This window comes from Stegodyphus dumicola, chromosome 7 (genome assembly GCF_044657685.1).
Source record: "Stegodyphus dumicola isolate Sdum_Otavi_A_Nest chromosome 7, ASM4465768v1".
NCBI lineage: Eukaryota > Metazoa > Arthropoda > Arachnida > Araneae > Eresidae > Stegodyphus > Stegodyphus dumicola.
Window position 1 is genome coordinate 22,649,297 of NC_140774.1, and position 72,089 is coordinate 22,721,385.

General features: G+C 34.4%; 7 protein-coding genes across 7 annotated transcripts; 5 read left to right on the plus strand and 2 right to left on the minus strand.

The window, feature by feature from the left end:
• Window positions 1-22,359: 22,359 nt before the first annotated feature.
• On the plus strand, window positions 22,360-23,658 carry LOC118203061 (uncharacterized protein F54H12.2-like). Its single transcript, XM_035375306.2, has one exon. It carries the CDS (start codon window positions 22,360-22,362, stop codon window positions 23,656-23,658), a length of 1,299 nt encoding a protein of 432 aa, XP_035231197.2.
• Window positions 23,659-26,373: 2,715 nt separating this feature from the next.
• LOC146996124 (uncharacterized) lies at window positions 26,374-27,847 on the minus strand. Its single transcript, XM_085819755.1, has 5 exons — window positions 27,683-27,847; window positions 27,328-27,572; window positions 27,130-27,214; window positions 26,747-27,041; window positions 26,374-26,663 (listed from the first exon to the last, which is right to left on the minus strand). The coding sequence occupies exons 1-5, from the start codon at window positions 27,821-27,823 to the stop codon at window positions 26,374-26,376; spliced, it is 1,056 nt and encodes a 351-aa protein (XP_085675881.1). The 5' UTR covers window positions 27,824-27,847.
• A 14,402-nt stretch (window positions 27,848-42,249) lies between these two features.
• On the plus strand, window positions 42,250-44,939 carry LOC146996125 (uncharacterized). Its single transcript, XM_085819756.1, has 2 exons — window positions 42,250-43,397; window positions 43,507-44,939. The coding sequence occupies exon 2, from the start codon at window positions 43,837-43,839 to the stop codon at window positions 44,569-44,571; it is 735 nt and encodes a 244-aa protein (XP_085675882.1). The 5' UTR covers window positions 42,250-43,397; window positions 43,507-43,836; the 3' UTR covers window positions 44,572-44,939.
• Window positions 44,940-45,079: 140 nt separating this feature from the next.
• On the plus strand, window positions 45,080-47,012 carry LOC146996126 (uncharacterized). The gene is made up of 5 exons (XM_085819757.1): window positions 45,080-45,424; window positions 45,529-45,900; window positions 46,005-46,085; window positions 46,204-46,462; window positions 46,552-47,012. The coding sequence occupies exons 2-5, from the start codon at window positions 45,806-45,808 to the stop codon at window positions 46,912-46,914; spliced, it is 798 nt and encodes a 265-aa protein (XP_085675883.1). The 5' UTR covers window positions 45,080-45,424; window positions 45,529-45,805; the 3' UTR covers window positions 46,915-47,012.
• A 7-nt stretch (window positions 47,013-47,019) lies between these two features.
• Window positions 47,020-48,586, plus strand: LOC146996127 (uncharacterized). The gene is made up of 5 exons (XM_085821359.1): window positions 47,020-47,277; window positions 47,388-47,632; window positions 47,746-47,833; window positions 47,921-48,212; window positions 48,297-48,586. The coding sequence occupies exons 1-5, from the start codon at window positions 47,137-47,139 to the stop codon at window positions 48,584-48,586; spliced, it is 1,056 nt and encodes a 351-aa protein (XP_085677485.1). The 5' UTR covers window positions 47,020-47,136.
• A 2,721-nt stretch (window positions 48,587-51,307) lies between these two features.
• Window positions 51,308-52,606, minus strand: LOC146996128 (uncharacterized protein F54H12.2-like). Its single transcript, XM_085821361.1, has one exon. The coding sequence runs from the start codon at window positions 52,604-52,606 to the stop codon at window positions 51,308-51,310; it is 1,299 nt and encodes a 432-aa protein (XP_085677487.1).
• Window positions 52,607-68,761: 16,155 nt separating this feature from the next.
• LOC146996129 (uncharacterized) lies at window positions 68,762-69,547 on the plus strand. The gene is made up of 2 exons (XM_085819758.1): window positions 68,762-69,020; window positions 69,134-69,547. The coding sequence occupies exons 1-2, from the start codon at window positions 68,763-68,765 to the stop codon at window positions 69,446-69,448; spliced, it is 573 nt and encodes a 190-aa protein (XP_085675884.1). The 5' UTR covers window position 68,762; the 3' UTR covers window positions 69,449-69,547.
• The last annotated feature ends 2,542 nt before the right edge of the window (window positions 69,548-72,089 follow it).

Consider the following 72,089-nt stretch of genomic DNA (forward strand, 5'->3'; position numbering starts at 1 on the left):
GTTATGTACATAGTTTTTTTTTTTTTTTTTTTTTTTTTTTTCCGTTCAAAGTTAGATAAAACTGAACGTACGTTACACTGAAATTACTTTGTCTAGAAAGTAAGCGCTTGAGTAGAAACAGATGTTGGGTTTTATTTTTAGAAGACATGAGATCGCTTTCTGTAAAGTAATGTTATAAAATTTTGAATTTGAAATAATCGTACTTCGTTTTTAGTAGCGCAGAATGATAAAGATTTAATGAGAATATAGCAAAGCATCTTTTTAGAGACGCTGTTATAATTTTGCTATTTTATTTTTTTATGGTAGGTCAAGGAAAAAGGCAGGCTGCTAAATACGGTAACAGCACATTACTCTGTTTCATATATAGCGAATCCGCTCTGAAATGAGGCACGAAGCGGTAAAGTAGCTGAACACCAGTATTTCGGTCCGAGTTTCGAATCCCGCGAAGGGACTGGTTGCGCTTTCGTGGTTTTACCCTATGTAACGTGTCTAGGAGCCAATTTCCCTTAGAAAGTCTTCCACGAAGGCATCCTTTCCCTTAGGCAGATAGATCGTACCGGTGTTTATTTTATCAACAGTACTGGTTATTTTTAAAAATGATCATCCTAGAAAGGTGATTGCCAAAAAGTATTCACTTCGCATATTTATACGTTATGCATGAATATACTCTTTTTAGTCAATCTAATATATATAAATTACTAATGCTTTAAAAAAATTCAATTTTCAATATTCTGTTTCCTATTTGTTCCTGTTCAATGAAACAGATTCATACACAGCAAATCCAAATGCATCGCTACAGGAAGATGATAAACCAGCACAGTACGTAATTACAGTTACATCCGGAAAAGAGTAGATATACATATAAATACATAATATATATATACGGTATACAACGATATACAATATATATATATATTATCGTTTTTAGGATGTATCTATAATATGTATCATTTTACTTTATTAAAATATAATATTCAATTTTGTAATTTAGGAATTTCTTCTCCCTTATCATGTATTATCAGCTTGTACTTTATAAACCTGATACCCCTTCAATTATCAGCTGTATTTCATAAACCTGAAACATAGAAACGCAATTTGATTTTATGCATTTCAGTATCAAGTGAAATATTAAAACTGATTGTTCATTATAACACTTTATGTATTCATTCAAAGCGGATCTCAGATAATGTGCCGCAAATTATTTCCACACTAAGTTTTTTGTGCAAATAATACGTCCTGCTAGTGTTTTTGTAATAAAATGCATGTTATTAATTGATTTCGAATTTTCGTTGCATCTTGATATTGCTGCCAAAAGATATTCAATCAACAATAGTATCTTTTACTACGTTTATGTGTGTGGATACATAGACCATTTCTCCGTGTACTAGAAAAATTTGATAATGATTTATCCACTTTTGAAGTAAAAAAATAATAGTTAGGAGTGTTATACGATTTTATAATACAAGTAAAAAATATATATAAAGCTCTGGAAAGTGCTAACACATATTTATGGAATATTATGGATGGTAATTTATGAAATATTATGAATGGATGAGTAAATGGAATATTATGTGCGTGCTATATATGTATACACATATCATCAAGTATAAAATCATTTATATATAATTTTTATGTCGCGATGAAATTTGTTTTCTTCCGCAAAATAACGGCAAATTATGAAACATTACGCAACATTGAAAAGCGTGATGAACAAATTTTGCGAAAAGAAATAGCGACTGCTGCACGTATCTCACAGATATCTTTCATTCAACACAAAGGTGAAAAAGTTCTATTCCTGTTCAAAACATACCCTGCAGTCTGAGTCACAGACGGAAGAAATGACAGCAGGTCTTTAGTTCAACTGAGGGGATGTGTTTTATGGCTTACTCACTTTCCCGCCAAACAAGTACAGAGGAAGGAAGCGTCGTTGCCATAGTAACCAGGCTGTATGTAGTCTTACAGATTTGAGTCTTTATCGCTCAACGTTCGTAGCACCATCTGTTATTAAAAATCGACATGAGAAAGGGGTATTAAACGCTCTTAAATAAACTCCTATTTATGCTGGTACCACATACTACAATATATGTAAGATGATTCAGAAGACATGACAGAAAATATTAATATTTTTCTCATAGGTGATTAGCCCGTTGTATTATTTAAAAACTCATTATCCAAAATGCAGAAACATTTCGAATATAATATTATTGACTGTAATTTTCAAATATTATCACGATTTCCTTAGCCTATGTCACTGAAATTATAAGGGGCAGTTGTTTTTCTGATTAAATAGTTACAATCATCTGCTGCGCAATTTTAATTAAGAGGTCATTACAATTGCATTGTAATTTTTATTAGATAATATAATTACAGTTATACCGTTTACTCAATTAGATTTCACAATTAAAATGCAATTATAATTAAAATGCATTTGAGTAAATTGTATATATAATTAAAAATTGTTACATTTTAATTACAAGATAATTGCATAATATTATTCCAATTACTATGTGTTTTCAATTGCATTCTGCAATTACATTTGCAATTAAGATCATGATTTTCCTGGGCTACGTAACTGCTTTTATCAGAAACAATTGCTATCCTAATTACATTATTATAATTACTTACTGGAGTTACAATGACAGTGTAATTGTAATTATATTATATGTTTGCAGTTGCATTGAATATGAAATTGGATTTCACAAATATAGAGTAATCGTAATTTAAATGAAATTACGTAAATTGTAATTGTAATTAAAAAAACAGCTACTTTTTAACTATAACTACTTAGTAATTGTATAATTTTATTACAATTGCATACTACACTTAGAATTACAATTATGATCATAATTTCACTATGTTAGGTAATTCTAATTATCAGAGACAATTACTTTCCTAATTACGTAGTTATAATTAACTACTGCAATTGCAGTTAAAATTACGTTGTAATTAGCTAATATTAAAGTAGTTGTGATTAGATGCAATAAAATTTGTAATTGTAATTAGATTATATAATTTTAATATTTGTGATTATCATTGCATTGTAATTGTAAGACTTAAAAATTAAAATGCAATTACATACATTATTGTTGCATTTAAAAAGTACTTATTTTCTAATTGTAATTGCGAAGCTAATTACAATTGCAATATAACTGAAATCACATATTTCAAAATATTGTTGCAGTTTCTTGCAATTTTAATTTTAATTCCAATTACATTTTGCCAATCTGCATCTAAAATTTGGAGAATAATTAGGCTGGAAAATGAAAATTCTCTTTACAAACATAAACATTTAAGTTTTCTATAGCTGGTATAAGCACAGAACAGCTGGAACAGCTGGAAGTTTTGAACGAGCTATTTATTCCGAGCTGTCCGTCTAATTAACCCCGGTTGTGGGGGAGCTGGTAGTAGACAGCTTTCTGAGCCTCGTACTAGAAAGCTCTGCCTTAAATTCTACAGAGCATCTTTCCAAATTAGTATATCTTACTATTGAGGAATGTAGAGGATTGAAGTTTTATAGTCTATTCACTCGGTTCTGCATGTTCAGAATGTCTGTTATGAGGGTCGTATGAAATGTCGTCGCCTGGTATGATGTCAGAATGTCGTCTGTTGTGATCGTTCCGTATGTAAGCATATGATTGATCTTATTATTTATAGCCGTTCCTAGGGATAAATACATTACCTCTAATGATATATAGGTCATAGGGCTTCGCTTATTTAATAGGAACACGACTCTGAAATCTTTACCTATCCATATCTGTCCTTAGTGGGTATCATAAAAGTGAAAAATAAATCCAAATGATGGAACAAACCTGTGCACTTGAAGTTCAGAATCACATACAATGTGGCAATATGTAACAGTGGCAAAACTTAGGTAAAATAGCGATTTAAATATATCTGAAGCATAACTTTCAAATCGTAAAAGCATATTAGCACATCTGTAGTATAAAAACTTTGGCATATCGTTCTCCTCGTAGGTGCTACAGCTGTACCGTCTTCCTACTTCCGTGTCTTGAAGCTAACGGAATAGCGTAGGGGTAGTTGTTGAGGCATACAAAAGGAGTGGGCGGAGCATAGTTGCACAGACCAGTTGTTGAAATTTTTAACACATAATACACATCAAAGTGCTGCCCCAGAGGGCGCAAGATCCATATCGATTTGCCAGCACTAATTAAGGAAATATAATAAAGAATAAATAATGAAAAGTAGGAAAAACAGTATATACACTATGCACATCGATCACCAAAACTCATTTTGGTGTATTGTTCTTGCTAATTATGTAACGTAAGTTAACGTTACGCTAAATAGTTTATATTATCTTAAAGAGGTGGATATTAAAGAATTAAAAATATTTTGATATATTTCTGTATTGTGTTTATATTTAGATGAATTTTTACCCAGCCGAAGGTTGATGAAGCCATTTTCATGAGAGTGTAAGGATAACATAATTCCTGTGCTTTAAAATAATAGGTCAAAGAAAAATACATGTTTTGAAAGTACTTTTTTTATTGATAAATATTTTCTCCATAGTATTCACGTATTTTCGTTCTAATAATAATAATCTCAGGTTATATATAAGTATTACGTTTATGTTTTGTATAGCAAGAAGCCCCCCCCCAAAAGAATTATGTATTTGAATATGTATGGCAGCGGTAGTTTAGCGTTGGTTCGTTTTCCACTTTTCCGCTTACACTTTTATCCCAAAAATAGCAAAAATCAGAGATATTAATTAAAAATTCTTAAAACGCTAATTTTCGCCCTCATTTTTCCGAATGGCAACAGGGATACAACAGCAACAATGGCCTCGTGCCATTATTGCTGATGTAATGAGAGAGAATTATCGATTTTATGCGATTTTATCAAAGACAAATGAATAAAACAAAAATTAGAAAAATAAAATTTGAAACCTCATTCAAATTTTGGAAACCTCGTTTCGAGGTGCACTGGCTCTTGTCTAGATGCACCTATGTAGCAAATTCGTAGCCCTGGCTCTATTAGCTTACACTCAGCCCAAACGAAAGACAGACACATAGAATCTTCCTTCTATTATGAGTTATATATCAGAATACCTTTCATTGTTACATATTCAAGGAATCCTTTTAATAGCATTCGAAACAATGAATTTACCAATAATTGTTTTAGGCTTTTGTTGAATTACAACAAAGTTAATGTATACATTTTTAACAATGCTTATAAACCATAATCATTAGAGTTACCGAATCTAGTGGTGCTAAAAAATTTCGTGTGGAGCTTATTGGCTTTATCTTGTTATTTTTAATGCTGAAATCGAATTGGAACCATTTTTAGAAATGGAGTTCTTTTTTTTCGCAGTATTGTGCTACGTTTTTATACCAACACCCTTTATGGACAGCCTATTGGGCATACTTATTTGTTTTGCTACTGTGTTTCTTTTGTTTCCTGGAAGAGAAGAGAAAACTCGGGAAAATAATGATGAAAACTCTATTAACCGTAATGAACACAAGTTTAACACCGGAAAGAAGGTACTTAATTTAGATTTCCTTGATTCATATGATGATATTAATGAATTTAATGATGATTCCCTTGATGTGGATATAAACAGTGACACCGATCGCCTCGAAGTTAATAACGAAGCTTTTGATAATAATCTTCTTAATTTGCATATTGATAGTGATACTGACCACATCTACCATTTTGCCAAAGATTTCGATAATAATCCTTATGATGTGCACAATATCAACGATGAAAACAAATTTAATTACCTCCAACATGAAACAGAAAAGGATTTTGATTTTCCAAAACCTGATAACTCAGGTAATCAAATAGGTACGAATAGCAGTATAACCATGTTGAACCAAGAAGAATGCAGTTTGAATGCCTGTTTTAAATCATTGGATTCTGAATGCATTGTATCGCATAACGATCTTGGAGCACAAACTGACATCGATTCTGGTAAACTCCTTAACACAAATAATGAACCAGGAATGAATGGCAAATTGGATCAAATAGAGAGAACAGAACTCAAACCAATTCAAGATTCTCAAGAACACCCTGTTGATGCCGTCGTTGGTTCCGTCCCTCTTATCTATATTGATGACGAATACACTCAACATCCTTCTTCGACACATAGCAAGCGTTTCAAAATTTCAAACCTAAGAAAACCATTACTAAAATATTTCTGCTTTAAAAAATTTAAAATAAACAAAGGACTTATAGCATATTATCGAGATCTCAGATAAGTTTACACAATTTCAATTCATATTGGTCAAAAATTTGTTTGCCATGACACCAATCCCTTCTACGTATCATAGCAAGCGTTTCAAAATTTCAAACCTAAGAAAACCATTAGTAAAATATTTCTGCTTTAAAAAATTAAAAATAAACCAAGGACTTATTGCATATTATCGAGATCTCAGATAAGTTTACACAATTTCAATTCATATTCGTCAAAAATTCGTTTGCCATGACACCAATCTCATTGACTGACCAGTGACTGCCTAAAAATAGGACATTGACTGAGCAATGACTGATTAAGTGACGATCTCATTGACTGACCACTGACAGACTAAAAATTGGACATTCACTGAACAGGGACCGAGAAAGGGAACATCTCCTTGCCTGACCAGTGACTGAATAAAAATTGGACATTGACTGAAAAATAACTGACTAAGTGACGATCTCATTGACTGAGCATTGGATTTGGACGGAAAAAATTGCCTTATTCGATAAGAGAGAGGAACGATGTTTTCAGTCCAATCGATTTCGCTACAGCTGAAATGCAAACAGAAAGTCATTTTAAAATTCTTTTTTGCAGCTAGATTTCAGAACTGTAAAATAAAAATGAAATTATATCTTAACCTGAAATTAAAATGATTATTTGCAGTTAAATGTTATTGCTAAATTAGTTTTTCTTGTGTTCTTAAATTAATTTACTAGTTTACACACCATATTCAGTTATGATTAACCAATATGCTCTATTTTTAACTATAACTTCTCATTGAATTAAGGAAAGCTGTAGCTATTATTGAAATTTTTCTTAGGCATATTTTGCCTTGTTGTCTGTGCTCCCAATTCGAAGTGACCGTCAGCCACTTCCTTTTTGTTTTTCGTAAGTGATTTGTCGGCATTTCGCATAAAAAATCTATAGATTATCATTAAAACACGAATAAGGATGTTATTTTTTAATTTTAGATTTTTTTCTCTCCGTGGCCTTCATGTCAAAACGTACTAGAAATAATAAATGAGAATATATTGCTTTCTTTCAAGTATTTTCAATATGTGTTCCATAGCAATATGCTCTGTCATTAAGATTGCGAAGAGTTTTACCCTGTTTCATTCCTCGCCAACGTGGTGGCTGCATGGTTGGCTTCTGCAGTTTCCCTTATCTCAACGTATATGAGGCAATTTCCCTTAGAACGTTCTCCGCAAAGCCCTCCCTCGCGCCAGTTACGTAACCATCCTTTTCTTTGCCTTTTTCAAATAACCTGACTTTTACTCAAACAAATCAGTCATGACATGAAATTTGGAAGAAATGGATTTAAATAATTTTTTATAAAAATGTCTCGATTGGATATATACTGGAGGTTAAAGAATTTACAAACCCAGAGATACAGGAAAAACAAATATTAAACTGAAAGCTTTCAGACTTTGTATTACGCGCAAAGGGATCATTTTCTGGGGCGTAGCTAGAGGGGGGCAAGGGGGGCATCTGTCCCCGGGCGCAGAATCCAAGGGGCGCCAAACTGATGTTACCACATTTTAGAATTAAATGTTTTCCATCCTTGGCAAGCAGTAGGGGGCGCGAAATCTTCAGTTGTCCCTGGGCGCTGAAAACCCTAGCTACGACTCTGATCATTTTTTTCATTTGCACACATAAACGTTTGAACAGAATTCGGGCTAATATCCCTCTGGGTTAAAAATATTTATAAAGCAGCGTATTTTATAAATTACAAAATTAAATTTTCATATATTTGAATAAATATTTATGAGGCATTATTAATAAAAATGAGAATAAAGGAAACACTATGAATAATCCTCAAACGTTTAGTCTGAAATTTAAAATTCAACAAACCTATCGCAAACCACTGAGTACAGGGGGTGTTCAGGTATTTTTGTAAGGATTTTGCAAAGATTTAGATATATAAACACATCTTATAATCTCATTTTCTAATAAATTCCGTCTGAGAGTCCTTTTGTTGAACCATCATATTACATCTTGATTTCCAAGAGAAAAGCCTTTTCCTGAAAACATCAAGCTTGATTTTATGCCATTTCTACCTCAAAATGTTCCACAGTCCATACAATGTTTGGAGATGCCACGTATAAAGAACTTGTATTAAACGTACAAATGCACATTAATCCATGAGAGACACGTCAGGAGATTTCGAGGATATGCATATAGAGGGTACAGCTTTAATTCCGGTTTCATATCTTATTTTTTCAAACCATAAAGCAGTAGATTTAGAGGTATGAATTGTAGCCTTGACCTGATGGAACTTAATACATTGAAGATCTTTTGGATAAAGAGATGACATTTCGTCTTTTAATATAGGTGTTTAAATTTTTTTCTGATTGTAATCCGAATTAATTTTGATATTTGTTTCTACTTTCCTTACTTTAAGTTTCTCGTTATAAAAGAATCCAGTAAGAACAATAAAACCTTTAGAAAAATTGTCCTTGATTTTTGTGAACCAATATACTGTGTCTTTTTCTCCTCTATTTTGGTAGTAAATTAATCTTTTTTATTGCAATCGTTATACGTATGTCCAAGCTTCATGTGTTGTAACTACACTGAAGTGCCAATAAATTAGGGATAGACATGGGTATGCAAATTTAATAGCGCTGCGCCGCATCTGGGCTTACGTGAGGAAGTTGTGCTAAATGCACATAAAGCTAGCACTGTGGTTGTTGATAATCAGTGGTTTCGCATACCAGTATAGGTAAACTTTATGACATAGACAGCTTCAATATCGGGCAGATAGTAGTCACTCGTCGCATGGGAAATACAATTTCCAAAATCCTCAGCGGGACAGCATTTTAACATTAGACAGTGTCAAGTGCATACCGAGAATGCACGGATGGCAGGAAAACGAACTAGCGATGGGGCAAAGTGCAAAGCACAGTTAACTTAGAATAATCGTCGAGTGAGACGTCTCAGCCGTATTGTACACGGCCAACGAAGTAAACAATAGCTCAAATTACCCCCTAGCTGAAGGAGGCGACAGTCGTAGAGTCAGTAAAAAGATCGTGTATGGCTCCCTTCAACGTATGGCCTTCGGAAGCCGTAGACACACGAGGGTACCTTTCCTAAAAACATGCCATCAGGTTGCCATTCTTACCTGGGCAGGAAAAGTATAGAGAATAGACAATAGTGGAGTTGAAATGTGTAGGAGCGATGAGTCTCGATCCGTCTAATTTACCCCGGTTGTGGGGGAGCTGGTAGTACACAGCTTCCTGAGCCTCGTAGTAGACAGCCCTACCTTGAATTCTACTGAGCATCTTTCCAAATTAGTATATCTTATTATTGAGGAATGTAGAGGATTGAAGTTTTATAGTCTATTCACTCGTTTTTGCATGTTCAGAATGTCTGTTATGATGGTCGTATGAAATGTCGTCGCCCGGTATGATGTCAGAATGTCGTCTGTTGTGATCGTTCCGTATGTAAGCATATGATTGATCTTATTATTTATAGCCCTTCCTAGGGATAAATACATTACCTCTAATGATATATAGGTCATAGGGCTTCGCTTATTTAACAGGAACATGACCCTGAAATCTTTACCTATCCATATCTGTCCTTAGTGGGTATCATAAAAGTGAAAAATAAATCCAAATGATGGAACAAACCTGTGCACTTGAAGTTCTGAATCACATACAATGTGGCAATATGTAACAGTGGCAAAACGTAGGTAAAATAGCGATTTAAATATATCTGAAGCATAACTTTCAAATCGTAAAAGCAAATTAGCACATCTGTAGTATAAAAACTTTGGCATATCGTTCTCCTCGTAGGTGCTACAGCTGTAGCGTCTTCCTACTTCCGTGTCTTGAAGCTAACGGAATAGCTTAGGGGTAGTTGTTGAGGCATACAAAAGGAGTGGGTGGAGCATAGTTGCACAGACCAGTTGTCGAAATTTTTAACACATAATACACATCAAAGTGCTGCCTCAGAGAGCGCAAGATCCATATCCATTTGCCAGCACTAATTAAGGAAATATAATAAAGAATAAATAATGAAAAGTAGGAAAAACTCTATATACACTATGCACATCGATCCCCAAGACTCATTTTGGTGTATTGTTCTTGCTAATTATGTAATGTAAGTTAACGTTACGCTAACCAGTTGATTTTATCTTAAAGAGGTGGATATTAAAGAATTAAAAATATTTTGATATATTTCTGTATTGTGTTTATATTTAGATGAATTTTTACCCAGCCGAAGGTTGATGAAGCCATTTTCATGAGAGTGTAAGGATAACATAATTTCTGTGCTTTAAAATAATAGGTCAAAGAAAATACATGTTTTGAAAGTACTTTTTTTATTGATAAATATTTTCTCCATAGTATTCACGTATTTTCGTTCTAATAATAATAATCTCTGGTTATATATAAGTATTACGTTTATGTTTTGTATAGCAAGAAGCCCCCTCAAAAAGAATTATTTATTTGAATATGTATGGCAGCGGTAGTTTAGCGTTGGTTCGTTTTCCACTTTTCCGCTTACACTTTTATCCAAAAAATAGCAAAAATCAGAGATATTAATTAAAAATTCTTAAAACGCTAATTTTCGCCCTCATGTTTCCGAATGGCAACAGGGATACAAGAGCAACAATGGCCTCGTGCCATTATTGCTGATGTAATGAAAGAGAATTATCGATTTTATCAAAGACAAATGAATGAAACAAAAATTAAAAAAATAAAATTTGAAACCTCATTTAAATTTTGGAAACCTCGTTTCGAGGTGCACTGGCTCTTGTCTAGATGCACCTATGTAGCAAATTCGTAGCCTTGGGTCTATTAGCTTACACTCAGCCCAAACGAAACACAGACACATAGAATCTTCCTTCTATTATGAGTTATACATCAGAATACCTTTCATTGTTACATATTCAAGGAATCCCTTTAATAGCGTTCGAAACAATGAATTTACCAATAATTGTCTTAGGCTTTTGTTGAATTACAACAAAGTTAATGTATACATTTTTAACAATGCTTATATACCATAATCATTAGAGATACCGAATCTAGTGGTGCTAAAAACTTACGTGTGGAGCGTATTTGCTTAAACTTGTTATTTTTAATGCTGAAATCGAATTGGAACCATTTTTAGAAATGGAGTTCTTTTTTTTTCACAGTATTGTGCTACGTTTTTATACCAACACCCTTTATCGACAGCCTATTGGGCATACTTATTTATTTTGCGACTGTGTTTCTTTTGTTTCCTGGAAGAGAAGAGAAAACTCGGAAAAATAATGATGAAAACTCTATTAACCGTAATGAACACAAGTTTAACACCGGAAAGAAGGTACTTAATTTAGATTTCCTTGATTCATATGATGATATTAATAAATTTTATGATGATTTCTTTGATGTGGATATAAACAGTGACACCGATCTCCTCGAAGTTAATAACGAAGCTTTTGACAATAATCTTCTTAATTTGCATATTGATAGTGATACTGACCACATCCACCATTTTGCCAAAGATTTCGATAATAATCCTTATGATGTGCACAATATAAGCGATGAAAACCAATTTAATTACCGGCAACATGAAACAGAAAAGGATTTTGATTTTCCAAAACCTGATAACTCAGGTCATCAAATAGGCACGAATAGCAGTATAACCATGTTGAACCAAGAAGAATTCAGTTTGAATGCCTGTTTTAAATCATTGGATGCTGAATGCATTGTATCGCATAACGATCTTGGAGCACAAAGTGACATCGATTCTGGTAATCTCCTTAACACAAATAATGAACCAGGAATGAATGGCAAATTGGATCAAATAGACAGAACAGAACTCAAACCAATTCAAGATTCTCAAGAACACCGTGTTGATGCCGTCTTTGGTACCGTCCCTGTTATCTATATTGATGACAATTGCACTCAACATCCTTCTTCGACTCATAGCAAACGTTTCAAAATTTCAAACCTAAGAAAACCATTACTAAAATATTTCTGCTTTAAAAAATTTAAAATAAACAAAGGACTTATAGCATATTATCGAGATCTCAGATACGTTACACAATTTCAATTCATATTCGTCAAAAATTTGTTTGCCATGACACCAATCCCTTCTACCAATCATAGCAAGCGTTTCAAAATTTCAAACCTAAGAAAACCATTAGTAAAATATTTCTGCTTTAAAAAATTAAAAATAAACCAAGGACTTATAGCATATTATCGAGATCTCAGACAAGTTTACACATTTTCAATTCATATTCGTCAAAAATTCGTTTGCCATGACACCAATCTCATTGACTGACCAGTGACTGCCTAAAAATAGGACATTGACTGAGCAATGACTGATTAAGTGACGATCTCATTGACTGACCACTGACAGACTAAAAATTGGACATTCACTGAACAGGGACCGAGAAAGGGAACTTCTCCTTGCCTGACCAGTGACTGAATAAAAATTGGACTTTGACTGAAAAATGACTGACTAAGTGACGATCTCATTGACTGAGCATTGGATTTGAACGGAAAAAATTGCCTTATTCGATAAGAGAGAGGAAGGATGTTTTCAGTCCAATCGATTTCGCTACAGCTGAAATGCAAACAGAAAGTCAGTATAAAATTCTTTTTTGCAGCTACATTTCAGAACTGTAAAATAAAAATGAAATTATATCTTAACCTGAAATTAAAATGATTATTTGCAGTTAAATGCTATTGCTAAATTACTTTTTGTGTTCTTAAATTAATTTACTGGTTTACACACAATATTCAGTTATGATTTACCAATATGCTCTATTTTTAACTATAACTTCTCATTGACTTAAGGAAAGCTGTAGCTATTATTGAAATTTTTCTTAGGCATATTTTGCCTTGTTGTCTGTGCTCCCAATTCGAAGTCACCGTCAGCCACTTCCTTTTTGTTTTTCGTAAGTGATTTGTCGGCATTTCGCATAAAAAATCACCAGATTATCATTAAAACACGAATAAGGATGTTATATTTTATTTTAGATTTTTTTTCTCTCTGTGGCCTTCATGTCAAAACGTACTAGAAATAATAAATCAGATTATATTGCTTTCTTTTCAAACGAAGTATTTTAAATATATGTTCCATAGCAATATGCTCTGTCATTAAGATTGCTAAGAGTTTTACCCTGTTTCATTCCTCGCCAACTTGCTGGCTGCATGGTTGGCTTCTGCAGTTTCCCTTATCTCAACGTATATGAGGCAATTTCCCTTAGAATGTTCTCCGCAAAACCCTCCCTCGTGCCAGGTACGTAACCATCCTTTTCTTTGCCTTTTTGAAATAACCTGACTTTTACTCAAAAAAATCAGTCACGGCATAGAATTTGGAAGAAATGGATTTAAATAATTTTTTTATAAAAATGTCTCGATTGTATATATTGTGGATGTTAAAGAATTTACAAACCCAGAGATACAGGAAAAACAAATATTAAACTGAAAGCTTTCATACTTTGTATTACGCGCAAAGGGATCATTTTTTTTCATTTGCACACATACACATTTGATCAGAATTCGGGCTAATATCCCTCTGGGTTAAAAATATTTAAAAACAGCGTATTTTATAAATTACAAAATGAAATTTTCATATATTTGAATAAACATTTATGAGGCATTATTAATAAAAATGAGATTAAAGGAAACACTATGAATAATCCTCAAACGTTCAGTCTGAAATTTAAAATTCAACAAACCTATCGCAAACCACTGAGTACAGGGGGTGTTCAGGTATTTTTTTAAGGATTTTGCAAAGATTTAGATATATAAACACATCTTATAATCTCATTTTCTAATATATTCCGTCTGAGAGTCCTCTTGCTGAACCATCATATTACATATTGATTTCCAAGAGTTCCAAGTTTTAAACGTACAAATGCACATTAATCCATTGGAGACACATCAGGATATTTCGAGGATATGCATCTAGAGGGTACAGCTTTAATTCCGGTTTCATATCTTATTTTTTCAAACCATAAAGCAGTAGATTTAGAGGTATGAATTGTAGCCTTGACCTGATGGAACTTAATACATTGAAGATCTTTTGGATAAAGAGATGACATTTCGTCTTTTAATATAGGTGTTTAAATTTTTTTCTGATTGTAATCCGAATTAATTTTGATATTTGTTTCTACTTTCCCTACTTTAAGTTTCTCTTTATAAAAGAATCCAGTAAGAACAATTAAACATTTAGAAAAAATGTCCTTGATTTTTCTGAACCAATATACTGTGTCTTTTTCTCCTCTTTTTTGGTAGTAAATTAATCTTTTTCTATTGCAATCGTTATACGTATGTCCAAGCTTCATGTGTTGTAACTACACTAAATTAGGGATAGACATGGCTATGGAAATTGAATAGCGCTGCGCCGCATCTGGGCTTACGTGAGGAAGTTGTGCTAAATGCACATAAAGCTAGCACTGTGGTTGTTGATAATCATGTTTTCACATACCAGTATAGGTAAACTTTATGACATAGACAGCTTCAATATCGGGCAGATAGTAGTCACTCGTCGCATGAGAAATACAGTTTCCAAAATCCTCAGCGGGACATCATTTCAACATTAGACAGTGTCAAGTGCATACCGAGAATGCACGGATGGCGAAAAAAAGAACTAGCGATAGGGCAAAGTGCAAAGCACAGTTAAATTAGAATAATCGTCGAGTGAGACGTCTCAGCCGTATTGTACACTGTCAACGAAGTAAACAATAGCTCAAATTACCCCCTAGCTGAAGCAGGCGACAGTCGTACAGTCAGTAATAAGATCGTGTATCGCTCCCTTCAACATATGGCCTTCGGAAGCCGTAGACACACGAGGGTACCTTTCCTAAATACATGCCATCGAGTTGCCATTCTTACCTGGGCAGGAGAATATAGAGAATAGACACTAGTGGAGTTGAAATGTTTAGGAGCAATGAGTCTCGATCCGTCTAATTAACCCCGGTTGTGGGGGAGCTGGTAGTAGACAGCTTCCTGAGCCTCGTACTAGACAGCCCTACCTTGAATTCTACTGAGCATCTTTCCAAATTAGTATATCTTATTATTGAGGAATGTAGAGGATTGAAGTTTAAAAGTCTATTCACTGGGTTTTGCATGTTCAGAATGTCTGTTATGATGGTCGTATGAAATGTCGTCGCCCGGTATGATGTCAGAATGTCGTCTGTTGTGATCGTTCCGTATGTAAGCATATGTTTGATCTTATTATTTATAGCCCTTCCTAGGGATAAATACATTACCTCTAATGATATATAGGTCATAGGGCTTCGCTTATTTAATAGGAACACGACCCTGAAATCTTTACCTATCCATATCTGTCCTTAGTGGGTATCATAAAAGTGAAAAATAAATCCAAATGATGGAACAAACCTGTGCACTTGAAGTTCTGAATCACATACAATGTGGCAATATGTAACAGTGGCAAAACGTAGGTAAAATAGCGATTTAAATATATCTGAAGCATAACTTTCAAATCGTAAAAGCAAATTAGCACATTTGTAGTATAAAAACTTTGGCATATCGTTCTCCTCGTAGGTGCTACAGCTGTAGCGTCTTCCTACTTCCGTGTCTTGAAGCTAACGGAATAGCGTAGGGGTAGTTGTTGAGGCATACAAAAGGAGTGGGCTGAGCATAGTTGCACAGACCAGTTGCCGAAATGTTTAATACATAATACACATCAAAGTGCTGCCTCAGAGGGCGCAAGATCCATATCGATTTGCCAGCACTAATTAAGGAAATATAATAAAGAATAAATAATGAAAAGTAGGAAAAACAGTATATACACTATGCACATCGATCACCAAAGCTCATTTTGGTGTATTGTTCTTGCTAATTATGTAACGTAAGTTAACGTTACGCTAAATAGTTTATATTATCTTAAAGAGGTGGATATTAAAGAATTAAAAATATTTTGATATATTTCTGTATTGTGTTTATATTTAGATGAATTTTTACCCAGCCGAAGGTTGATGAAGCCATTTTCATAAGAGTGTAAGGATAACATTATTCCTGTGCTTTAAAATAATAGGTCAAAGAAAAATACATGTTTTGAAAGTACTTTTTTTATTGATAAATATTTTCTCCATAGTATTCACGTATTTTCGTTCTAATAATAGTAATCTCTGAGTAGTATACCCCCCACTATATGCGACAAAAGGATGCCGCCATGACGTAATAGAGCAAAGGATGACGCAACGGGGGCGTGGCCTCCGCCATATTGGATCACGTGACTTCCATCCGCCATGTTGGATCCAAGGAGGTTAGAATAGAAGGAGGGAGGGTTCGCATTTTCCTCCACTATCGGGGAATGAAACTCCGCCGAACAAGCGGCGTCCATGTTTGTGACTTCAAAACATTACATTACGGCAGTAACATGAACGTGTTTCTAAGCTGTTCCGTGCATTTATTTTCCAGTAAAATTATGTTAAATTTATAATGAAATCCCCCGCAATTGTTGAATTTTTGTTTTAAATTAATAAAGATGATATCCATAATTTACTATGTACAGCAAATTGTTAAGAAATAGTTCGAAATCTAAATGCATGCGCATAACATTAAAGCCTTTAAAAAATGATGTTTCTGCATATTTCACAGATTCGCTTAGGTTAGAAAATAAATCTTAATAAAATAAAACAGAATTCATTGATTTCAGTTTATGCGCATTTCATATTTATTAATCTGAAAGAAACTGCCTTTAATTAAGTTGAATTACAGAAATACAACTATATAAGTTTTTGGATACATTTTTCCACATGTTCAATTGTGTAAATATTTTACTTAATTTTATCACTATACTGCCCAGAAATTTGTAAGTTTATGCAAAAAATTTTTAACAACAGAACAGTTTATCTTAACTTAAAAAAGTGAATAATAATGAATATATAAAGAAAAGCATTGCTTTATTTAACACCTTTACAATTAATAAAAATAGTAACAATTGATTTCTTACTTTTCATGAAAGTTATAAAACGAATTAACTAAAACGTTCAAATTATACAATTTAAATCCTACCATATAGCATTGTATCTTAAGGAACGAAGATACCAGCTATAAACAGAAACATTAAAATGTATTTAATATATTTTGATTACACATCTGGATTAGTTACACATCTGGAAAGAAAACCACATGACATTGTGATATTTTTTGACATAGTTGTCATATTACATAAAAAAAAAGAAAATTAATACTTACGTGTGAAAAATAATGCCCGGAATTTTTTTCGAGAATCTATTTATGCATCCATATGCAGTACAAGCTGACATACTTCAAAAAGAAAAGAAAAAAATGACAGACTTCCTTGCACAAGTCACGGTGATAACATGAAGATGGCCGCGAAGCTTCACCGTTTGAGTTGAACCTTCCCTCCTTCTATTCTAACCTCCTTTGTTGGATCACGTGACGTCTGCCCGCCATATTGCATCACGTGGTGTTCCTTTGGAATGACTCATCCTTTTCCCGCCATGCCGTGCGTGCTGAATCGCCGAGGCATTTATTAATTTTATTCGGTAAGTATTTATGAAGGATTTAATTAATTATTATTTAACTTACCTAATTAATTTATTAATCACGTGGTCTTTGGAGAACATCGGCCATTTTGTTTTGGACGGTGATTTATGCTGCCCTTCATGACAGTTTCAAAAATTGCGTGGGCCCGAACCCACGATGTCGAGATCTCCAGCTACGCGCTTTAACCACTAAGCCACGCTTTTGTTACCACAGAAGACTAAAAATTAGTACTTAGAAAAAAAAAGGCAAAGCGTTCAACGAGTTTACCGATCGAAAAGTTTCTTTTAAACGATGAAAGAGGGGTAGAAGACATATATTGTAATTTCTTAATTTTTTTTCGAACATTGATTACCTTCTTTAAGATATTATAAAGATTATTTTGTGCTCAATTTTTAATTAATATTTTCAATTTATCAAATGAATTTTTTCTTCTAAGTGGGTGATATTATTTTCGAATGGAAGAAATTTTTTAAAATTATTTATTATCTGCAGGGAAAGAGTTAAAATGATATTTTTACATCTGTACTGATTTTCTTGAAGCTATATTACTGCTGGCGCCATCTAGCGTCCAGAACATCATCTAAAAGTAATAGGATCGTAAAAAAATAATATGAAAATGTAATATATTTCCTTTTCACGGGGTACGAACTCGCTACCACCCAATAATTAATAAAAAGGGATTGAGGGGGACCGCATCCAAGTCTTTAAGCGATACCCCACAATTCCTTGGTTGATATGGTTCTTAATTATCTGCATAAGGTTTTTCCGTGCTCCGCCATCTTGGATTTCCTCTATAGCCGCCATTTTGAAGAATTTTCTTGGTGGGTAAATGACGTCACCCTTATCATGTTTGTGCATGATTTGGTTGGGAAATGGCGTCTGCCTTTTCACTCCCTTTGTGTAGACATCCGCGTAGGTGAACGAATACATTTCTGTGGACCAATCAGAAAGCAGAAAAATGATGTCATGCCCTCTTAACCAATCCGCGTATTCAGACAAAGTAAAAAGTTCGGAGCCGAGTTTCAACCGCTGGATTGCCTCCGAAATTCATTACTTGCTAAATTTTGGAAGTTGTTACCACGCGTTGCTTATTTAGTTTCGTGTTTGCTTTGTTGTACTGTTGTGCATAATGAAACGTCTAGCTGCAAATTCATGTTTATCATCAAAGAAGTTTTGCGGTGCTTCATATGATGAAACTGTGCTGAAGCTTGATTCTTTGCCAAAGAATATGTTTCATCTCGGAGGGGATATTTTTGTCACTGTATCGTGTTTTTTAGGTTTGACTCGTGTTCACGTTCGGAAATATGTGACTGATGACAACGATTTGCTACATCCTAGCAAAGATGGAGTTTCGCTTTCTCCTCTAGTATGGAAAGAATTGAGCGATCATACCAATACATTTGCTTCCTTTGAAGGTTCCGATAGTGTTTTTATTGTGAAGAAAGATGTGTGTGTTTGAAAACAAAATGTCAACGGTGAACTAATTATATCACTACAAAGATTGTTCCAAAGAAAAGATTTACGATTTGAATTTGTACCGGAACGTGTTCTGTTGAGGAAAGAACATTTACGCAAACTGGACTCCATATATAGCGAAATGTGTGGTGTCGCGAAGGAAACACTTATTTCTAAAACTCTTAACTATTTTGTGAAAAAGCAGGTGGTTGGTGATACACATTTTGAATTGAATGAATATGCTGGTGATCCAGACCGTCCAAATGGATTTCATGAGCTGCAGGACTCTTTGTGTAAGTGTATTAAAAATTTATTTCTAAAAAAATTTCAGAACTTTTTGTGTGTTTTGGTTGCAAACAAGGGATTAATAATCAGCTCGGACATGAATGCTTATCAACAAGCCGTGCTGAAAAATGTGAAACTTATTTTGACCAGGCTTTGTTTACAGTTAATTGGCCTGAGATAGCAAATGACTTCATTCGTGAAAATGAATGTAATATAAATTTTAGTAAACTAATTGTTACTGATGACTTTTTTGATGTTATTAATGTAAATGATGTACTGAATATTATTCAAAATTTATATGTATGTGAAGAAACTAATTTGTTTAAAGATTTACTGAATAGTTCCTTTTGAAAAAATAAAATAAAATATTAGTTTTTATTCACTTTTTTGCATTGCTTTCTTTTTTGTTTCAAAATATTGTTTTGTTTTTTTTAAAAAAAATTGTATACTTTTTGAGTGACTCGGCATGAATTTTAATTTTCTAACTAAGAAAATACTAAATAGTTAATATTTTTAAAAAAGATGTTATTAGGATTAGGTGAAGCGGGGTATAAAAAAGTATAAATAAATGTTCACTTTGATTTATCATTTCATTTGGGTAGTGCTTGCCCGAGGATGAACATAACTTTTTCTGTTGATAAAAATTCCTGTTGTAATGTCAGAAATTCTGAATCTGACATATCGGGATCCAGCGCAGCCGGCAAGCTTCGGTGGTATAAATGCTTTACAACGTGTTTCTGGAGTAAAAAGCAAAGAAATCAAAAGATGGTTGCAGGCGAAAGATTCTTATACGCTTCACAGACCTCTGCGGCACAGATTCCAACGCAACCGAGTCATTGTAGGGGGCATCAACGTACAATTTCAGTCTGATTTAGTGGATATGCAATCGCTGGTATCTTTTAACAGTGGTTATAAATATTTACTGACGTGCATAGATATTTTTTCCAAATATGCTTGGGCTATCCCTCTCAAAGATAAAACAGCTGTGTCCATTAAATCTGCTTTCAAAAAGATATTTTCGGAACGTACACCCGAGTCTTTACAGACAGATGCAGGAAAAGAGTTTACCAATAAGCAAGTTCAAAATTTTTTGAAAAAGAAAAATATCCACTTTTTTACGACACACAATAATACAAAAGCTTCTGTCGTGGAACGGTTTAATAGGACCCTTAAAACTAAAATGTGGAAATACTTTACCGAAATGAATACACGAAGGTACATCGATGTTATAGATAAATTGATATCCAGTTATAACAACACATGGCATCGAAGTATTAAGACAGAACCTGCATCGGTTACGCTACAAAATCAAGAAAAAATTGGGAAACTTTGTACGGTCAGCAATCAGCACAAAAACCTGTTCCTTCAGATTTAAAGATTGGAGACACGGTACGCATCAGCCGCGAAAAAATGCTCTTCGAGAAAGGATACGAACAAAATTGGACAAGAGAAATTTTTACAATCCATAAAATAATTCGTCGAAATCCTATCGTCTATAAATTGAGATATTTAGCGGGAGAAGATATACAAGGAACCTTCTATAAACAAGAATTACAAAAAGTAGCGGACTGTGGGTACTATCCTGTCGAAAAGGTACTGAAGACAAGAAACCATTGGGGAAAATCAGAATACTTTGTTAAATTTCAGGGTTACCCTGAAAAATTTAATACTTGGGTTTCAAATTTGAAAATGATATAAAAACATGCGTACTGTATTTTACTTTTCATTTGAGCGAAAATGTCCTTCTACGTAACACTCATAAGCGATAGCTCTAGGAGATTTTTTCCAGACAACAAAATTTCTCGATTTATTACCCAACTACCGTCTCCTATTGATCTTAGTAATGGGGACTGGGAACTAGCTCTCCTAAATATTATTTACCCTCATTCATGGTATAATGTCGGAAAAGATAATAATTTATTTGGGTTTGCTGTTCACAATGGAGAACTGGAAGGACGGCATATTCCTCCTGGTTATTATGAAACGATACCGGACATATTAAGAGCTATGACTTTAGTTTCTCATAAAAACAAAATTGAATTTTCTTATCATAACATTACGAAAAGAGTAATGATAAAGACGGATGAACAAACAAAAGTTGTTCTTCACGGAGGACTAGCTGAGCTCTTAGGATTTGAACCGGGTGTTTACGAAGCAAGTGTCCAAAGTCCTTTCGTAGCGAATCCGAATGGTTTTTTCCCCGTTATGTATGTATACTGTGATTTAGTTGAACCACAAATCGTAGGTGACGTACAAGCCCCCCTTCTGAAAATTGTAACAGTGGAAGGGAAAGACGGAGAGATTATTGACAAACATTACTCTCGACGTTTTTATTTACCAGTGATTCGCCAACATTTTCAAACGATTGAAATCGAAATAAGATCTCATTCGGGGAGTCTGGTGCCGTTTGAAGGAGGTAAAGTTTTCATAGTGCTCCACTTTCGTTTTTGACAAATTCTATAAAAAGCTTTAGCAAAAGAAAAAATTATTCATTCATAGTGTAAACGTTCTAAAAGCTGTATCAAAAATGCTCATTCCATATGCTTGTTGCACCAAACACTTTGAGGATTATTATGTGGGACAAACTGGAAAAGGTCTGCCGTATTATCAGGGAATGGTTTTACAGAAAGGATACGGAATAGGTGGATTTTTTGCGAAACTTTTCCGTAGTGCCATGCCATTTTTAATTAAGGGAGCAAAAACTGTTGGAAAAGAAGCTCTACGTTCAGGAACGCAAATTGCAAACGATGTGATATCAGGAGAAAATTTTAAATCAGCCTTTAAAACCAGATCTAAAGAAAGTGGAAAAAAATTAGCAAGGAAAGCAGTTCAAAAAGCAATTGAGATGATTGGTCACGGAAAGTTTAAAAGGAAACGCAAATCTCCCAAACGCTTCATTTCGTCTAAAGCCAGGAAAGTGCAAAGACGTGACATTTTCAACTCATAATGGCTTTCCTCTTAAAAGATTCTCCAGAATGCGCCAAATCTGAACTCGATTTATTTACATTACCTCCAACCCAAACAGTTATAGAAAGAGGACAATGGATAGAATTTCATCCCCTTGCGAATGTGTCGGATGGAAGTCCTGTCGAATTCAATGTCGCGGGTAGTGGCGATGACTATTTGGATTTATCTCAAACTCAGTTATACGTCAAAGTTAAAATTTTGAAAAGCAATGGCGGCTCTCTCGGAAAAGATGATAAAGTGGGACCCGTGAATTTGTTTCTGCACTCCCTCTTTTCTCAAGTTGATATAAGCTTAAATGAAAGACTTATTTCCTCCAGCAATAACACGTACCCTTACAGAGCCATCATAGAAAAATTACTTAATCATGGTTTTGATACGAAAACTTCTCAATTATCATCAGAATTATATTTTAAAGATACAGCAGGCCGTATGAATGTTTTTGATACTGCGGATAAGCAACCTAATGAGGGATTCAATAAAAGAGCAGAAGAATTTAAACTTAGTGCTACAGTGGATATGATTGGACGGCTACATCTAGATATGTTTCATCAAGAAAGACTTTTGTTGAACATGGTCGATATGAAAATTAAACTTATCCGCAGCAAACCGGAATTTTGTTTACTGTGGGAGGGGAATTTTAAAGTGTCATTGGAACATGCCTCATTATTTGTACGCAAAGTTCGAGTCAGTCCAGGTGTAATTTTAGGGCATGCAAAAAGTTTAGAAAAAGCGACAGCGAAATATCCTATCAACCGAGTGCTTTGCAAAGTGTATTCCATTCCATCAGGAAATATGAGTTTTGTTCAAGATAGTATTTTTACGGGCCAGATGCCTAAACGCTTAATTGTTGCTTGTGTCGATAATGATGCTTTCAACGGAAACTATAAAAAATCTCCCTTCGAATTTAAGCACAATCATATCAATTTTATTGGCATTTACGTAGATGGGCAACCTATGACTCACAATCCTCTTCAACCTGATTTCATGAATAAAACCTTTATTCGTGCTTATCAGAATTTATTTGCCAATGCAGAAAACCGAGGATTGTATCTTTCGAGATCAGAGTATCCAGAAGGATACTGCTTATTTCTTTTCGATCTATCACCTGACTTGTGTGATGGTTCTCACTTGAATTTAGTCCGTCATAGTAATTTGAGACTGGAGGTAAAATTCGGTTTCCCTCTGCCAATAACAACATCGTTAATAGTCTATGCAGAATTTGAAAACTTAATAGAAATCAATAAATCTAGAAATATTATCTACGATTTTGGTAACTAATGAATTCTTCAGAAATTCATAGAATACTCTCTCATGACAAATGGACAGCAAAGTACTACACTGGAGTTTTCCCTTCAGATAAAATCCCAGATGTTCATCGTTTCCCAGCAGCTATTGTAGTCAACACTGATAAACACAACGAGAAAGGGACGCACTGGCTGGCTTTCTTCATTGAAAATAATCAGACTTTAGTATTTTTCGATTCTTATGGACTTCCTCCCATGACTTATGGTGATGACATAGCAAAATTTACTAGCAAGTTTAACTGTGTGACATGAAATCAAGTTTCTCTTCAGAGTGTAACATCAAATGTTTGTGGACAATATTGTGCTTATTATTTGTTAAAACGATGTCAAGGATTATGTTTGGAATCAATTGTATCTAATCTTTCTGTAAGAAATAGCGATTTTCATGTATTTCATTTTGTGAAGAAAAGGTATGGTGTAAAAATGATTTTTAAGAAATAAAATATTAATTTGCTTGGAATTTTAGTTTTGTCTTTCTTATTAATAAAGTGCAATTTACAATTTTCTTAAATAACTTTTCTTTTACCTTTTAGTTATAGAATAAATTTTAAAGGTTTCATTTAAGCTTAAAAATTATTTTCCATTGTAAATTACTGGAAAAAAAAAAGATTTATTTTACTCATGACATCTGCACATTTTTTAAGGAAAAAAAACTTACCTTTTTAAAAAAATCTGGATCATTTTTTTTCAACCTGAAATTAAAAAATATTTTTTCACACATAAAAACACACCAAATTTAACTAATATCTTTCTTTTTATTTAATATTTTATCCAAGAAGTTGAATACAATTTTCTTTTCTTTTTTACACATTTAGGTTTAGCATACATTGTAAACAGATACTTGTTTTTTACAAACTCCCTGGGAAAATCTACAACATCTAAGAATTTTTTAAACTCTTCATAACCTACAGGCTTGGTCTGTTGATTTCTTAACAAATAATTCACCAAGTCTTGAACATTAGAATTATTAATTTTAACTTGGTTCATGATTAATTCTTTAGATGGAGTCCATGTAATAATATCATTGTGAAGTTTTAAAAAGTCTATAATTCTTTTGGCAATGTTCTTAAATTTCACTGGAGCGGAATTCACAATTTCTTCTTCCATGGTAAACTTTTTCTCTTCTTCTTTGCTAAGCTGAACACTTTCTTGTGTTTCTGATTTTAATTGGGGAAATGTTACATATTTTTGAAGTATTTGAAGGTATTGCTTGGCTTTTTCATCTTCGGATAACTTCTCGTTTAAAATGGTGCTCATTTGCTGATCTAAATCTGATAAATGGTTTTCAGCAAATTCTAATTCTTGATCCGAGGGTACAAGGATAAATTTACGAGCGAACTCCATTAATTAATGTGCTCAGTACAGAAACTGCGGCAGGAATGAGCAACGAAAGAAATCCATCACCTTTTTGTACCAATAGTCTCCGTTTTTTAAATAAGGGTATCTTTTTATCACCTAATGTACGCAAAGTCCGTTTATATACGGCCAGTTTACGTTTCTGTCTTTTAGACAAAGGAACGTTACCCTGTAATACATTTAAAGCGCATTCACATACACTTTTAATAACACTATAGGGACATTTTCTTAGAAGAGTTTTCTTTACTTTACTTTTGCCTAGGAGTTTAAGATGTTCCAGGCTCGACATCTGGACCTCAAATGATTGGTACTTTAACAATTCCTTCTCTTTTATAAAGGTCGCATAAGCAACCGCTTTTTGTGCAGATCTTATATTTTAGGACATTTTTTAAATAATCTAATTTAAAAAAAAAAAAAAATTCGTTGTGGCGAATTTTATTCTTTTACAATGTAAAAGAGAGTTTTAAATTTTAAAAAACCTACATATTAAATCACTGAAGGAGAAAACTTGTTGAGTGCAACAGCAACTAACGGAGTTCATAAACAAAATGCTTATCTGAAGGGAAAATGCCTGTACGTAAGCTTAACATTTCTTGGGTTTCTGGTCTTAAATCTATTAGTAAATAACTGTAAGGGGTTGAAGTTGCATCCTGGAAGACTTCCTGAAAAGCCTTTGTTTTCCCGGGGAACATCTGCCTTGCCAAATGTACGACTTGACATTTATCTCTAGGATTTTTGAACAGTATCATGTAATGACAATTCAAATGAATGGTTCGCATCTCTTTACCCTGCTGAAATAAATTTTGAACGATAAATATTATAGAAAGATTTCGGTGATGGCTTCCTTTCGTAAAAAGTTTACTTAAACGAGTATCGCTCGCTAACTCAGACATTAAATCATCAATGATAATTAGTGCATTTTGCAGGGAATTGAGGTTCGATGGTAGTCCTTCTTCAAACTGCACATTTTTCATTTTACTAAAAATAGGTTGATATGCTCCATAGCAATAAATTATACGCTGAGGCATAGGAGAAAGCAGACTTTCTTCGATGACTCGTTTCACAAAATATGTCTTACCGGATCCTGTCGGACCGCTGATGAGAGATGTGGAAGGGTGTTTCAACACAGGCCACTCCATTTTTGGGGTACTGATGATCTTCAGAAATGTGTGAAGCTTTATATACTCCTCTCGTTTAAGAAAAGGCTAAAAAAAAAAAGAAAAGAAAAAAAGTCAACCACACAATTTTAAAATTTTACTGCAAAATATAATTTTTTTAACATTAATTCAACAATAACCCTGCAATGAAATAAAATAAATGAGATGCATACCACTTAAAATCCATAGGGAACAGTAGTTAGATCTTCTTTTAGGAGTCTTTTGTTGTAAACAATTTTGTACAGTTTTGTTTCTGCCTTAGTTAAAACTTTCCTCTTTTTGGCATCTCTCATGATTTTATGTTCATCGTACATGGCGATTGTTGTTTTTCGATCCGTCGAGCACACTAAATTCTTAATCTCCAAAAAATTTAAAATCTGTTGATTTTTAAAGTTGAGGGAGAAACCTCGAACTTTACAGCAAGTCATTCCTCGGGCTGTTACATAAGCGTAATTTTTAGGGCCTCCTGAATGGGGGAAAAATATGCTACAGAAACTACAAGAATAAAAGATCAACCTAATAAAAAATAAAAATAAAGATGAAGCTCACCAGAGACAAATGTAGTAATAGTATCTCCATTGCGTTCATCTGTAAAATCCCCCAAAAAATTACCCAGAGGCGGATCGTTGGTAAAATCGCTTGCGTATATAATTGAATCCGTGTCATGATACAACACAGCACGGCCCAACTTCTCCATTTCACTGTAAAGCTTTAACCGTGCCCATGCGGTAGTAAAAGCTGCCAAGAACACATTTGTGGATGTGTCCTGTGGAACAAAATAATGTTTATAGTCCCATTGCACAGCAGCTACTTCAGGAGTCGGAAAATATAAGTCTTTGATCTGGAGGAAAAGTTAGCAGGTTGCAAGATTAATCATTTAAAAATATACATCTTAATTTACATTAGAAAATAAAATTACAAAACTTACATTTTTTTGTTGGATCTGCTAATAATTTATTGAAATCAGGTAATGTATGAACATAAGTCAAACGTATCTTGTTCAGGTTCATTCCCCATCTTTAAAGAAAAAAAATATATAAGAAAAGAATGAGCATTTTTTTAAGAAATAATAAATGATATATAGATGTGAAACAACTCTTTCTATTAAAAACATTATAATAATTATTTACCGCCCCCAGAAGCTGTTCAAAGCCAATTTGGCTACTTGCCGTCTTCCAGGATTCTTCTTAATATTAAATTCATCAAGCTGCACACCCTCTCGCTCAAAATAGGCTTCAATGTAGCGTTTTCGTTCGGTCGAGCTTACACAATCGGCTGGCCAGCCGCTGCTTTCTTGTTTTATTTTTAAAAACAAGTTGATATAAGATTGAAATAGAGTATCCGTAAATTGAGAAAAATGGTACACTTCATAAATCTGAAAAAAAAAAGATAGTGGGAATATGAATATAATAATATACAATAAAAATACATGCTGTGACATTTATAACACATTCAATAATACTAATAATTAACCAAAATACTTACCTTTGTTATACAGTAACCTTTTTTCACTGCTAATTTGACTTCTTCAGTCACCCATGTGCCAATGATGGCTCTCTCATCATCTGAGTGCTGGCAAATGCCTTGATACATTAATTCAGCACAAGTCTTGCAGAGGGGAAACATCAGTTTATTTTGTGCTCTGTACGGCAATACGGGGAGGTATAAACCTCCAGGAGGAAGTATTCGGCACTTAATAATACCGAAATAGTTTTCCAAGGCATCAAAATTTTCAGTAATAATATTAGGGTGTCCGACGGGGTACAAACAGTATTTATTGACCTAGGAAAAATTGAAAAAATATGAATAATCGGAAAAGCGATTTTCTTTTTAAATAAGACATGCGCGTTTAATAAGATTATTTTATGCCAAAACATAGAAAAAAAAGTATTTACCCATGGATACAGTGAAGTGAAATCCACATACTTTGCATCACCCTCATAATACAGCTGAATGGCATTTGTCCGCCCGCCGAAGAAAGAGTCTTTAGGATTCAATCGATCCTGAAGCTCGTGACTTAGAAGAAAATATTTTACTTTTTCATCTGTTTTCTTTTTCATCTCAAACTCATGCTCCCACATTTCAATTACATTATACCCTCGATCACGTAGCTGGTAAGTCTTGTCTACCGTTTGTTGTCGCAATGTCGACATGGGTAATTTTGTTATGGGGTGGAGTGCATCTCCGTCAAAACAGGTGGAGCAACCGTGAAAGAAACATCCCTGCGATAGTTAAAAATTTTTTCGTATAATACCAATAAATAAATAAATTAAATAATATATTTATAAATAAATAAATATTGAACTCTTACGTAGTATTGATAAACACTATTTGTTTCTTTGCAATATCCGTCTACAGATATACCATCCAATCGTCTTTCTCCTTTTCCGTTCAAAGCGTGTTCGATTTCAATGCTCTCTTTTTGGGCAATAAAATCAAGCCAACGAATACAGTCAGGACTATGATTCGTGCGATTGATAAAACCTCCTACAGGTATCATTGCGATGGTATTAGGTATTATGTGTCGGGAACTGTAAACCGCCATACACGCTGATGCAATGGTTATGTAACTGAAAATAAAACGGACAAGAAAAGTGTAAATCATATATACATAAAGTATACATGCACGTATACAATACGTTGTTACAAAATGACAAAACCATGTAAAAGAAAAGTTTTGTAAAATACAAAAGGGGTCTACTCCTGTAATTTCTAAAAACTGATTTCTAAATTCAACGCAACATCTACGAAGGATATCAACATCTGATCTGAAAACGAAAAGAGTAAATAAATAAATAAAACATGGTACCAAAAAAAATACTCCTAAAAGACGGATCATAATGAAGGATTAGAAATAGATTGTTGATACAAACCGGCAATACGTGAGAATTTCTTCTTGGAAATCAAATATATCCTTCTCGTGTTCTTTATGCCATTCCAAAAAGGAGGTTCGCACCGCACTAGTCATACAATCAGGATTGTAGTACTTAGGCTCAGGTAAAAATCCCACATAATTTTGATTTTCTTTCTTGTTGAAAAGGTGCGGAAAATATCCTTTTTTTAGTTCTGTAAGGCCGAAACAAGCAGGCAGCTTTGAGAGAGCCATCGGCAGGAAATTAAAAGAATCAATAAGTTTTATGTTGAGGGCGGTATGGGTGATTACCATCACTTTAGAGCCATTAGGGATTACTTCAGGTGCCGTACCCTGTTCTAAAAGCCATGCCATTATAAACTTATCAGGTTCAATGTTTCTTCTAACCTTCTTCGGAAACATACAATGACCTGACTAGAACAGAGAGCTTACGAAAGCTATGTTCACTAATTGTAGTAAGTAGACAGGATACAGACGAAGGGTATCAAAACCCTTTATTTTTTTCTTTATATACAATGGCTTCCGTACTTCGGAATACAATGACCCTCCACTCGGGGTCTAACTTAAAAGATATCAAAATAAAACTAAACTCTAATTTAACTTTAGAATAAGATTGGCCTTATAATAACAGAAAGCGTATGTAGCACAGAGACTGTGAACACTACAATACGTTTAATTTATCAAGAGGATTAAAACCTCTGGCCTGGAAGGCAAAGTAGCAACTGCGTAACTTCTAAGGTAAGCGGCCTGCTTCGAACTCACGGCTTCCTCTCTTTTGCTTGGCAAAAAGGCCACACTTAAATACTTGGCGTTCGCCAGACAACTTTGCATAAACTCCTTCACGCTTATAATTCTGGCCGGAAGTAGAAAATAAGAAGTGATAGTAAAGATTTAAAATAAAATAAACGTTAGTAAAACTTAAGATCCTTACATACTTCCCGCCAGAGTTAATTAGTTTTAAACTGAGGTCTAAAACGACCTTGTTGAAAACTTTTAGCTCTAGAAACTAACGCGAGGCCAACCTTTAACAATCATAACTTAGCTAGAAACTAGAAAATTTTAAAAGAAAGAAATTTGTTACAATAGCAGCTCCCGGAATATACAACAATCTTTTTTCTTTTTCATCTGTACTGCATCAAAACAGGAGCTTTATTCAATTCTGGTTCCTTCCAGAGATCTGGAAGGAAAACTAGTTTAATGAAATGTTACAGAATGACATTGTAAATAACATATAGAATATACTTTTCTTAACATTCTTATTTCATTCATGACTATTTTAATTATCTCTCCCCGTGCTCTCTGACATGTGTTGTAAAAACACCAAACACGAATGTGTTTCTGTCTATGTGTTCAACACTTCCTCCTACAATGAAAACACTAACGTGTTAAAATTCAACATACGAGACCTCTTAACACACCCTAATTTCAACTCTAGACCCTGAGGTACTATTCTGAAAGTGGCTAACTCTAAAGTGTAGCGTCAGAGAGCCTAACTACATCATTCAACCTTTAACACATATTCACCATGATTTAATCTTTACAGTCACACGAATAACAAATTTTTAACATTACTTTCACTTTTACCATATCACGGTATTTCTAAACATTCAAAATAACAGTTCACATGTATACAAGAACATATCAAGATGCCGTTAATTTTACACATTTGAAAACATACATTAGTAGTACATTGTTAACTTCTATTCTTTTCAAAGCAAGTGCCAATTCTTTCTACATTGAAATAATACTACATTTCAAAAAGTCTTTCAGACTAAAACGTCTTTCTTGTTAGAATGTTTTAAATAAAATTTATACAATAACTTTTTACAATATTTAAGTCTTTATACAACGCTATTATACATCAACTTTAGTTTTACGCGCGAGTAATTGAAAAACATAATAAGAAAATCGGTCGCAACTCATTTCTCGCCCTTTTGGCGATAAAGGTAGACCTCGCATGAGGTAAAACTTCTTGAAATCTGCCACTTGCAGTAAGAATGAAAGATTAACTTAAGTTTGTAAAGTAACATAAAATTTTACTTATCTTTGTAATATTCAGACATCCTTTTCTGGGCCCAGTCTTTAAAGGTGCTGCAGACCGTAGCTTGGTTGATCCTCCTTCTTGTACGGGCTCGCCCTTCAGTGCTTTCCTCTGGAAGCTTCCGTTTTTCACCACTACGGCCACCCTTGGACATCTTCCTTCTGTCCTCTGCTTGTGGTCTTGGCCGTTTGAAGGCAGCTGGTCTTGGTGGAACCGGGAAACTTCTGTCGTGATCCTGCTTGGACCTCGTTGTTGGCCGTTCAAATTTTTCTTGTACTTTTTCCTCCGCCGCTGATGGCCCTTCCGCAGTTCGGCGACTTTTGCTGCGGAGAGTTCTGTCGGATGAGTCAATCTTCCGTTTCACAGCCGGGTTATAGTTGCCGTCCTTTCTCCCGGTCTTTTCCACATACGTCGTCCTTCTCCCTTCTTCATTCTGGGGGTGTTCGTGAACTCTGTTTTTTGGACGGTGGAACGGCTTCTTTTTCTTTGTACCTTCAATTTTTCCGCGGGGCAATTTTCTTTTCACTTGCTTCTGTCTCTCATTGGCTTGCCCTTGTACTTGTCGTTTTCCCACCTCTGGAACTTGTACCTGCGGTGTCTGCCGTACCGGATCCTGCAAAAGATCTGAAAAGATTTGCATTTTATTACGGTCATAGAATGGTTTTATCTGGTCAATGTTTGCGGAACAGGTTTCACCATTTCTTGCCTTTAATACTACAACAGCGTGAGTTATTTTTTCTATAACATATGGTCCTTCAAAGCGTGGAAAAAATTTGGCAGTTTTATCTTCTGGTGCTGAAGAAAGTGAATGCTTAATTTTTAGTACTTCATCCCCTACTTTATAAGTTACTCCCCGTCGTTTCAAGTCATAATACAATTTTTGTTTTCTTTGTGCTACTTCCGTATTCTTTTTTGCTTCTTTTATTAGTTTTTCTATATCACCCATTTTAAATTCTGGGGCTCTTTGTTGCACATAAAATAGTTTATCTAACGGTGTTATAACCTTTCTGCCTAGAAATAACTCAGCAGGAGTTTTGCCCGTTGTATCATGTTTTGCGGTCCTAAGGGCGAAAGCAAATTCATTGACATAGTTATCCCAGCTTTTATGAAAATTTTTAACATAACTACGGATAATTTTCACTATATTTCTGTTGACCCGTTCCGCTATATTTGATTGCGGCCGATACGGGACCATTTTTAAATGACGTATGCCCAGTTTTTTCCACATGTCTTCAAATATATTACTTACAAATTGAGGACCATTATCCGATATAACTTTTAGGGGCGCCCCGTATTTTAAAATATATTTATTTAAAATAGAATCGGTAACTAATTTCGCGGAGGCTCGTTTTAAGGGAACAATTTCGGTCCATTTACTAAAATGATCAACTATAACAAGGAGATAGCGACATTTGTTTAACTGACTTTTTGGGAAAGGGCCCAATAAATCGATGCCGATTATTTCATTTGGAAATTCGGATTTAGTACTATTTAGAAACCCGGCCGGGCGGAAATTAATATAATTAACGGCTTGACATGTTGGGCAGGACTGGACATACGCCCTTGTTAACTTTTGCAGTTCAGGAAAGTAGACTGCCTCGCGTACGCGTTGAGTAGTTTTTCGAATACCAGCATGAGAAGCTAAAGGGCTGTCATGGAGCTCTTGCAGGATATTTAATCTAAGACTAGCTGGGATAACAGGTCGAAATTCGTTGTTGGAATTCGTAGTTTTTGTGTAGAATAATAGACCATCTATTAGTTCGTAATGGGCCGCCCTATTTCTTATCGCCACAATATCTTGGTGGCTAAAATTTTCAGGATCCTTCAAATACTCATAAATACTTCCAAACTCAGGATCCTTACCCAGTTCGGTTATTACAGTTTCTCGGGAATTTATTGTACACGCTGTCAGCATTGCAACTTTTACGGTATTACCCTGTTCGTCTAATTTAATTCGTGACAGGGCATCTGCTACGATATTTTCCTTTCCGAGGGTATGCTTGATTACCAGATTATATTCTTGCAGCTTGAGTGCCCATCTTATTAACCTTGGGGATAAATTTTTTCCAGAGTACAATCTAGTTACCGCCGCATGATCAGAATATACTGTTATCGGCGCCTTTCCAAAATAGACTCGGAACTTTTGCACTGCTAACAGAACTGCAAGTGCCTCTCTCTCGGTCGCGGAATAGTTTCTTTGTGTTTGATTTAAAGTTCGGCTAAAAAATGCTACTGGCTGCTGATTTTGCGAAAGTACCGCTCCTACCGCATAATCCGAAGCATCCGCTGAAATTTCTAAATTTTCATCCTTTTCAGGAAATTTCAACACAGGGGCTTGCGTTAATGCTTGTTTTAATTTTTCGAAAGCACTATTGGCTTCGGCCGTCCACGAGAATCTTGCCTTTTTCCTTTTTAATTTTAACAACGGCTCAGCGATAGCCGCAAAATCTTTTATAAAGGACCTATAATATGAACAAAGTCCTAGAAAAGAAGAGATCTTCTTTGCCGTGTTTGGAGTCGGATACTTTTGTACAGCGATTATTTTTGATTCATCTGTCTCGATCCCTTTTTGCGATATTTTGTAACCTAAATATTTTAATTCAGGGGCTGCAAATTTGCATTTTTCGACATTAACTTTTAGACCGGCCTCATTTAATAAAGAAAACACCTGTCTTAAATCCTGTACATGTTGGTCTAGATTATCACTAGTAATAATGATATCGTCTAAATAGATAAATGTGGACTTTCCGAGAACAGGTCTTAACACAATGTCCATGCATCGCTGAAATGTTGCTGGGGCGCCTGAAAGGCCAAACGGCATTCGCAAAAATGCATAAGTGCCAGACTTGGTTATAAAAGCAGTCTTAGGCACGTCCTCAGGCCTGATCCCTATTTGAAAATAACCATTCGTTAAGTCTAAAGTTGTCATAAATTTGGTTGATTTTATGTTCCTTAAAATTTCTTCTATAATCGGTAACGGATATACCGGATATTTCGTTATGGAATTTAATTTACGGTAATCAATAGCGAATCTCCACCTTTTTGGATGCTCCAAAGGATAATCATTATTTTTCTTACATAAAACCACCGGACTAGCATAACTACTTGAGATAGGCGTTACGATCTTTTTACGTAGCATATCGGTAATATGCCATTCTATAATTTTTTCCTTATTCTTATCATACCGGTATGGTTTTTGACGAACCGGCAATGCATCTCCGGTGTCAATACTATGGTTAGTAACCTGGGTAAATCCTGGAATATCACTAAATAAGGAAGCAAATTCACTTACCACTTGTCGGATTCTATCTTGCTCGTCATTAGGCAGGTGGTCGAGATTTAACCTTGGCGGTTCAACCTTTTCTACACGCACTGGTTTCATCGTCAGCTTAAGAGACGCTTCATTAAAATCCAGTGTAGCTTGTGCGTCTGAAAGAAAGTCTATTCCTAGTATTAAGTGTGCTTGCAAATTCTTTACTATAAAAAACATCACCTTTACTTGTTCGTCCTTGATACGGATGTACAAAGGTACTTTACCTACGCACTTACATTGTTCTCCTTGCGCCGCTAATACTGTTGTATTATCCGCATTATATATGCGGTATTTGCGAAAATACTTTCTAAAAAAGACTTCTGCCACACAGGAACACTGCGCGCCGGTATCCAGGAGTGCGGTGGCCGGGATATTATTTACCAAGACTTCAATCTTCGGAAGAGTTAAATTTTTCAGCATTACTGTATTTAACTTGTAGGAAGAGGGGTTTTCGTGGCCTTCGGATTTCCGCACCCTCTCGTCAGCAGAAATCCGTTTTAGTTTAAATTATTTTTTCTTTCTGTGCTTTCCTTCTTTCTCCACTGGCCTTGAGACTTTTTTCCTGGGTTGCTATTGAACTGTCGACGTTCGCCGGCTGTTTTTGAATGCTCGGGTTTCCTTGCCCACTGATTCGCTTTTTCTCCGTAGCCATGTGCTTGAGTTTGCTGTAGTCTTGGCGTACCAAATTGGTTTCGCTGTTGATATTGGCGTCTTCTTTCGACGTCCGCCGTTCTTCTACTTTCAAACTGGATTGCTAGCTCAAATAATTTTTCCAGTGTAGTCGGATTTCTCAATTCAATAAAGTCTTGCACTTGGGGTAGTAACCTCGGCAAAATCACTTGTTCAGGATCCGGACGGTTTCCATACAAGAGCTTGAAAACGTGAATTTTTCTTAAAATAAACCTGGAGATATTTTCCATTCTTTGTTGATATATACTGAAAAGTTCTGTTTCTAATTTCGCACGATCCCTTACAACAGGGAAGGCTTTTAGTAGGGCAGTCTTGAAATTTTCGTAGGTATAGGTGGGACTTCCTGCTTGACCCAAGAGACTTCTGCCGATACATTTGAACCAGTTAAGCGCTTGGCCCCTCAAAGCGCTGGTAGCTAAGGTAACTTTTTGAAACTCGTGCACGGGGTAGAGCATGAAGTGGCCATCCAATTTTTCCAAAAAACTGGTTACCTGTGAGTTTCCATTAAACGTTGCTTCTGGTTTCATCGAAGCGCGCATGGTCTGGACAATATACCCAAATCCTTCCAGGGCGGCAGCTGGCATTTCTGGATTCTGAGCTATTTCTGCAGGCAGCACAGGTTCTTCTTGAAACTCGGCCATGGTTATTCTTCGTCGGGCGCCACTATCAGGTTCAATGTTTCTTCTAACCTTCTTCGGAAACATACAATGACCTGACTAGAACAGAGAGCTTACTAAAGCTATGTTCACTAATTGTAGTAAGTAGACAGGATACAGACGAAGGGTATACAAAACCCTTTATTTTTTTTCTTTATATACAATGACTTCCGTACTTCGGAATACAATGACCCTCCACTCGGGGTCTAACTTAAAAGATATCAAAATAAAACTAAACTCTAATTTAACTTTAGAATAAGATTGGCCTTATAATAACAGAAAGCGTATGTAGCACAGAGACTGTGAACACTACAATACGTTTAATTTATCAAGAGGATTAAAACCTCTGGCCTGGAAGGCAAAGTAGCAACTGCGTAACTTCTAAGGTAAGCGGCCTGCTTCGAACTCACGGCTTCCTCTCTTTTGCTTGGCAAAAAGGCCACACTTAAATACTTGGCGTTCGCCAGACAACTTTGCATAAACTCCTTCACGCTTATAATTCTGGCCGGAAGTAGAAAATAAGAAGTGATAGTAAAGATTTAAAATAAAATAAACGTTAGTAAAACTTAAGATCCTTACAAACTGACCGTGAAATCTGTAAAGAAAAAAAAATTATTATATTTTAAAAAATGTATTATATTTAAAACAATAGCCCTATAATATATATATGCAGATTAAAAATAATAAGAATACATTTACCCCTTCATATTGTGTTCAATAACAGTGTAATTTTTGTGCACTGTTGTAAACAGCCAAGAGCAGAATTCATGACATGCTTCGTATCCTTTAAATATTTTCTCTTGGCCATCTTTGTACTGCGCTACAGCAAAGTTTACGATGTGTTCCCCTGATGATTGTTCAGTTTCGAAATCAAAGAAAATTAATTTATCGGATGGACTTTTCGCAGAAATGAGTTGTAAGAAACAATGATGTTCTGACGCTATAACATACTCTTTACACAAAGGGCATTTCATAGTCCCGCAACGATGTAAAATTTTAGGACACTGCCGTCGCTTGATAACTTTTGAGCATTGTCTGCACTGATACATCTGTAATTAGGAAAAAAAAAGTAGAACAAAGATTTTTTAAAAATATATTTAGAAAAAAAAAACGTTTTAAAAATGTAAGTATTAAAAACTTTTTTTTCCCCTAGTTGAGTAATACTTACCCTATCGCATACTGAATGCTCTTGTCTACCTGTGACGGCTTTATGCGCTGCAAAGCAGTCCTCAGATTGACAGAGGCGATCACAATCTTTACATCTTTTAGGCAATGCTGGAACGCATTGAAATCTTAGGCAGACATGGCACATATTGTCACACCTGTGATCTTCTGGGCGGTCATATGGCTTTTCACAATTTTCGCAATCGTTTTTCGAACCATAAAAACCGTGTAAATTTGTAATGACATCAAAATGGCCATTGTGTTGCCACAAACTAATGCGACGAGTTCGATATCTTCCTTTATACGAGACCTAGAAATAAACAGTTTATAAATATAATTTCATTTTACATTTTTTTTTCAATTTAATTAATTTTTTTTGTTTAAAATCTTTGGCTTACTTTATTTAAATTTTCATTGCTTATTACTACGATTTGTATATTTAGATGATTTTCAAATGTGCAGATTTCAGTGTATGTACAAGGACCAAGAGGAACTCCAGCACACTTGTGTAATTCTTGAGCTCGTAGCATTAGAACAGATCGTCTCCGGTCCCGTAGAGAATTAAGCGCTGACTTGTCTTGCTCAAGATATGCTAGGGCATATACGATTGCTTTTGCGCAACACAACCCTTCATCATCTGACGGGATGGAAAGGACAGAGCGTTTTTTAAGACGATCTACTTGAATGTTGATTATCTTTGCTCTACCTGCACCGATATCCCTGCGAATCGTGATCACATCTACTAGGAAGCCTGAATCCAGCAGAATTTCATCTTTTGACTGCAGAACTTTCATAATAACCGATAATACGGTCTCCACCGTCATGGAAGATACGGCAATAATTTTCGTTGACATGAGTTTATCCAATCCATCGGCTTGGATACACATTCGTATCCAATCTGTCGGCCTTAGATTTTCTGTTGACCGTTGAATTAATATTTCAAACAGCTGTCTAACAGATTCAGTTACGGCTAGAAGAGGCCTGTTGCGAATATTTTGAGGCAGACGATTCATATCAACACGTGCCTGGAAGGTTATTTCCTCGCCTTGATACTTTCGGTTACGACGCCGTGCCTTGAGTATAATAGCAATTTCCATCTGGAAAGAAAAGAACATAATTCAGTGTAAATGAAAATAAGCACACACGCAAACACACCATAAGCCCTAAAACAGGAGAAAAACTCACATTTACTGAAATGTCATGTTCCACATATGCAGGTCCTTTAGATGGAGCAGAAGGTTGAGTCTAAAAGATGTATAGACATCACAGTGATATGAAAAACATAACAAACAAAGAAAAACATAAAAAACATAGAAAAAATAATTCTCATATATATTTATATATATATTAAAAACTGATATTACCTCATATCCCGAGCCTACTTGATAGTAAAGAGGCAAAACCAAAGGATTCTCCAAAAATATCTGCGAAGTTTCACTTAAGAGCTAAAGAAAAGTAACAGTTGTGTTTAAAGAAATTTAGGTTCAGCTTATATAAAAAAATACAAAAAAAATTAATGACAGGAAAAAAAAAAAAAAAAAAAAAACTACGTACTTCATCTCCTGAATCACTAAAATAATTTTCAATGCCGTCAATAGGATTTTCGATGAATATTTGAGATGTTTCACTCAGGCACTAAATAAATTAAAAATAGTGAATAGTCTTTTTCTAGGTGGGGCAAAAAACTATATATTGTAAAAATAAGCCACAGAAGGAAATAAATAAAACTAGCTTACCTCATCATCAGAATCTCTTAAAAGCGCATGGAAATCCTCACACTACAAAATAATAGTATTTTTAATCATGTAAGTATTACAAACACGTGGTCAAAGAACAATTGAAAATAATATGGCGATATAACTGTTTTGAAACGTTAATATTACAAACACGTGTTTCAACAAAACAGGGTAAAATATAATAAAAAAATCTAAGCCGTGTAAATAAAACACATAAATAAAATTTAGCTTACTTGATCATTAGAATCTCTTACAGATACATCGGAATCCTCACACTACAAAAAATTTTAATTGCGTGTCAGTATTACAGGCACGTGGTCAAAGAAAAAAAACAAAACACTAAAATAATAAAATTAAACACATAATAACCTTAATACATTTTATATATAAATAAAATAAAAATAAATTTTAAATATGAATACTTACTTGATCAAAAAAGGGTTCCAAAGAACGTTTACTGTTTCTTGAAGCCATTTTCGCAGATACGAAGAGAATTTCTTGTTTTTTCAAAAAGCGTGGTAACAAACTTCTAGAATTTAGCAAGTAATGAATTTCGGAGGCAATCCAGCGGTTGAAACTCGGCTCCGAACTTTTTACTTTGTCTGAATACGCGGATTGGTTAAGAGGGCATGACATCATTTTTCTGCTTTCTGATTGGTCCACAGAAATGTATTCGTTCACCTACGCGGATGTCTACACAAAGGGAGTGAAAAGGCAGACGCCATTTCCCAACCAAATCATGCACAAACATGATAAGGGTGACGTTATTTACCCACCAAGAAAATTCTTCAAAATGGCGGCTATAGAGGAAATCCAAGATGGCGGAGCACGGAAAAACCTTATGCAGATAATTAAGAACCATATCAACCAAGGAATTGTGGGGTATCGCTTAAAGACTTGGATGCGGTCCCCCTCAATCCCTTTTTATTAATTATTGGGTGGTAGCGAGTTCGTACCCCGTGAAAAGGAAATATATTACATTTTCATATTATTTTTTTTACGATCCTGTTACTTTTAGATGATGTTCTGGACGCTAGATGGCGCCAGCAGTAACATAGCTTCAAGAAAATCAGTACAGATGTAAAAATATCATTTTAACTCTTTCCCTGCAGATAAAAAATAATTTAAAAAAATTTCTTCCATTCGAAAGTAATATCACCCACTTAGAAGAAAAAAAATTCATTTGATAAATTGAAAATATTAATTAAAAATTAAGCACAAAATAATCTTTATAATATCTTAAAGAAGGTAATCAATGTTCGAAAAAAAATTAAGAAATTAAAATATATGTCTTCTACCCCTCTTTCATCGTTTAAAAGAAACTTTTCGATCGGTAAACTCGTTGAACGCTTTGCCTTTTTTTTTCTAAGTACTAATTTTTAGTCTTCTGTGGTAACAAAAGCGTGGCTCAGTGGTTAAAGCGCGTAGCTGGAGATCTCGACATCGTGGGTACGGGCCCACGCAATTTTTGAAACTGTCATGAAGGGCAGCATAAATCACCGTACAAAACAAAATGGCCGATGTTCTCCAAAGACCACGTGATTAATAAATTAATTAGGTAAGTTAAATAATAATTAATTAAATCCTTCATAAATACTTACCGAATAAAATTAATGAATGCCTCGGCGATTCAGCACGCACGGCATGGCGGGAAAAGGATGAGTCATTCCAAAGGAACACCACGTGATCCAATACGGCGGGCGGACGTTACGTGATCCAACATGGCGGATGGAAGTCACGTGATCCAATATGGCGGAGGCCACGCCCCCGTTGCGTCATCCTTTGTTCTATTACGTCATGGCGGCATCCCCCACTATATGCGGCAAAAGGATGCCGCCATGACGTAACAGATCAATAGATTACGTAACATAACAATAGATAACGCAACAGGGGGTGTGTCCTTGATGTGCTGCCACCACCATCTTGGATCACGTGATAATCGGAAGTGACGTAGATGGATGGGATGACGTAATCGAGTTTCGTTTTTATGGTGTGGCAACGATCTTTTCAAAGCTTTTATTTTTTGTGGCAACGTGTGAACCACGTGTTTGGAATCACATCACATTTAATTTATTATTTTTAATTATTTACGTTTTTTAATTATTTAACACTTTATTAATGTTAATTATTTACTCTTTTTAATAAGCATTTTAATTATTTAATTTGTCATATTTTAATTACCTTTAATTAATTTTTATTCAATTTAATATTATTTTCCCTGAATTTTAAAAATAACTCTACGAGCGGGTTTCGAACCCACCATCTCTTGCTTGGGAGTAAAGCACGTTATCTCAAGGCTATGCTTTATCTCGGGAACCTTGCCCGCTTTCTACCTTTGACTTATTTTCACCATTGATGTCATAAGGCTGAAAGTCTGCGCATGCGCTTTTACATGAAAACTGCGACACGCATTTGTTTTTACACGACGGCTAGGAATTCTTTTGGCTTCTTAATCATTACTTTATTCATTGCTGTTTTAAATGTAAGATTTTCTTACAGTTTAATTTTTTTTTATTATTAAGATATTTTTAATTGTTTTCATTTTTCATCTTATTCTTACTATTTTTTTAGTTAATTTATTAATTTTTATTTCATTTTTTTCCCCTTTCTCAAACATAAATTTTATTTTTAACTTTCGCAAATTGACGTTTACTTCCACAAAAGTGAACTTAAATTTTCTTTTTACTTTTTATCTTGCAAAGTTTATTTTTTTATATTTAATTTTCTTTTTGGTTTTACAAAAGTAATATTTATTTTTACGAATTGAATTTTTCCTTTTCACTTTTTTATTTTGCAAAAGTTTTTTTTTTTTCTTTTCAATTTTTTTTTCCTTTTCGTATTTTTACTTTATTTTATTTTAATTTTTTGTTTAACTTTCTTTTTGGTTCTACAAAAGTAATATTTTTATATACGAATTTAATTTTTCCTTTTCACTTTTTTATTTTGCAAAAGTTTTTTTTCCAAAATTTATGCCTTTTCGTATTTTTACTTTACTTTATTTTAATTTTTTTTAAAAACATTTTTTGGTTTTACAAAAGTAATATTTATTTTTACAAATTTAATTAATGACAGTTTCAAAAATTGCGTGGGCCCGAACCCACGATGTCGAGATCTCCACCTACGCGCTTTAACCACTGAGACGCTTTTGTTACCACAGAAGACTAAAAATTCGTACTTAGAAAAAAAAAAGGCAAAGCGTTCAACGAGTTTACCGATCGAAAAGTTTCTTTTAAACGATGAAAGAGGGGTAGAAGACATATATTTTAATTTCTTAATTTTTTTTCGAACATTGATTACCTTCTTTAAGATATTATAAAGATTATTTTGTGCTTAATTTTTAATTAATATTTTCAATTTATCAAATGAATTTTTTTTCTTCTAAGTGGGTGATATTACTTTCGAATGGAAGAAATTTTTTAAAATTATTTATTATCTGCAGGGAAAGAGTTAAAATGATATTTTTACATCTGTACTGATTTTCTTGAAGCTATGTTACTGCAGGCGCCATCTAGCGTCCAGAATATCATCTAAAAGTAACAGGATCGTAAAAAAAAAATAATATGAAAATGTAATATATTTCCTTTTCACGGGGTACGAACTCGCTACCACCCAATAATTAATAAAAAGGGATTGAGGGGGACCGCATCCAAGTCTTTAAACGATACCCCACAATTCCTTGGTTGATATGGTTCTTAATTATCTGCATAAGGTTTTTCCGTGCTCCGCCATCTTGGATTTCCTCTATAGCCGCCATTTTGAAGAATTTTCTTGGTGGGTAAATGACGTCACCCTTATCATGTTTGTGCATGATTTGGTTGGGAAATGGCGTCTGCCTTTTCACTCCCTTTGTGTAGACATCCGCGTAGGTGAACGAATACATTTCTGTGGACCAATCAGAAAGCAGAAAAATGATGTCATGCCCTCTTAACCAATCCGCGTATTCAGACAAAGTAAAAAGTTCGGAGCCGAGTTTCAACCGCTGGATTGCCTCCGAAATTCATTACTTGCTAAATTCTAGAAGTTTGTTACCACGTTTTTTGAAAAAACAAGAAATTCTCTTCGTATCTGCGAAAATGGCTTCAAGAAACAGTAAACGTTCTTTGGAACCCTTTTTTGATCAAGTAAGTATTCATATTTAAAATTTATTTTTATTTTATTTATATATAAAATGTATTAAGGTTATTATGTGTTTAATTTTATTATTTTAGTGTTTTGTTTTTTTCTTTGACCACGTGCCTGTAATACTGACACGCAATTAAAATTTTTTGTAGCGTGAGGATTCCGATGTATCTGTAAGTGATTCTAATGATCAAGTAAGCTAAATTTTATTTATGTGTTTTATTTACACGGCTTAGATTTTTTTATTATATTTTACCCTGTTTTGTTGAAACACGTGTTTGTAATATTAACGTTTCAAAACAGTTATATCGCCATATTATTTTCAATTGTTCTTTGACCACGTGTTTGTAATACTTACATGATTAAAAATACTATTATTTTGTAGTGTGAGGATTTCCATGCGCTTTTAAGAGATTCTGATGATGAGGTAAGCTAGTTTTATTTATTTCCTTCTGTGGCTTATTTTTACAATATATAGTTTTTTGCCCCACCTAGAAAAAGACTATTCACTATTTTTAATTTATTTAGTGCCTGAGTGAAACATCTCAAATATTCATCGAAAATCCTATTGACGGCATTGAAAATTATTTTAGTGATTCAGGAGATGAAGTACGTAGTTTTTTTTTTTTTTTTTTTTTTCCTGTCATTAATTTTTTTTGTATTTTTTTATATAAGCTGAACCTAAATTTCTTTAAACACAACTGTTACTTTTCTTTAGCTCTTAAGTGAAACTTCGCAGATATTTTTGGAGAATCCTTTGGTTTTGCCTCTTTACTATCAAGTAGGCTCGGGATATGAGGTAATATCAGTTTTTAATATATATATAAATATATATGAGAATTATTTTTTCTATGTTTTTTATGTTTTTCTATGTTTGTTATGTTTTTCATATCACTGTGATGTCTATACATCTTTTAGACTCAACCTTCTGCTCCATCTAAAGGACCTGCATATGTGGAACATGACATTTCAGTAAATGTGAGTTTTTCTCCTGTTTTAGGGCTTATGGTGTGTTTGCGTGTGTGCTTATTTTCATTTACACTGAATTATGTTCTTTTCTTTCCAGATGGAAAATGCTATTATACTCAAGGCACGGCGTCGTAACCGAAAGTATCAAGGCGAGGAAATAACCTTCCAGGCACGTGTTGATATGAATCGTCTGCCTCAAAATATTCGCAACAGGCCTCTTCTAGCCGTAACTGAATCTGTTAGACAGCTGTTTGAAATATTAATTCAACGGTCAACAGAAAATCTAAGGCCGACAGATTGGATACGAATGTGTATCCAAGCCGATGGATTGGATAAACTCATGTCAACGAAAATTATTGCCGTATCTTCCATGACGGTGGAGACCGTATTATCGGTTATTATGAAAGTTCTGCAGTCAAAAGATGAAATTCTGCTGGATTCAGGCTTCCTAGTAGATGTGATCACGATTCGCAGGGATATCGGTGCAGGTAGAGCAAAGATAATCAACATTCAAGTAGATCGTCTTAAAAAACGCTCTGTCCTTTCCATCCCGTCAGATGATGAAGGGTTGTGTTGCGCAAAAGCAATCGTATATGCCCTAGCATATCTTGAGCAAGACAAGTCAGCGCTTAATTCTCTACGGGATCGGAGACGATCTGTTCTAATGCTACGAGCTCAAGAATTACACAAGTGTGCTGGAGTTCCTCTTGGTCCTTGTACATACACTGAAATCTGCACATTTGAAAATCATCTAAATATACAAATCGTAGTAATAAGCAGTGAAAATTTAAATAAAGTTAGCCAAAGATTTTAAACAAAAGAAATTAATTAAATTGAAAAAAAAAATGTAAAATGAAATTATATTTATAAACTGTTTATTTCTAGGTCTCGTATAAAGGAAGATACCGAACTCGTCGCATTAATTTGTGGCAACACAATGGCCATTTTGATGTCATTACAAATTTACACGGTTTTTATGGTTCGAAAAACTATTGCGAAAATTGTGAAAAGCCATATGACCGTCCAGAAGGTCACAGGTGTGACAATATGTGCCATGTCTGCCTAAGATTTCAATGCGTTCCAGCATTGCCTAAAAGATGTAAAGATTGTGATCGCCTCTGTCAATCTGAGGACTGCTTTGCAGCGCATAAAGCCGTCACAGGTAGACAATAGCATTCAGTATGCGATAGGGTAAGTATTACTCAACTAGGGGAAAAAAAAAGGTTTAATACTTACATTTTTAAAACTTTTTTTTTTTTTTTTTTTCTAAATATATTTTTAAAAAATCTTTGTTCTACTTTTTTTTCCTAATTACAGATGTATCAGTGCAGACAATGCTCAAAAGTTATCATGCGACGGCAGTGTCCTAAAATTTTACATCGTTGCGGGACTATCAAATGCCCTTCGTGTAAAGAGTATGTTATAGCGTCAGAACATCATTGTTTCTTACAACTCATTTCTGCGAAAAGTCCATCCGATAAATTAATTTTCTTTGATTTCGAAACTGACCAATCATCAGGGGAACACATCGTAAACTTTGCTGTAGCGCAGTACAAAGATGGCCAAGAGAAAATATTTAAAGGATACGAAGCATGTCATGAATTCTGCTCTTGGCTGTTTACAACAGTGCACAAAAATTACACTGTTATTGCACACAATATGAAGGGGTAAATGTATTCTTATTATTTTTAATCTGCATATATATATTATAGGGCTATTGTTTTAAATATAATACATTTTTTAAAATATAATATTTTTTTTTTCTTTACAGATTTGACGGTCAGTTTATAATGGCATGGCTTTTAGAACAGGGTACGGCACCTGAAGTAATCCCTAATGGCTCTAAAGTGATGGTAATCACCCATACCGCCCTCAACATAAAACTTATTGATTCTTTTAATTTCCTGCCGATGGCTCTCTCACAGCTGCTACTTGTTTCGGCCTTACAGAACTAAAAAAAAGGATATTTTCCGCACCTTTTCAACAAGAAAGAAAATCAAAATTATGCGGGATTTTTACCTGAGCCTAAGTACTACAATCCTGATTGTATGACTAGTGCGGTGCGAACCTCCTTTTTGGAATGGCATAAAGAACACGAGAAGGATATATTTGATTTCCAAGAAGAAATTCTCACGTATTGCCGGTTTGTATCAACAGTCTATTTCTAATCCTTCATTATGATCCGTCTTTTAGGTGTATTATTTTGGTACCATGTTTTATTTATTTATTTACTCTTTTCGTTTTCAGATCAGATGTTGATATCCTTCGTAGATGTTGCGTTGAATTTAGAAATCAGTTTTTAGAAATTACAGGAGTAGACCCCTTTTGGTATTTTACAAACCTTTTCTTTTACATGGTTTTGTCATTTTGTAACAACGTATTGTATACGTGCATGTATACTTTATGTATATATGATTTACACTTTTCTTGTCCGTTTTATTTTCAGTTACATAACCATTGCATCAGCGTGTATGGCGGTTTACAGATCCCGACACATAATACCTAATACCATCGCAATGATACCTGTAGGAGGTTATATCAATCGCACGAATCATAGTCCTGACTGCATTCGTTGGCTTGATTTTATTGCCCAAAAAGAGAGCATTGAAATCGAACACGCTTTGAACGGAAAAGGAGAAAGACGATTGGATGGTATATCTGTAGACGGATATTGCAAAGAAACAAATACTGTTTATCAATACTACGTAAGAGTTCAATATTTATTTATTTATAAATATATTATTTAATTTATTTATTTATTGGTATTATACGAAAAAATTTTTAACTATCGCAGGGATGTTTCTTTCACGGTTGCTCCACCTGTTTTGACGGAGATGCACTCCACCCCATAACAAAATTACCCATGTCGACATTGCGACAACAAACGGTAGACAAGACTTACCAGCTACGTGATCGAGGGTATAATGTAATTGAAATGTGGGAGCATGAGTTTGAGATGAAAAAGAAAACAGATGAAAAAGTAAAATATTTTCTTCTAAGTCACGAGCTTCAGGATCGATTGAATCCTAAAGATGCTTTCTTCGGCGGGCGGACAAATGCCATTCAGCTGTATTATGAGGGTGATGCAAAGTATGTGGATTTCACTTCATTGTATCCATGGGTAAATACTTTTTTTCTGTGTTTTGGCATAAAATAATCTTATTAAACGCGCATGTCTTATTTAAAAAGAAAATCGCTTTTCCGATTATTCATATTTTTTCAATTTTTCCTAGGTCAATAAATACTGTTTGTACCCCGTCGGACACCCTAATATTATTACTGAAAATTTTGATGCCTTGGAAAACTATTTCGGTATTATGAAGTGCCGAATACTGGTTTATACCTCCCCGTATTGCCGTACAGAGCACAAAATAAACTGATGTTTCCCCTCTGCAAGACTTGTGCTGAATTAATGTATCAAGGCATTTGCCAGCACTCAGATGATGAGAGAGCCATCATTGGCACATGGGTGACTGAAGAAGTCAAATTAGCAGTGAAAAAAGGTTACTGTATAACAAAGGTAAGTGTTTTGGGTAATTATTAGTATTATTGAATGTGTTATAAATGTCACAGCATGTATTTTTATTGTATATTATTATATTCATATTCCCACTATCTTTTTTTTTTCAGATTTATGAAGTGTACCATTTTTCTCAATTTACGGATACTCTATTTCAATCTTATATCAACTTGTTTTTAAAAATAAAACAAGAAAGCAGCGGCTGGCCAGCCGATTGTGTAAGCTCGACCGAACGAAAACGCTACATTGAAGCCTATTTTGAGCGAGAGGGTGTGCAGCTTGATGAATTTAATATTAAGAAGAATCCTGGAAGACGGCAAGTAGCCAAATTGGCTTTGAACAGCTTCTGGGGGCGGTAAATAATTATTATAATGTTTTTAATAGAGAGAGTTGTTTCACATCTTTATATCCTTTATTATTTCTTAAAAAAATGCTCATTCTTTTCTTATATATTTTTTTTCTTTAAAGATGGGGAATGAACCTGAACAAGATACGTTTGACTTATGTTCATACATTACCTGATTTCAATAAATTATTGGCAGATCCAACAAAAAATGTAAGTTTTGTAATTTTATTTTCTAATGTAAATTAAGATGTATATTTTTAAATGATTAATCTTGCAACCTGCTAACTTTTCCTCCAGATCAAAGACTTATATTTTCCCACTTCTGAAGTAGCTGCTGTGCAATGGGACTATAAACATTATTTTGTTCCACAGGACACATCCACAAATGTGTTCTTGGCAGCTTTTACTACTGCATGGGCACGGTTAAAGCTTTACAGTGAAATGGAGAAGTTGGGCCGTGCTGTGTTGTATCATGACACGGATTCAATTATATACGCAAGCGATTTTACCAACGATCCGCCTCTTGGTAATTTTTTGGGGGATTTTACAGATGAACTCAATGGAGATACTATTACTACATTTGTCTCTGGTGAGCTTCATTTTTATTTTTATTTTTTATTAGGTTGATCTTTTATTCTTGTAGTTTCTGTAGCATATTTTTTCCCCCATTCAGGAGGCCCTAAAAATTACGCTTATGTAACAGCCCGAGGAATGACTTGCTGTAAAGTTCGAGGTTTCTCCCTCAACTTCAAAAATCAACAGATTTTAAATTTTTTGGAGATTAAGAATTTAGTGTGCTCGATGGATCGAAAAACAACAATCGCCATGTACGATGAACATAAAATCATGAGAGATGCCAAAAAGAGGAAAGTTTTAACTAAGGCAGAAACAAAACTGTACAAAATTGTTTACAACAAAAGACTCCTAAAAGAAGATCTAACTACTGTTCCCTATGGATTTTAAGTGGTATGCATCTCATTTATTTTATTTCATTGCAGGGTTATTGTTGAATTAATGTTAAAAAAAATTATATTTTGCAGTAAAATTTTAAAATTGTGTGGTTGACGTTTTTTCTTTTCTTTTTTTTTCTTAGCCTTTTCTTAAACGAGAGGAGTATATAAAGCTTCACACATTTCTGAAGATCATCAGTACCCCACAAAATGGAGTGGCCTGTGTTGAAACACCCTTCCACATCTCTCATCAGCGGTCCGACAGGATCCGGTAAGACATATTTTGTGAAACGAGTCATCGAAGAAAGTCTGCTTTCTCCTATGCCTCAGCGTATAATTTATTGCTATTGAGCATATCAACCTATTTTTAGTAAAATGAAAAATGTGCAGTTTGAAGAAGGACTACCATCGAACCTCAATTCCCTGCAAAATGCACTAATTATCATTGATGATTTAATGTCTGAGTTAGCGAGCGATACTCGTTTAAGTAAACTTTTTACGAAAGGAAGCCATCACCGAAATCTTTCTATAATATTTATCGTTCAAAATTTATTTCAGCAGGGTAAAGAGATGCGAACCATTCATTTGAATTGTCATTACATGATACTGTTCAAAAATCCTAGAGATAAATGTCAAGTCGTACATTTGGCAAGGCAGATGTTCCCCGGGAAAACAAAGGCTTTTCAGGAAGTCTTCCAGGATGCAACTTCAAACCCTTACAGTTATTTACTAATAGATTTAAGACCAGAAACCCAAGAAATGTTAAGGTTACGTACAGGCATTTTCCCTTCAGATAAGCATTTTGTTTATGAACTCCGTTAGTTGCTGTTGCATTCAACAAGTTTTCTCCTTCAGTAATTTAATTTGTAGGTTTTTTAAAATTTAAAACTCTCATTTACATTGTAAAAGAATAAAATTTGCCACACCGAATTTTTTTTTTTTTTTTGAAATTTAGATTATTTAAAAAATGTCCTAAAATATAAGATCTGCACAAAAAGCGGTTGCTTATGCGACCTTTATAAAAGAGAAGGAATTGTTAAAGTACCAATCATTTGAGGTCCAGATGTCGAGCCTGGAACATCTTAAACTCCTAGGCAAAAGTAAAGTAAAAAAAACTCTTCTAAGAAAATGTCCCAATAGCGTTATTAAAAGTGTATGTGAATGTGCTTTAAATGTATTACAGGGTAACGTTCCTTTGTCTAAAAGACAGAAACGTAAACTGGCCATATATAAACGGACTTTGCGTACATTAGGTGATAAAAAGATACCCTTATTTAAAAAACGGAGACTATTGGTACAAAAAGGTGATGGATTTCTTTCGTTGCTCATTCCTGCCGCAGTTTCTGTACTGAGCACATTAATTAATGGAGTTCGCTCGTAAATTTATCCTTGTACCCTCGGATCGAGAATTAGAATTTGCTGAAAACCATTTATCAGATTTAGATCAGCAAATGAGCACCATTTTAAACGAGAAGTTATCCGAAGATGGAAAAGCCAAGCAATACCTTCAAATACTTCAAAAATATGTAACATTTCCCCAATTAAAATCAGAAACACAAGAAAGTGTTCAGCTTAGCAAAGAAGAAGAGAAAAAGTTTACCATGGAAGAAGAAATTGTGAATTCCGCTCCAGTGAAATTTAAGAACATTGCCAAAAGAATTATAGACTTTTTAAAACTTCACAATGATATTATTACATGGACTCCATCTAAAGAATTAATCATGAACCAAGTTAAAATTAATAATTCTAATGTTCAAGACTTGGTGAATTATTTGTTAAGAAATCAACAGACCAAGCCTGTAGGTTATGAAGAGTTTAAAAAATTCTTAGATGTTGTAGATTTTCCCAGGGAGTTTGTAAAAAGCAAGTATCTGTTTACAATGTATGCTAAACCTAAATGTGTAAAAAAGAAAAGAAAATTGTATTCAACTTCTTGGATAAAATATTAAATAAAAAGAAAGATATTAGTTAAATTTGGTGTGTTTTTATGTGTGAAAAAATATTTTTTAATTTCAGGTTGAAAAAAAATGATCCAGATTTTTTTTTTAAAGGTAAGTTTTTTTTCCTTAAAAAATGTGCAGATGTCATGAGTAAAATAAATCTTTTTTTTTCCAGTAATTTACAATGGAAAATAATTTTTAAGCTTAAATGAAACCTTTAAAATTTATTCTATAACTAAAAGGTAAAAGAAAAGTTATTTAAGAAAATTGTAAATTGCACTTTATTAATAAGAAAGACAAAACTAAAATTCCAAGCAAATTAATATTTTATTTCTTAAAAATCATTTTTACACCATACCTTTTCTTCACAAAATGAAATACATGAAAATCGCTATTTCTTACAGAAAGATTTGATACAATTGATTCCAAACATAATCCTTGACATCGTTTTAACAAATAATAAGTACAATATTGTCCACAAACATTTGATGATACACTCTGAAGAGAAACTTGATTCCATGTCACACAGTTAAACTTGCTAGTAAATTTTGCTATGTCATCACCATAAGTCATGGGAGGAAGTCCATAAGAATCGAAAAATTCTAAAGTCTGATTATTTTCAATGAAGAAAGCCAGCCAGTGCGTCCCTTTCTCGTTGTGTTTATCAGTGTTGACTACAATAGCTGCTGGGAAACGATGAACATCTGGGATTTTATCTGAAGGGAAAAGTCCAGTGTAGTACTTTGCTGTCCATTTGTCATGAGAGAGTATTCTATGAATTTCTGAAGAATTCATTAGTTACCAAAATCGTAGATAATATTTCTAGATTTATTGATTTCTATTAAGTTTTCAAATTCTGCATAGACTATTAACGATGTTGTTATTGGCAGAGGGAAACCGAATTTTACCTCCAGTCTCAAATTACTATGACGGACTAAATTCAAGTGAGAACCATCACACAAGTCAGGTGATAGATCGAAAAGAAATAAGCAGTATCCTTCTGGATACTCTGATCTCGAAAGATACAATCCTCGGTTTTTTGCATTGGCAAATAAATTCTGATAAGCACGAATAAAGGTTTTATTCATGAAATCAGGTTGAAGAGGATTGTGAGTCATAGGTTGCCCATCTACGTAAATGCCAATAAAATTGATATGATTGTGCTTAAATTCGAAGGGAGATTTTTTATAGTTTCCGTTGAAAGCATCATTATCGACACAAGCAACAATTAAGCGTTTAGGCATCTGGCCCGTAAAAATACTATCTTGAACAAAACTCATATTTCCTGATGGAATGGAATACACTTTGCAAAGCACTCGGTTGATAGGATATTTCGCTGTCGCTTTTTCTAAACTTTTTGCATGCCCTAAAATTACACCTGGACTGACTCGAACTTTGCGTACAAATAATGAGGCATGTTCCAATGACACTTTAAAATTCCCCTCCCCCAGTAAACAAAATTCCGGTTTGCTGCGGATAAGTTTAATTTTCATATCGACCATGTTCAACAAAAGTCTTTCTTGATGAAACATATCTAGATGTAGCCGTCCAATCATATCCACTGTAGCACTAAGTTTAAATTCTTCTGCTCTTTTATTGAATCCCTCATTAGGTTGCTTATCCGCAGTATCAAAAGCATTCATACGGCCTGCTGTATCTTTAAAATATAATTCTGATGATAATTGAGAAGTTTTCGTATCAAAACCATGATTAAGTAATTTTTCTATGATGGCTCTGTAAGGGTACGTGTTATTGCTGGAGGAAATAAGTCTTTCATTTAAGCTTATATCAACTTGAGAAAAGAGGGAGTGCAGAAACAAATTCACGGGTCCCACTTTATCATCTTTTCCGAGAGAGCCGCCATTGCTTTTCAAAATTTTAACTTTGACGTATAACTGAGTTTGAGATAAATCCAAATAGTCATCGCCACTACCCGCGACATTGAATTCGACAGGACTTCCATCCGACACATTCGCAAGGGGATGAAATTCTATCCATTGTCCTCTTTCTATAACTGTTTGGGTTGGAGGTAATGTAAATAAATCGAGTTCAGATTTGGCGCATTCTGGAGAATCTTTTAAGAGGAAAGCCATTATGAGTTGAAAATGTCACGTCTTTGCACTTTCCTGGCTTTAGACGAAATGAAGCGTTTGGGAGATTTGCGTTTCCTTTTAAACTTTCCGTGACCAATCATCTCAATTGCTTTTTGAACTGCTTTCCTTGCTAATTTTTTTCCACTTTCTTTAGATCTGGTTTTAAAGGCTGATTTAAAATTTTCTCCTGATATCACATCGTTTGCAATTTGCGTTCCTGCACGTAGAGCTTCTTTTCCAACAGTTTTTGCTCCCTTAATTAAAAATGGCATGGCACTACGGAAAAGTTTCGCAAAAAATCCACCTATTCCGTATCCTTTCTGTAAAACCATTCCCTGATAATACGGCAGACCTTTTCCAGTTTGTCCCACATAATAATCCTCAAAGTGTTTGGTGCAACAAGCATATGGAATGAGCATTTTTGATACAGCTTTTAGAACGTTTACACTATGAATGAATAATTTTTTCTTTTGGTAAAGCTTTTTATAGAATTTGTCAAAAACGAAAGTGGAGCACTATGAAAACTTTACCTCCTTCAAACGGCACCAGACTCCCCGAATGAGATCTTATTTCGATTTCAATCGTTTGAAAATGTTGGCGAATCACTGGTAAATAAAAACGTCGAGAGTAATGTTTGTCAATAATCTCTCCGTCTTTCCTTTCCACTGTTACAATTTTCAGAAGGGGGGCTTGTACGTCACCTACGATTTGTGGTTCAACTAAATCACAGTATACATACATAACGGGGAAAAAACCATTCGGATTCGCTACGAAAGGACTTTGGACACTTCCTTCGTAAACACCCGGTTCAAATCCTAAGAGCTCAGCTAGTCCTCCGTGAAGAACCACTTTTGATTGTTCATCCGTCTTTATCATTACTCTTTTCGTTATGTTATGATAAGAAAATTCAATTTTGTTTTTATGAGAAACTAAAGTCATAGCTTTTAATATGTCCGGTATCGTTTCATAATAACCAGGAGGAATATGCCGTCCTTCCAGTTCTCCATTGTGAACAGCAAACCCAACTAAATTATTATCTTTTCCGACATTATACCATGAATGAGGGTAAATAATATTTAGGAGAGCTAGTTCCCAGTCCCCATTACTAAGATCAATAGGAGACGGTAGTTGGGTAATAAATCGAGAAATTTTATTGTCTGGAAAAAATCTCCTAGAGCTATCGCTTATGAGTGTTACGTAGAAGGACATTTTCTCTCAAATGAAAAGTAAAATACAGTACGCATGTTTTTATATCATTTTCAAATTTGAAACCCAAGTATTAAATTTTTCAGGGTAACCCTGAAATTTAACAAAGTATTCTGATTTTCCCCAATGCTTTCTTGTCTTCAGTACCTTTTCGACAGGATAGTACCCACAGTCCGCTACTTTTTGTAATTCTTGTTTATAGAAGGTTCCTTGTATATCTTCTCCCGCTAAATCTCTTACGATAGGATTTCGACGAATTATTTTATGGATTGTAAAAATTTCTCTTGTCCAATTTTGTTCGTATCCTTTCTCGAAGAGCATTTTTTTGCGGCTGATGCGTACCGTGTCTCCAATCTTTAAATCTGAAGGAACAGGATTTTGTGCTGATTGCTGACCGTACAAAGTTTTCCAAATTTTTTCTTGATTTTGTAGCGTAACCGATGCAGGTTCTGTCTTAATACTTCGATGCCATGTGTTGTTATAACTGGATATCAATTTATCTATAACATCGATGTACCTTCGTGTATTCATTTCGGTAAAGTATTTCCACATTTTAGTTTTAAGGGTCCTATTAAACCGTTCCACGACAGAAGCTTTTGTATTATTGTGTGTCGTAAAAAAGTGGATATTTTTCTTTTTCAAAAAATTTTGAACTTGCTTATTGGTAAACTCTTTTCCTGCATCTGTCTGTAAAGACTCGGGTGTACGTTCCGAAAATATCTTTTTGGAAGCAGATTTAATGGACACAGCTGTTTTATCTTTGAGAGGGATAGCCCAAGCGTATTTGGAAAAAATATCTATGCACGTCAGTAAATTTTTATAACCACTATCAAAAGATACCAGCGATTGCATATCCACTAAATCAGACTGAAATTGTTTGTCGATGCCCCCTACAATGACTCGGTTGCGTTGGAATCTGTGCCGCAGAGGTCTGTGAAGCGTATAAGAATCTTTCGCCTGCAACCATCTTTTGATTTCTTTGCTTTTTACTCCAGAAACACGTTGTAAAGCATTTATACCACCGAAGCTTGCCGGCTGCGCTGGATCCCGATATGTCAGATTCAGAATTTCTGACATTACAACAGGAATTTTTATCAACAGAAAAAGTTATGTTCATCCTCGGGCAAGCACTACCCAAATGAAATGATAAATCAAAGTGAACATTTATTTATACTTTTTTATACCCCGCTTCACCTAATCCTAATAACATCTTTTTTAAAAATATTAACTATTTAGTATTTTCTTAGTTAGAAAATTAAAATTCATGCCGAGTCACTCAAAAAGTATACAATTTTTTTTAAAAAAACAAAACAATATTTTGAAACAAAAAAGAAAGCAATACAAAAAAGTGAATAAAAACTAATATTTTATTTTATTTTTTCAAAAAGAACTATTCAGTAAATCTTTAAACAAATTAGTTTCTTCACATACATATAAATTTTGAATAATATTCAGTACATCATTTACATTAATAACATCAAAAAAGTCATCAGTAACAATTAGTTTACTAAAATTTATATTACATTCATTTTCACGAATGAAGTCATTTGCTATCTCAGGCCAATTAACTGTAAACAAAGCCTGGTCAAAATAAGTTTCACATTTTTCAGCACGGCTTGTTGATAAGCATTCATGTCCGAGCTGATTATTAATCCCTTGTTTGCAACCAAAACACACAAAAAGTTCTGAAATTTTTTTAGAAATAAATTTTTAATACACTTACACAAAGAGTCCTGCAGCTCATGAAATCCATTTGGACGGTCTGGATCACCAGCATATTCATTCAATTCAAAATGTGTATCACCAACCACCTGCTTTTTCACAAAATAGTTAAGAGTTTTAGAAATAAGTGTTTCCTTCGCGACACCACACATTTCGCTATATATGGAGTCCAGTTTGCGTAAATGTTCTTTCCTCAACAGAACACGTTCCGGTACAAATTCAAATCGTAAATCTTTTCTTTGGAACAATCTTTGTAGTGATATAATTAGTTCACCGTTGACATTTTGTTTTGAAACACACACATCTTTCTTCACAATAAAAACACTATCGGAACCTTCAAAGGAAGCAAATGTATTGGTATGATCGCTCAATTCTTTCCATACTAGAGGAGAAAGCGAAACTCCATCTTTGCTAGGATGTAGCAAATCGTTGTCATCAGTCACATATTTCCGAACGTGAACACGAGTCAAACCTAAAAAACACGATACAGTGACAAAAATATCCCCTCCGAGATGAAACATATTCTTTGGCAAAGAATCAAGCTTCAGCAAAGTTTCGTCATATGAAGCACCGCAAAACTTCTTTGATGATAAACATGAATTTGCAGCTAGACGTTTCATTATGCACAACAGTACAACAAAGCAAACACAAAACTAAATAAGCAACGCGTGGTAACAACTTCCAAAATTTAGCAAGTAATGAATTTCGGAGGCAATCCAGCGGTTGAAACTCGGCTCCGAACTTTTTACTTTGTCTGAATACGCGGATTGGTTAAGAGGGCATGACATCATTTTTCTGCTTTCTGATTGGTCCACAGAAATGTATTCGTTCACCTACGCGGATGTCTACACAAAGGGAGTGAAAAGGCAGACGCCATTTCCCAACCAAATCATGCACAAACATGATAAGGGTGACGTCATTTACCCACCAAGAAAATTCTTCAAAATGGCGGCTATAGAGGAAATCCAAGATGGCGAAGCACGGAAAAACCTTATGCAGATAATTAAGAACCATATCAACCAAGGAATTGTGGGGTATCGCTTAAAGACTTGGATGCGGTCCCCTCAATCCCTTTTTATTAATTATTGGGTGGTAGCGGGTTCGTACCCCGTGAAAAGAAAATATATTACATTTTCATATTATTTTTTTTTATGATCCTGTTACTTTTAGATGATGTTCTGGACGCTAGATGGCGCCAGCAGTAACATAGCTTCAAGAAAATCAGTACAGATGTAAAAATATCATTTTAACTCTTTCCCTGCAGATAATAAATAAATTTTAAAAAATTCCTTCCATTCGAAAATAATATCACCCACTTAGAAGAAAAAAAATTCATTTGATAAATTGAAAATATTAATTAAAAATTAAGCACAAAATAATCTTTATAATATCTTAAAGAAGGTAATCAATGTTGGAAAAGAAATTAAGAAATTAAAATATATGTCTTCTACCCCTCTTTCATCGTTTAAAAGAAACTTTTCGATCGGTAAACTCGTTGAACGCTTTGCCTTTTTTTTTTCTAAGTACGAATTTTTAGTCTTCTGTGGTAACAAAAGCGTGGCTCAGTGGTTAAAGCGCGTAGCTGGAGATCTCGACATCGTGGGTTCAGGCCCACGCAATTTTTGAAACTGTCATGAAGGGCAGCATAAATCACCGTACAAAACAAAATGGCCGATGTTCTCCAAAGACCACGTGATTAATAAATTAATTAGGTAAGTTAATAATTAATTAAATCCTTCATAAATACTTACCGAATAAAATTAATGAATGCCTCGGCGATTCAGCACGCACGGCATGCCGGGAAAAGGATGAGTCATTCCAAAGGAACACTACGTGATCCAATATGTCGGGCGGACGTCACGTGATCCAACACGGCGGATGGAAGTCACGTGATCCAATATGGCGGATGCCACGACCCCGTTGCGTCATCCTTTGTTCTATTACGTCATGGCGGCATCCTTTTGCCGCATATAGTGGGGGGTATACTACTCAGACATTACTATTATTAGAACGAAAATACGTGAATAGTATGGAGAAAATATTTATCAATAAAAAAAGTACTTTCAAAACATGTATTTTTCTTTGACCTATTATTTTAAAGCACAGGAATTATGTTATCCTTACACTCTTATGATAATGGCTTCATCAACCTTCGGCTGGGTAAAAATTCATCTAAATATAAACACAATACAGAAATATATCAAAATATTTTTAATTCTTTAATATCCACCTCTTTAAGATAATATAAACTATTTAGCGTAACGTTAACTTACGTTACATAATTAGAAAGAACAATACACCAAAATGAGTTTTGGTGATCGATGTGCATAGTGTATATACTGCTTTTCCTACTTTTCGTTATTTATTCTTTATTATATTTCCTTAATTAGTGCTGGCAAATCGATATGGATCTTGCGCCCTCTGGGGCAGCACTTTGATGTGTATTATGTATTAAAAATTTCGGCAACTGGTCTGTGCAACTATGCTCAGCCCACTCCTTTTGTATGCCTCAACAACTACCCCTACGCTATTCCGTTAGCTTCAAGACACGGAAGTAGGAAGACGCTACAGCTGTAGCACCTACGAGGAGAACGATATGCCAAAGTTTTTATACTACAGATGTGCTAATTTGCTTTTACGATTTGAAAGTTATGCTTCAGATATATTTTAATCGCTATTTTACCTAAGTTTTGCCACTGTTACATATTGCCACATTGTATGCGATTCAGAACTTCAAGTGCACAGGTTTGTTCCATCATTTGGATTTATTTTTCACTTTTATGATACCCACTAAGGACAGATATGAATAGGTAAAGATTTCAGGGTCGTGTTCCTATTAAATAAGCGAAGCCCTATGACCTATATATCATTAGAGGTAATGTATTTATCCCTAGGAAGGGCTATAAATAATAAGATCAATCATATGCTTACATACGGAACGATCACAACAGACGACATTCTGACATCATACCGGGCGACGACATTTCATACGACCATCATAACAGACATTCTGAACATGCAAAACCGAGTGAATAGACTATAAAACTTCAAACCTCTACATTCCTTAATAATAAGATATACTAATTTGCAAAGATGCTCAGTAGAATTCAAGGTAGTGCTGTCTACTACGAGGCTCAGGAAGCTGTCTACTACCAGCTCCCCCACAACCGGGGTTAATTAGACGGATCGAGACTCATCGCTCCTAAACATTTCAACTCCACTAGTGTCTATTCTCTATATTTTCCTGCCCAGGTAAGAATGGCAACTCGATGGCATGTATTCAGGAAAGGTACCCTCGTGTGTGTACGGCTTCCGAAGGCCATAAGTTGAAGGGAGCGATACACGATCATATTACTGACTGTACGACTCTCGCCTGCTTCAGCTAGGGGTAATTTGAGCTATTGTTTACTTCGTTGACAGTGTACAATACGGCTGAGACGTCTCACTCGACGATTATTCTAAGTTAACTGTGCTTTGCACTTTGCCCCATCGCTAGTTCTTTTTCCCGCCATCCGTGCATTCTCGGTATGCACTTGATACTGTCTAATGTTAAAATGCTGTCCCGCTGAGGATTTTGGAAACTGTATTTCTCATGCGACGAGTGAGTACTATCTGCCCGATATTGAAGCTGTCTATGTCATAAAGTTTACCTATACTGGTATGTGAAACCATGATTATCAACAACCACAATGCTAGCTTTATGTGCATTTAGCACAACTTCCTCACGTAAGCCCAGATGCGGCGCAGCGCTATTCAATTTCCATAGCCATGTCTATCCCTAATTTAGTGTAGTAACAACACATGAAGCTTGCACATACGTATAACGATTGCAATAGAAAAAGATTAATTTACTACCAAAAAAGAGGAGAAAAAGACACAGTATATTGGTTCAGAAAAATCAAGGACATTTTTTCTAAAGGTTTAATTGTTCTTACTGGATTCTTTTATAAAGAGAAACTTAAAGTAAGGAAAGTAGAAACAAATATCAAAATTAATTCGGATTACAATCAGAAAAAAATTTAAACACCTATATTAAAAGACGAAATGTCATCTCTTTATCCAAAAGATCTTGAATGTATTAAGTTCCATCAGGTCAAGGCTACAATTCATACCTCTAAATCTACTGCTTTATGGTTTGAAAAAATAAGATATGAAACCGGAATTAAAGCTGTACCCTCTAGATGCATATCCTCGAAATATCCTGATGTGTCTCCCATGGATTAATGTGCATTTGTACGTTTAAAACTTGGAACTCTTGGAAATCAATATGTAATATGATGGTTCAACAAGAGGACTCTCAGACGGAATATATTAGAAAATGAGATTATAAGATATGTTTATATATCTAAATCTTTGCAAAATCCTTAAAAAAATACCTGAACACCCCCTGTACTCAGTGGTTTGCGATAGGTTTGTTGAATTTTAAATTTCAGACTGAACGTTTGAGGATTATTCATACTGTTTCCTTTATTGTCATTTTTATTAATAATGCCTCATAAATATTTATTCAAATATATGAAAATTTCATTTTGTAATTTATAAAATACGCTGTTTTTAAATTTTTTCAACCCAGAGGGATATCAGCCCGAATTCTGATCAAATGTGTATGTGTGCAAATGAAAAAAAAATGATCCCTTTGCGCGTAATACAAAGTATGAAAGCTTTCAGTTTAATATTTGTTTTTCCTGTATCTCTGGGTTTGTAAATTCTTTAACATCCAGTATATATACAATAGAGACATTTTCATAAAAAAATTATTTAAATCCATTTCTTCCAAATTCCATGTCGTGACTGATTTGTTTGAGTAAAATTCAGGTTATTTGAAAAAGGCAAAGAAAAGGATGGTTACGTACCTGGCGCGAGGAAGGGCTTTGCGGAGAACGTTCTAAGGGAAATTGCCTCATATACGTTGAGATAAGGGAAACTGCAGAAGCCAACCATGCAGCCAGCACGTTGGCGAGGAATGAAACAGGGTAAAACTCTTAGCAATCTTAATGACAGAGCATATTGCTATGGAACATATATTTAAAATACTTCGTTTGAAAAGAAAGCAATATAATCTGATTTATTATTTCTAGTACGTTTTGACATGAAGGCCACAGAGAGAAAAAAAATCTAAAATTAAAAAATAACATCCTTATTCGTGTTTTAATGATAATCTGGAGATTTTTTATGCGAAATGCCGACAAATCACTTACGAAAAACAAAAAGGAAGTGGCTGACGGTCACTTCGAATTGGGAGCACAGACAACAAGGCAAAATATGCCTAAGAAAAATTTCAATAATAGCTACAGCTTTCCTTAATTCAATGAGAAGTTATAGTTAAAAACAGAGCATATTGGTAAATCATAACTGAATATTGTGTGTAAACCAGTAAATTAATTTAAGAACACAAAAAGTAATTTAGCAATAGCATTTAACTGCAAATAATCATTTTAATTTCAGGTTAAGGTATAATTTCATTTTTATTTTACAGTTCTGAAATGTAGCTGCAAAAAAGAATTTTAAACTGACTTTCTGTTTGCATTTCAGCTGTAGCGAAATCGATTGGACTGAAAACATCTTTCCTCTCTCTTATCGAATAAGGCAATTTTTTCCGTTCAAATCCAAAGCTCAGTCAATGAGATCGTCACTTAGTCAGTTATTTTTCAGTCAAAGTACAATTTTTATTCAGTCACTGGTCAGGCAAGGAGATGTTCCCTTTCTCGGTCCCTGTTCAGTGAATGTCCAATTTTTAGTCTGTCAGTGGTCAGTCAATGAGATCGTCACTTAATCAGTCATTGCTCAGTCAATGTCCAATTTTTAGGCAGTCACTGGTCAGTCAATGAGCTTGGTGTCATGGCAAACGAATTTTTGACGAATATGAATTGAAATTGTGTAAACTTGTCTGAGATCTCGATAATATGCTACAAGTCCTTGGTTTATTTTTAATTTTTTAAAGCAGAAATATTTTACTAATGGATTTCTTAGGTTTGAAATTTTGAAACGCTTGCTATGATTGGTAGAAGGGATTGGTGTCATGGCAAACAAATTTTTGACGAATATGAATTGAAATTGTATAAACCTATCTGAGATCTCGATAATATGCTATAAGTCCTTTGTTTATTTTAAATTTTTTAAGCAGAAATATTTTAGTAATGGTTTTCTTAGGTTTGAAATTTTGAAACGCTTGCTATGTGTCGAAGAAGGATGTTGAGTGTATTCGTCATCAATATAGATAACAGGGACGGTACCAACGACGACATCAACAGGCAGTTCTTGAGAATCTTGAATTGGTTTGAGTTCTGTTCTGTCTATTTGATCCAATTTGCCATTCATTCCTGGTTCATTATTTGTGTTAAGGAGATTACCAGAATCGATGTCACTTTGTGCTCCAATATCGTTATGCGATACAATGCATTCAGCATCCAATGATTTAAAACAGGGATTCAAACTGAATTCTTCTTGGTTCAACATGGTTATACTGCTATTCGGGCCTATTTGATTACCTGAGTTATCAGGTTTTGGAAAATCAAAATCCTTTTCTGTTTCATGTTGGAGGTAATTAAATTGGTTTTCATCGCTCATATTGTGCACATCATAAGGATTATTATCGAAATCTTTGGCAAAATGGTGGATGTGGTCAGTATCACTATCAATATGCAAATTAAGAAGATTATTATTAAAAGCTTCGTTATTAACTTCGAGGAGATCGGTGTGACTGTTTATATCCACTTCAAAGGAATCATCATTAAATTCATTAATATCATCATATGAATCAAGGAAATCTAAATTAAGTACCTTCTTTCCGGTGTTAAACTTGTGTTCATTACGGTTAATAGAGTTTTCATCATTATTTTTCCGAGTTTTCTCTTCTCTTCCAGGAAACAAAAGAAACACAGTCGCAAAACAAATAAGTATGCCCAATAGGCTGTCGATAAAGTGTGTTGGTATAAAAACGTAGCACAATACTGTGAAAAAAAAGAACTCCATTTCTAAAAATGGTTCCAATTCGATTTCAGCATTAAAAATAACAAGTTTAAGCAAATAAGCTCCACACGTAAGTTTTTAGCACCACTAGATTCGGTATCTCTAATGATTATGGTATATAAGCATTGTTAAAAATGTATACATTAACTTTGTTGTAATTCAACAAAAGCCTAAGACAATTATTGGTAAATTCATTGTTTCGAACACTATTAAAGGGATTCCTTGAATATGTAACAATGAAAGGTATTCTGATGTATAACTCATAATAGAAGGAAGATTCTATGTGTCTGTGTTTCGTTTGAGCTGAGTGTAAGCTAATAGACCCAGGGCTACGAATTTGCTACATAGGTGCATCTAGACAAGAGCCAGTGCACCTCGAAACGAGGTTTCCAAAATTTGAATGAAGTTTCAAATTTTATTTTTCTAATTTTTGTTTTATTCATTTGTCTTTGATAAAATCGCATTAAATCGATAATTCTCTTTCATTACATCAGCAATAATGGCACGAGGCCATTGTTGCTGTTGTATCCCTGTTGCCATTCGGAAAAATGAGGGCGAAAATTAGCGTTTTAAGAATTTTTAATTAATATCTCTGATTTTTGCTATTTTTTGGATAAAAGTGTAAGCGGAAAAGTGGAAAACGAACCAACGCTAAACTACCGCTGCCATACATATTCAAATAAATAATTCTTTTTTGGGGGGCTTCTTGCTATACAAAACATAGACGTAATACTTATATATAACCAGAGAAGTAGTATACCCCCACTATATGCGGCAAAAGGATGTCGCCATGACGTAATAGAACAAAGGATGACGCAACGGGGGCGTGGCCTCCGCCATATTGGATCACGTGACTTCCATCCGCCATGTTCGATCACGTGACGTCCGCCCGACATATTGGATCACGTGGTTTTCCTTTGGAATGACTCATCCTTTTCCCGCCATGCCGTGCGTGCTGAATCGCCGAGGCATTCATTAATTTTATTCGGTAAGTATTTATGAAGGATTTAATTAATTATTATTTAACTTACCTAATTAATTTATTAATCACGTGGTCTTTGGAGAACATCGGCCATTTTGTTTTGGACGGTGATTTATGCTGCCCTTCATGACAGTTTCAAAAATTGCGTGGGCCCGAACCCACGATGTCGAGATCTCCACCTACGCGCTTTAACCACTGAGCCACGCTTTTGTTACCACAGAAGACTAAAAATTCGTACTTAGAAAAAAAAAAGACAAAGCGTTCAACGAGTTTACCGATCGAAAAGTTTCTTTTAAACGGTGAAAGAGGGGTAGAAGACATATATTGTAATTTCTTAATTTTTTTTCGAACATTGATTACCTTCTTTAAGATATTATAAAGATTATTTTGTGCTTAATTTTTAATTAATATTTTCAATTTATCAAATGAATTTTTTTTCTTCTAAGTGGGTGATATTATTTTCGAATGGAAGAAATTTTTTAAAATTATTTATTATCTGCAGGGAAAGAGTTAAAATGATATTTTTACATCTGTACTGATTTTCTTGAAGCTATGTTACTGCTGGCGCCATCTAGCGTCCAGAACATCATCTAAAAGTAACAGGATCGTAAAAAAAATAATATGAAAATGTAATATATTTCCTTTTCACGGTTTACGAACTCGCTACCACCCAATAATTAATAAAAAGGAATTGAGGGGGACCGCATCCAAGTCTTTAAGCGATACCCCACAATTCCTTGGTTGATATGGTTCTTAATTATCTGCATAAGGTTTTTCCGTGCTCCGCCATCTTGGATTTCCTCTATAGCCGCCATTTTGAAGAATTTTCTTGGTGGGTAAATGACGTCACCCTTATCATGTTTGTGCATGATTTGGTTGGGAAATGGCGTCTGCCTTTTCACTCCCTTTGTGTAGACATCCGCGTAGGTGAACGAATACATTTCTGTGGACCAATCAGAAAGCAGAAAAATGATGTCATGCCCTCTTAACCAATCCGCGTATTCAGACAAAGTAAAAAGTTCAGAGCCGAGTTTCAACCGCTGGATTGCCTCCGAAATTCATTACTTGCTAAATTCTAGAAGTTCGTTACCACGCTTTTTGAAAAAACGAGAAATTCTCTTCGTATCTGCGAAAATGGCTTCAAGAAACAGTAAACGTTCTTTGGAACCCTTTTTTGATCAAGTAAGTATTCATATTTAAAATTTTTTTTATTTATTTTTATTTTATTTATATATAAAATGTATTAAGGTTATTATGTGTTTAATTTTATTATTTTAGTGTTTTGTTTTTTTTCTTTGACCACGTGCCTGTAATACTGACACGCAATTAAAATTTTTTGTAGTGTGAGGATTCCGATGTATCTGTAAGAGATTCTAATCATCAAGTAAGCTAAATTTTATTTATGTGTTTTATTTACACGGCTTAGATTTTTTTATTATATTTTACCCTGTTTTGTTGAAACACGTGTTTGTAATATTAACGTTTCAAAACAGTTATATAGCCATATTATTTTCAATTGTTCTTTGACCACGTGTTTGTAATACTTACATGATTAAAAATACTATTATTTTGTAGTGTGAGGATTTCCATGCGCTTTTAAGAGATTCTGATGATGAGGTAAGCTAGTTTTATTTATTTCCTTCTGTGGCTTATTTTTACAATATATAGTTTTTTGCCCCACCTAGAAAAAGACTATTCACTATTTTTAATTTATTTAGTGCCTGAGTGAAACATCTCAAATATTCATCGAGAATCCTATTGACGGCATTGAAAATTATTTTAGTGATTCAGGAGATGAAGTACGTAGTTTTTTTTTTTTTTTTTTTTTCCTGTCATTAATTTTTTTTGTATTTTTTTATATAAGCTGAACCTAAATTTCTTTAAACACAACTGTTACTTTTCTTTAGCTCTTAAGTGAAACTTCGCAGATATTTTTGGAGAATCCTTTGGTTTTGCCTCTTTACTATCAAGTAGGCTCGGGATATGAGGTAATATCAGTTTTTAATATATATATAAATATATATGAGAATTATTTTTTCTATGTTTTTTATGTTTTTCTATGTTTGTTATGTTTTTCATATCACTGTGATGTCTATACATCTTTTAGACTCAACCTTCTGCTCCATCTAAAGGACCTGCATATGTGGAACATGACATTTCAGTAAATGTGAGTTTTTCTCCTGTTTTAGGGCTTATGGTGTGTTTGCGTGTGTGCTTATTTTCATTTACACTGAATTATGTTCTTTTCTTTCCAGATGGAAAATGCTATTATACTCAAGGCACGGCGTCGTAACCGAAAGTATCAAGGCGAGGAAATAACCTTCCAGGCACGTGTTGATATGAATCGTCTGCCTCAAAATAGTCGCAACAGGCCTCTTCTAGCCGTAACTGAATCTGTTAGACAGCTGTTTGAAATATTAATTCAACGGTCAACAGAAAATCTAAGGCCGACAGATTGGATACGAATGTGTATCCAAGCCGATGGATTGGATAAACTCATGTCAACGAAAATTATTGCCGTATCTTCCATGACGGTGGAGACCGTATTATCGGTTATTATGAAAGTTCTGCAGTCAAAAGATGAAATTCGGCTGGATTCAGGCTTCCTAGTAGATGTGATCACGATTCGCAGGGATATCGGTGCAGGTAGAGCAAAGATAATCAACATTCAAGTAGATCGTCTTAAAAAACGCTCTGTCCTTTCCATCCCGTCAGATGATGAAGGGTTGTGTTGCGCAAAAGCAATCGTATATGCCCTAGCATATCTTGAGCAAGACAAGTCAGCGCTTAATTCTCTACGGGATCGGAGACGATCTGTTCTAATGCTACGAGCTCAAGAATTACACAAGTGTGCTGGAGTTCCTCTTGGTCCTTGTACATACACTGAAATCTGCAGATTTGAAAATCATCTAAATATACAAATCGTAGTAATAAGCTGTGAAAATTTAAATAAAGTAAGCCAAAGATTTTAAACAAAAAAAATTAATTAAATTGAAAAAAAAAATGTAAAATGAAATTATATTTATAAACTGTTTATTTCTAGGTCTCGTATAAAGGAAGATATCGAACTCGTCGCATTAATTTGTGGCAACACAATGGCCATTTTGATGTCATTACAAATTTACACGGTTCGAAAAACTATTGCGACCTTTCAACAAGAAAGAAAATCAAAATTATGTGGGATTTTTACCTGAGCCTAAGTACTACAATCCTGATTGTATGACTAGTGCGGTGCGAACCTCCTTTTTGGAATGGCATAAAGAACACGAGAAGGATATATTTGATTTCCAAGAAGAAATTCTCACGTATTGCCGGTTTGTATCAACAATCTATTTCTAATCCTTCATTATGATCCGTCTTTTAGGTGTATTTTTTTTGGTACCATGTTTTATTTATTTATTTACTCTTTTATTTATTGGTTCGAAAAACTATTGCGAAAATTGTGAAAAGCCATATGACCGTCCAGAAGATCACAGGTGTGACAATATGTGCCATGTCTGCCTAAGATTTCAATGCGTTCCAGCATTGCCTAAAAGATGTAAAGATTGTGATCGCCTCTGTCAATCTGAGGACTGCTTTGCAGCGCATAAAGCCGTCACAGGTAGACAAGAGCATTCAGTATGCGATAGGGTAAGTATTACTCAACTAGGGGAAAAAAAAGTTTTTAATACTTACATTTTTAAAACGTTTTTTTTTTTCTAAATATATTTTTAAATAATCTTTGTTCTACTTTGTTTTTCCTAATTACAGATGTATCAGTGCAGACAATGCTCAAAAGTTATCATGCGACGGCAGTGTCCTAAAATTTTACATCGTTGCGGGACTATCAAATGCCCTTCGTGTAAAGAGTATGTTATAGCGTCAGAACATCATTGTTTCTTACAACTCATTTCTGCGAAAAGTCCATCCGATAAATTAATTTTCTTTGATTTCGAAACTGACCAATCATCAGGGGAACACATCGTAAACTTTGCTGTAGCGCAATACAAAGATGGCCAAGAGAAAATATTTAAAGGATACGAAGCATGTCATGAATTCTGCTCTTGGCTGTTTACAACAGTGCACAAAAATTACACTTTTATTGCACACAATATGAAGGGGTAAATGTATTCTTATTATTTTTAATCTGCATATATATATTATAGGGCTATTGTTTTAAATATAATACATTTTTTAAAATATAATATTTTTTTTTCTTTACAGATTTGACAGTCAGTTTATAATGGCATGGCTTTTAGAACAGGGTACGGCACCTGAAGTAATCCCTAATGGCTCTAAAGTGATGGTAATCACCCATACCGCCCTCAACATAAAACTTATTGATTCTTTTAATTTCCTGCCGATGGCTCTCTCAAAGCTGCCTGCTTGTTTCGGCCTTACAGAACTAAAAAAATGATATTTTCCGCACCTTTTCAACAAGAAAGAAAATCAAAATTATGTGGGATTTTTACCTGAGCCTAAGTACTACAATCCTGATTGTATGACTAGTGCGGTGCGGACCTCCTTTTTGGAATGGCATAAAGAACACGAGAAGGATATATTTGATTTCCAAGAAGAAATTCTCACGTATTGCCGGTTTGTATCAACAATCTATTTCTAATCCTTCATTATGATCCGTCTTTTAGGTGTATTTTTTTTGGTACCATGTTTTATTTATTTATTTACTCTTTTCCTTTTCAGATCAGATGTTGCGTTGAATTTAGAAATCAGTTTTTAGAAATTACAGGAGTAGACCCCTTTTGGTATTTTACAAACCTTTTCTTTTACATGGTTTTGTCATTTTGTAACAACGTATTGTATACGTGCATGTATACTTTATGTATATATGATTTACACTTTTCTTGTCCGTTTTATTTTCAGTTACATAACCATTGCATCAGCGTGTATGGCGGTTTACAGATCCCGACACATAATACCTAATATCATCGCAATGATACCTGTAGGAGGTTATATCAATCGCACGAATCATAGTCCTGACTGTATTCGTTGGCTTGATTTTATTGCCCAAAAAGAGAGCATTGAAATCGAACACGCTTTGAACGGAAAAGGAGAAAGACGATTGGATGGTATATCTGTAGACGGATATTGGAAAGAAACAAATAGTGTTTATCAATACTACGTAAGAGTTCAATATTTATTTATTTATAAATATATTATTTAATTTATTTATTTATTGGTATTATACGAAAAAATTTTTAACTATCGCAGGGATGTTTCTTTCACGGTTGCTCCACCTGTTTTGACGGAGATGCACTCCACCCCATACCAAAATTACCCATGTCGACATTGCGACAACAAACGGTAGACAAGACTTACCAGCTACGTGATCGAGGGTATAATGTAATTGAAATGTGGGAGCATGAGTTTGAGATGAAAAAGAAAACAGATGAAAAAGTAAAATATTTTCTTCTAAGTCACGAGCTTCAGGATCGATTGAATCCTAAAGATGCTTTCTTCGGCGGGCGGACAAATGCCATTCAGCTGTATTATGAGGGTGATGCAAAGTATGTGGATTTCACTTCACTGTATCCATGGGTAAATACTTTTTTTTCTGTGTTTTGGCATAAAATAATCTTATTAAACGCGCATGTCTTATTTAAAAAGAAAATCGCTTTTCCGATTATTCATATTTTTTCAATTTTTCCTAGGTCAATAAATACTGTTTGTACCCCGTCGGACACCCTAATATTATTACTGAAAATTTTGATGCCTTGGAAAACTATTTCGGTATTATGAAGTGCCGAATACTGCCTCCTCGAGGTTTATACCTCCCCGTATTGCCGTACAGAGCACAAAATAAACTGATGTTTCCCCTCTGCAAGACTTGTGCTGAATTAATGTATCAAGGCATTTGCCAGCACTCAGATGATGAGAGAGCCATCATTGGCACATGGGTGACTGAAGAAGTCAAATTAGCAGTGAAAAAAAGGTTACTGTATAACAAAGGTAAGTATTTTGGGTAATTATTAGTATTATTGAATGTGTTATAAATGTCACAGCATGTATTTTTATTGTATATTATTATATTCATATTCCCACTATCTTTTTTTTTCAGGTTTATGAAGTGTACCATTTTTCTCAATTTACGGATACTCTATTTCAATCTTATATCAACTTGTTTTTAAAAAGAAAACAAGAAAGCAGCGGCTGGCCAGCCGATTGTGTAAGCTCGACCGAACGAAAACGCTACATTGAAGCCTATTTTGAGAGAGAGGGTGTGCAGCTTGATGAATTTAATATTAAGAAGAATCCTGGAAGACGGCAAGTAGCCAAATTGGGTTTGAACAGCTTCTGGGGGCGGTAAATAATTATTATAATATTTTTAATAGAAAGAGTTGTTTCACATCTTTATATCATTTATTATTTCTTAAATAAAATGCTCATTCTTTTCTTATATATTTTTTTTCTTTAAAGATGGGGAATGAACCTGAACAAGATACGTTTGACTTATGTTCATACATTACCTGATTTCAATAAATTATTAGCAGATCCAACAAAAAATGTAAGTTTTGTAATTTTATTTTCTAATGTAAATTAAGATGTATATTTTTAAATGATTAATCTTGCAACCTGCTAACTTTTCCTCCAGATCAAAGACTTATATTTTCCGTCTCCTGAAGTAGCTGCTGTGCAATGGGACTATAAACATTTTTTTGTTCCACAGGACACATCCACAAATGTGTTCTAGGCAGCTTTTACTACTGCATGGGCACGGTTAAAGCTTTACAGTGAAATGGAGAAGTTGGGCCGTGCTGTGTTGTATCATGACACGGATTCAATTATATACGCAAGCGATTTTACCAACGATCCGCCTCTTGGTAATTTTTGGGGGGATTTTACAGATGAACTCAATGGAGATACTATTACTACATTTGTCACTGGTGAGCTTCATTTTTATTTTTATTTTTTATTAGGTTGATCTTTTATTCTTGTAGTTTCTGTAGCATATTTTTCCCCCATTCAGGAGGCCCTAAAAATTACGCTTATGTAACAGCCCGAGGAATGACTTGCTGTAAAGTTCGAGGTTTCTCCCTCAACTTCAAAAATCAACAGATTTTAAATTTTTTGGAGATTAAGAATTTAGTGTGCTCGATGGATCGAAAAACAACAATCGCCATGTACGATGAACGTAAAATCATGAGAGATGCCAAAAAGAGGAAAGTTTTAACTAAGGCAGAAACAAAACGGTACAAAATTGTTTACAACAAAAGAGTCCTAAAAGAAGATCTAACTACTGTTCCCTATGGATTTTAAGTGGTATGCATCTCATTTATTTTATTTCATTGCAGGGTTATTGTTGAATTAATGTTAAAAAAAATTATATTTTGCAGTAAAATTTTAAAATTGTGTGGTTGACGTATTTTTCTTTTTTTTTTCTTAGCCTTTTCTTAAACGAGAGGAGTATATAATGCTTCACACATTTCTGAAGATCATCAGTACCCCACAAAATGGAGTGGCCTGTGTTGAAACACCCTTCCACATCTCTCATCAGCGGTCCGACAGGATCCGGTAAGACATATTTTGTGAAACGAGTCATCGAAGAAAGTCTGCTTTCTCCTATGCCTCAGCGTATAATTTATTGCTATGGAGCATATCAACCTATTTTTAGTAAAATGAAAAATGTGCAGTTTGAAGAAGGACTACCATCGAACCTCAATTCCCTGCAAAATGCACTAATTATCATTAATGATTTAATGTCTGAGTTAGCGAGCGATACTCGTTTAAGTAAACTTTTTACGAAAGGAAGCCATCACCGAAATCTTTCTGTAATATTTATCGTTCAAAATTTATTTCAGCAGGGTAAAGAGATGCGGACCATTCATTTGAATTGTCATTACATGATACTGTTCAAAAATCCTAGAGATAAATGTCAAGTCGTACATTTGGCAAGGCAGATGTTCCCCGGGAAAACAAAGGCTTTTCAGGAAGTCTTCCAGGATGCAACTTCAAACCCTTACAGTTATTTACTAATAGATTTAAGACCAGAAACCCAAGAAATGTTAAGGTTACGTACAGGCATTTTCCCTTCAGATAAGCATTTTGTTTATGAACTCTGTTAGTTGCTGTTGCACTCAACAAGTTTTCTCCTTCAGTGATTTAATTTGTAGGTTTTTTAAAATTTAAAACTCTCTTTTACATTGTAAAAGAATAAAATTTGCCACACCGAAATTTTTTTTTTTTTTTTTGAAAATTAGATTATTTAAAAAATGTCCTAAAATATAAGATCTGCACAAAAAGCGGTTGCTTATGCGACCTTTATAAAAGAGAAGGAATTGTTAAAGTACCAATCATTTGAGGTCCAGATGTCGAGCCTGGAACATCTTAAACTCCTAGGCAAAAGTAAAGTAAAAAAAACTCTTCTAAGAAAATGTCCCAATAGTGTTATTAAAAGTGTATGTGAATGTGCTCTAAATGTATTACAGGGTAACGTTCCTTTGTCTAAAAGACAGAAACGTAAACTGGCCGTATATAAACGGACTTTGCGTACATTAGGTGATAAAAAGATACCCTTATTTAAAAAACGGAGACTATTGGTACAAAAAGGTGATGGATTTCTTTCGTTGCTCATTCCTGCCGCAGTTTCTGTACTGAGCACATTAATTA

Excerpts from the sequence above, each read along its gene's own strand:
- LOC118203061 (XM_035375306.2), top strand. The coding sequence starts at position 22,360 with ATGGCTTTCCTCTTAAAAGATTCTCCAGAATGCGCCAAATCTGAACTC.
- LOC146996124 (XM_085819755.1), bottom strand. The coding sequence starts at position 27,823 with ATGTTTCCCCTCTGCAAGACTTGTGCTGAATTAATGTATCAAGGCATT. Across the intron at positions 27,573-27,682 it reads AAGGTTACTGTATAACAAAG|ATTTATGAAGTGTACCATTT; the intron begins GTAAGTATTTTG and ends TTTTTTTTTCAG. Across the intron at positions 26,664-26,746 it reads TATTACTACATTTGTCTCTG|GAGGCCCTAAAAATTACGCT; the intron begins GTGAGCTTCATC and ends TCCCCCATTCAG.
- LOC146996125 (XM_085819756.1), top strand. The coding sequence starts at position 43,837 with ATGTTCTTTTCTTTCCAGATGGAAAATGCTATTATACTCAAGGCACGG.
- LOC146996126 (XM_085819757.1), top strand. The coding sequence starts at position 45,806 with ATGACTAGTGCGGTGCGAACCTCCTTTTTGGAATGGCATAAAGAACAC. Across the intron at positions 46,086-46,203 it reads ACAGGAGTAGACCCCTTTTG|TTACATAACCATTGCATCAG; the intron begins GTATTTTACAAA and ends TTTTATTTTCAG. Across the intron at positions 46,463-46,551 it reads ATACTGTTTATCAATACTAC|GGATGTTTCTTTCACGGTTG; the intron begins GTAAGAGTTCAA and ends TAACTATCGCAG.
- LOC146996127 (XM_085821359.1), top strand. The coding sequence starts at position 47,137 with ATGTTTCCCCTCTGCAAGACTTGTGCTGAATTAATGTATCAAGGCATT. Across the intron at positions 47,278-47,387 it reads AAGGTTACTGTATAACAAAG|ATTTATGAAGTGTACCATTT; the intron begins GTAAGTGTTTTG and ends TTTTTTTTTCAG. Across the intron at positions 48,213-48,296 it reads TATTACTACATTTGTCTCTG|GAGGCCCTAAAAATTACGCT; the intron begins GTGAGCTTCATT and ends TCCCCCATTCAG.
- LOC146996128 (XM_085821361.1), bottom strand. The coding sequence starts at position 52,606 with ATGGCTTTCCTCTTAAAAGATTCTCCAGAATGCGCCAAATCTGAACTC.
- LOC146996129 (XM_085819758.1), top strand. The coding sequence starts at position 68,763 with ATGTCGACATTGCGACAACAAACGGTAGACAAGACTTACCAGCTACGT. Across the intron at positions 69,021-69,133 it reads TCACTTCACTGTATCCATGG|GTCAATAAATACTGTTTGTA; the intron begins GTAAATACTTTT and ends AATTTTTCCTAG.